This window comes from Emys orbicularis, chromosome 9, assembly GCF_028017835.1.
Source record: "Emys orbicularis isolate rEmyOrb1 chromosome 9, rEmyOrb1.hap1, whole genome shotgun sequence".
NCBI lineage: Eukaryota > Metazoa > Chordata > Testudines > Emydidae > Emys > Emys orbicularis.
In genome coordinates, this window is record NC_088691.1 from 100,226,707 (window position 1) to 100,278,246 (window position 51,540).

At 48.0% G+C, this 51,540-nt stretch overlaps 1 protein-coding gene across 3 annotated transcripts; it reads right to left on the reverse strand.

Annotated features, from left to right (window-relative positions):
- Positions 1-2,606: 2,606 nt before the first annotated feature.
- AP2M1 (adaptor related protein complex 2 subunit mu 1) lies at positions 2,607-48,120 on the reverse strand. Of its 3 annotated transcripts, none has more exons than XM_065410300.1 (12): positions 48,036-48,120; positions 42,174-42,241; positions 26,734-26,846; positions 17,479-17,744; positions 15,759-15,841; positions 9,876-10,011; positions 9,595-9,736; positions 6,257-6,376; positions 5,504-5,639; positions 4,507-4,604; positions 4,187-4,298; positions 2,607-3,731 (listed from the first exon to the last, which is right to left on the reverse strand). In XM_065410300.1, exons 3-12 carry the CDS (start codon positions 26,805-26,807, stop codon positions 3,597-3,599), a joined length of 1,302 nt encoding a protein of 433 aa, XP_065266372.1. In that variant the 5' UTR covers positions 26,808-26,846; positions 42,174-42,241; positions 48,036-48,120; the 3' UTR covers positions 2,607-3,596. The 3 variants fall into 3 exon arrangements, with proteins under 3 accessions (XP_065266372.1, XP_065266373.1, XP_065266374.1); XM_065410301.1 differs by lacking the exon at positions 48,036-48,120 and adding an exon at positions 46,826-46,857; XM_065410302.1 differs by lacking the exon at positions 42,174-42,241.
- Between the last annotated feature and the right edge of the window lie 3,420 nt (positions 48,121-51,540).

Consider the following 51,540-nt stretch of genomic DNA (forward strand, 5'->3'; position numbering starts at 1 on the left):
AACCTGTGCTGCTGCTGGCCCACCCCAGAAGACAGGCACCTGGGCCCTGGCCTCTGCCAGACTCCACTTATCCTGGGGAGCGAGTGCCCCAGCACTGAACCCAGCTGGCTTGAATGACTGTGGGGTCCACTCAGCTTCAGTTTAGAGCCTTACACAGAAACTAACTGCTTCTACAAGGGAGCCCCCTGCCCCCTCCCACTCAGGAAGAGAGGGGGGGGCTGAGCTACATGGATGGCTCTCAGGCTGCTTTCAGTGGCAAGAACTGCAGAAGGGAACTGCTTTAATGTATTCTCTGCCATACAACCAACAAGGACCTTGGGCCTTGCAGAGAACAAGAACCAAAGCTGCGCTGGATTTGCCATGGGGACGACCAGGACTCAGCCGCTGAGTCCTGCCTCCAGCAACTCACAAGGCAGAAGGCAAACCCCTCGCCCACTCTGGCAAGATCGATCTCCCTTCCCCTAACAGCAATCAGCTCATCCCCAGAGCGGGTCAGAATTCCCTCCCCCAGGAGCAACCAACTTCCTGTTGGTACCAACATCCTTGTCGAGCCCAGATAGCCCAATGAGCACGTCCTTGGGGACTGCAGATGGGACAAGTAGGGGGATGGGCTCCGTGCCCAGATCCTGAGACAGCATCCAGCCAGGCTCAATGCAGCGGATGGTTCTAAGGTAGTACCAGTAGTTTGCAAGTAGGGCCTTGTTTTTGTATTAGGGACCATAGCAGAGGCTGCTGCGTAATGCTCTTCCCCTAAACAAAGGGCGCTGGAAACAGGGCAGTGCCTACTGCAACTAGCACTTCACTATGGTCAGACGTCGTTACGATGCGCACGCTGACACTATGGCTTTAGGGAGCCACAGCCTATGCCCCAAAGGAATGGGAAGTTCCTGACGTGGGGTCCCGAGACAGACTTACATTATCAGACAAGGACCGACCGGCAATTCCAGGCACAAGCCCTCCAGCATTAGGCTACAAGGAAGGCTCCATGTTCTGACTCCGAATCTCACCCCCCTGCTGCAGAGATGGGCTCCAAAAGGCTCTGTTCTCACTTTGAGAATTAGCCTGCGTGGCTCACGGTAATTAAGGATAACAAAGCAGAGGTGCCTACCTGAGTCTGCAGACACCCTAACATGAGAGGGCAGGGGGAGGAGCTGCCCCATTCATCTCAGTGGATTGAGAAGCCAACATAGCCCAATGCACCCACCCCTGAATCGACTGCTGGGTTCCCCTCCCACCCCACTCGAGCCTTGCAATCTGCTCTGCTGCAGGAAGAGACTGGCTGGGTCATTTGCTCCCGGCCAGAAGACGACAGGCCCAGATCTGCCTCCTGAGCTGTGTCAGGGCCAAGACCACAGTAAAGGATCTCAACTTCCACACCCAAGGACAGTGCTTCATAGCAAAATAATGAGCACACGACTACTGTGCAGCCATTGGTATGTCGTTCAGCCAGGCCAAGGCTTTTTTAAGTCTAAGTCAGAGGTGGGCAAACTAGGCCCGCGGGACCATCCTGCCCGGCCCTTGAGCTCCCGGCCAGGGAGGCTGGCTGGCCCCCGGTCCCTCTCCTGCTGTCCCCCCTCCTTCGCAGCCACGTGGGCAGCGCTCTGGGCTGTGTGCTCCTGCAGGGCAGTGCATCTGGCTCTGGCCCGGCAGTGCGATGGCCAGACATGCTGCTCTGAGTGGCATGGGAAGGGGGCCGGGGTCGGTTGGATGGGGTGGAGGTTCTGGGGGGGGCGGTTGGATAAGCATGAGTGTCCCTGGGGGGGCCTGTCAGGGGACGGGGTTGTGGATAGGGGTCAGGGGACAGGAAGCGGGGGGGGGGGTTGGATAGAGGGTGGTTAGGGGACAAGGAGCAGGGGGGTTGGATGGGTTGGGAGTTCTGAGGGGGGCAGTCAGGGGGTGGAAAGTGGGAGGGGGTGAATAGGGGGCAGGGGCCAGGCTGTTTGGGGAGGCACAGCCTTCCCTACCTGGCTCTCCGTAGAGTTTTGCAACCCTAATGTGGCCCTCGGGCCAAAAAGTTTGCCCACCCCTGGTCTAGGTGGAGTTGCACCAGAATCCAGGGGCCTTCTCACCAAAGTTAGGTGTAGCTTGCCAGGCTCCATAAGCCTCAAGCACTAGCAGCTACCAGAACTCCAGTCAGTGAAAGGTCTCTGCCTGAATGAAAATTGCCACTAAAGTCACCAGATCAATGACCCCCCTCAATTTGGGGGTTCTGCCCATCTACTACTGGGCTACAGGGTGTTGCCCTGCAGTCATTTTAGAAGGCAGAGGTCTGAACAAGTTAGCAGCACTGCTGGCTACTGCAGCTACAAACCCATCTTCTGCCCACTCCCAGTTGCAGCAAGCTGCAAAATGAGGGTGTCTTCTGCAGGGGAGCTCTGTCACAACCCAAGAGTCCAGGGAGCTAGTGACCAGGTGAGTGGTGCCACCATTACTGGCAAGCAAGAGCTGCACTAGCCCTCTTCACCTATCCCAATCAGGCAAACTTTCAAGCTATTGGGTTGATGGGAGCCCTGACGTTTCCAGCAACATGGCAGCATTTACAGGCCAAAGCCTGTGTCCCAGCTCGGCTCCTTCAAGGCCCCCATAACAGCAGCTCTCACAGCCTCCAGTGTTCTACGTACTTTATTAGGTTTAGAACTGGACAAATCACAAAGTGTACAAAATGGAGACCACACTATTAGAAGCAGAGGACTGTGGGTAGCAGCAGCATTTCTATAGACCCAGAAGCATTTGGTAGAAGTGTGGAGAGGGTAGGCTGGGGCAGGGTTCTCTTACTGGCCATCATATTTCAGATTGCCAAGGACGGATCCTGAGGTTCACATCCTGGGTAGAGTAAGGATGACCTGCGCCCACACCCGCTGGGATGGAAGAGGAGTTTCCAATCCACTGGAGGGCAGACTCTGGCTCAAGCCAGCATCAGGTGGGGGTAAGTGCTCCAAGGACCTGATATGGGCTGTGAAATGCTGTGCCACCCACATACACACCAGCAAGAGTCTTAAACCCTTATCCTTTTTGGTCACAAACCTTCCCATGGCAGGACATGATACTGAAGACTTTGCAAGGAAAAAAAGGAAGGTGGTGAGGCTTGGTGAGCTCACCACACCTAGGCGCCTCAGACTGCACAACATCTACCACGACAGCAATAGCTAGTACAGGAGCCAGGGTAGCGTCAACTCAGATTTGTCCAGTCTATGGTTTTCAGGCCTATTCTACGAGTACATATGCACAAGAACTTCAAAAATACTAGGATATGATGCAAGTAGCGAGACACCAACAGAAGAGTTTAATGGTGGATGTTCCCTAGAATGATCCTAGGAGGATGGTGGTTAGACTAGTCCCTCCCCACCTTGGGACAGGAAGCAGGAGGCTAGCTATGCTCCTCCTGTGCATGGTCAGGTTCTGAACTTCAGCTGCCACTCTGGTGGTAATGGAGATCATAGACAGGAGAGAGTCCATTCCCGAGGTGAGCCACAGGGGTCTAACTTCCAATCCGTGTGCAGAGGGGGCCAGACAGATGCTCTCTTTAAGTGTACTTGAAGACCAAGGAGACTGGGAGGGTGGCTGGGGAAGAGAGGGAACCCGCCAGCCTCTTGGAGCTAGCACCTGGTCTCGTAGATTCCACTCCTGCCGATGTACCTCACCCATTTGATCACATCATGGTCACTGTAGTTCAGCTTTGGCTCAAAGACTTTCAGATAACGCACCTTCAGGCCAGAGGGTGCGAATGGGACCTGTTCAGAGAGGGAACAACCAATGGAAAGAGTATGAGCAGAGCACCTGAGAACACTGCAGGCACCTGGGATCCTGATCATGGGATGCAATACTATGAGCCTGGCATAGAAGTCCTAGTCCTAGGCCCAGTCTTCTTCCAAACCAGGCATGGCACAAGCCAGAGGGTAACTGCGGAAAGGAACAGGGAAGGTATTTCTAGAGACTTTGAAGGCACATACGCAGGGAGTGCTGCAACCACAAGGCCTGCCAGAGGGCAGCTACGCAGGGGACAGTCCCACTGCAATTAGGAACACAAACTGTGGGCCTCCTCCCACGGCTCCTAAAGTGGTCTCCAACAAGCCTGAGCTGGAAAGAGCTTCCATAGCAGAGGTTCCTCCCAGCAGGACAGGTGACAGCGGCCAAGTGCCCCCAAGGCTAGATTTGGGTCTGAGGAGGAGGGATGCAGCCATCCTACCTCAAAGTTCATGGAGATTGGCGGCCGAGCCCATTTCTTCTTGTCATTGGTGGGCAGCAGTTCAATCTCTGCACTGATCTGGGACTCCTTCATTCCAGCCATACGCTTAATTCTAGAGAAGAAAAGGCCAGAGATGTCAGAGACCCACCAGAGATTCCAGCTATTCCACCTCTTCCCCTAGGAAAGAGGGATTTGGCCTAGTGCAGACAGGTTGCTGCAGGACCCAAGCACCCAGCAGAGTTGTGGAGCGACTCCTGATTTGCATGGAAGTGTGGTTGCCCCCCCATGCAGGCAACGTCCAAGCTACCATGCTCACTTACTTCCACACGATGGCATTCTCGCTGGCCTTGTACTTCGCCTTCCCTTTCATACAGATGACCTGCACTCCACTGGTGTTGAGGGGAGTTGGGATTCGGACCTGGAAGACAGTTAGTTAACAGGGGCAGGAAGAACTCTGGCTGGGGTTAAGAGTCTGTGGGCAACTTCACCTTAACTCAAACAGACAGGACAAGCTGCCCAGTCATGGATCCTCTGACCCTATCCCATCCATTCCAGGGCTCACAAGCTAGCTGCTACTGCAGAAACACTAGATACCGCGCCAGGAATTATAGCATGAGAGGGAGAGAAACCCTAGGGCTTGGAGAGAGCTTTAAACCCCCTAGAGCCACAATTGCCAACTGGTGCTGAAGGAGCCAAGTGAAGCCTTTTCCCTTTAATTCAGGCAGGCAGCTCTGCTTGAGGAAGCATTGGGGGGGCTGGGAGCATGAATATGCCTTCCAGCAGGTGTTACAAGCAGTCCTCCCCAGGAAGGGTAAACCCCACTGCAGAGGTGTGTGCATGCGGGGAACAGGTTTACATTAATGGACACCATGGACACCTGGAGGAGGTAGTCAGGAGTTCTGCACTGCAGTTTTATGCTCCCCCTGGCAGCAGGCTCTGCTGCTGCACATCTGTAATTGGCCTGGTTACCTCTGGGTGCAGTGAGCAATGGGGCCGCTCACAGCATCAGGCGAGTGAGAAGGGCACAAGCATTAACAGTGGCTGGAATGCTCAACGAACAGCTGCTGGGCAGGTGCCTGGAAGAGCACAAAGTGAGTCCAGGCCAGCACCCAGGGAATGGTCTCAATTCGGAGGTGCAACTTTTCAGGCAGATCACACACAGCTGACTTCGTAGCCCATTATCTCCCTAGCATGGCAGCACCAACACTGAGCCTTTCTAGTCTTGCACAGTTAGACTTCATCTCCCAGGATACTGGGGTCCCAGCTAAGCCCCCTGCTTCTCTCCAAGGCACAAAACCACATGGGGCTTTGTCTTACCTCTATCTTCTGGGCCAGCAGGGAGGGTTTGAAGTTGGATTTGATCACCACTTTCACTTCCAGCTTGGTGCGGCCCACCTCCCGCACCAGGGGAATGACACGGAAGGGCAGGATGATGTCCTTGGTGGTTCGGTATCTGCAGGGATAGGACGAACACATCAATAAACCCTGCAACGGAGAAGGCCCTTATTGCCTCAAATGGCAGCTGCTCTCCCAAAAATGGGGAGGCCAACCATGCACTAGAGGTAAGCTCAGACTGCTGGATGGCTCCATGATTTATTAAGAGCACTAGCTGGAGCCACCCTTTAAAGTGAGCTGCCCCACAAGCAGGATGGGGGAAGTATAGGCCAATGGTTAAGATACAGGACTAGGAGTCTGGATTCCTGGAATCTGTCCCTGGCTCTCGAGCCAGTCACATAGAGGTTGGTTTAAGTGCTAGGAAACAGGGTTGCACCCTACAGATTGGGGATCTGTATGCACTGCTTTGGGAATGGCTAAGATGACCCTGGGCTTCGGCCCTTGACCTTGGCCCTTGACCTCTGGGACATCTGTAAAGTGGGGAGCTGAGCAGATCATTCTCCCCTGAGGAGGTGCAAGGCTCAGCTTGTTAGCATATAGACCTGTGAAGCCCCTTGGAGAGAAGGAGGGACCAGACAGGCAGGGTGCGCTAGTGCTCAAGGAACTTGAGGTCAGCTGGAGCTAGCAGCACAGAGGGAGGCCAATGCAGTGGCTCTGCATTCCCAGTGGCCATACCTCATTAACTCAAACTCTCCATCAGGTGGGATGAAGCTGATGCTCCTCTCCGAGTCAAACTTGCTGAGCCGCACGCACTGGTGGAAAGTGCAGTCATCGATGGCGATTGACTGTTTGCCGCTAAAGCACAAGACAGAAAGTTACAGTCCAATTTGCAGCCCCCTAGAATGTCATGGGGCACGTGGGGTCTGCCCATGTCGTGTTTCACAGTGAGTATGCTATGTGAGCACTTTGCCATCACAGGTGTATCCATGAAGTGAGGGAGGCAGGGAGGGAGGAGAGATTCAGGGGACACAGGCCTGCCAGCTCAGACACACACTTTCCTTGTCTCAGTGAACCACTGAAGTCACATCAGACCTTCAGGACACTTTCCTAAGTGAGAAACCTAAACCCAGGCCTAGGCTGGACGTCCCCCATGATCTGAGCTGGACAACAATGCTGGAGTCTGCCCTGCTAACATCACTTCACTGGGCCATGGGAAACTCAGCCAACCTCACCCAAGCAGGCGTGTCCCTGCAGTGAAGTCTGAGGGGAGAGGAAGCATTTTCCTGCACACAGCGCTATTCCACTCTGACCCTCTGGGGTGTCCCTTCTCAAATTTCCACCTTATGAAGTTTTCTAGTCACCAGCCATGTTTCCATGCACCTAACAGTGGTTCATTCCAGGGCCACAACCCCTCCTCACTGAGCCAGCCAGCACAACAAGTTTGGCTTGTGAAGCACAATGCTTCCCTGCCATAGGTCTTAAGTTCAGCTATTGAGTTTCTGGCATTGTACCGGTCAGTCAGATAGATGCTGCTCCTGGAATGACCAGAGTGCCTGGGACAGCAACTGGATTCCAGCACTCTGAATATCCTCATTACTGCCTCTGAGGACGCAAGGGGCACTTGTCTGCCCCAAAAAGTTTTGAGGGGGATGCGTGAAAGGGACACAGCCACCAAAAGTGACAGGGAAAGGATGCCAGAGTGCAGGAGTCTGGCAGCTGGGAGGCCTTGAGGGCTTCATGGTCAATGGGGGAGCTGTGTAAGAACAAGCAGTTTGCTTCTCATTTATGCAATCATCTGTATCCTAAAGCAGCCAGTTGGTGGAGGCTACAAGGACAGACTCCAGTCTGACTGGTCGCTGTCTACTATACACAGCCTTTGTATTGCAGCCTTGACACGGGCCACTCTTCAGTGGCATCTGCCTACTGCTTCCTCTTCAGAGAAGCCCAAGGCCCTTCTATTTTGCCAAGGGAGAGAGACACCTTTAGGTCCTGGTGCCTTCCCATGTATCTATGGAAGGCCTTTATCGCTGGACTAGCCAGCTTATTGCAATAGTTAATACTTTTGCAGAATAGAAAAGTCCTACTGAGAGGAGAATTATGGAGAGGCTGGGACTTCAAGATTGCCTAACTAGATTCTACACCAAAGCCGAGTCACTTGTGCCTTAAAACCTCCATACATTGGAACTTGGAAGACAGTTACCACTGCTGGGCACTTCAGTACCAGAATTCAGTGCTCCTGCTCACTGCTGCCATGGCCAGAGACAGCTCAGCTTTTGATCACCGAGATGGGGAGTTTCCCTTCCTGCTTCCCTACCTCGGAGAGGCAGCTTTACAATTGGCAAACCTGCTTTGAAAACTCCCATCCTGTCTCCCCACTTAGCGCTTCTGGCCAATAAAGGAGCTTTGGAGAGAGATGGCTGCTATTAGCTACTAGTGGTGGAGAATTACCACCCAACGCAGAGAACTTTACTAACTAGAGCAGGGGTTCTCAACCTTTTTCTTTGAGGCCCCGTCAACAGGCTATAAAAACCTCTATGGCCCACCTGTACCACAACAAATGTTTTTCTGCATATGAAATCCAGGGCCGACGTTAGGGGGTAGCAAGCAGAGCAATTGCCTGGGGGCCCACGCCACTGGGCCCCCCCCATGAAGCTACGTTGCTCAGGCTTCGGCTTCAGCCCCGGATGGTGGGGCTTAGGGCCTCAGGCTTCTGCCCCACATGGTGGGACTTCGGCTTTCCACCCTGGGCCCCAGCGCATCTAACACTGGCCCTGCTTGGCGGACCCTCTGAAACCTGCTCACAGCCCCCCAGAGGGCCCCGGACCCCTGGTTGAGAACTGCTGAGCTCAGGATTTCCCAGAGCTGTAGCTCCTTGCCAAGGGTCACATGGGGCTTTGTTCAGCCTACCATCTCCAACCTAGCTCCTGGACAGATGGGATTAAAGGGACCAGAGAAGTCCTAGTTCTTGGCTTGTTCTGAAGAGTAAGCAGGTAACAGCTCAGTCACAGGAACCATCGGGAGAAGTGTCAGAAGTTGGAGTCACATGCACAAGTCACGCAAAGCAAGAGACAGGGATGGGGAGCGGAGTGTGCGCACACAGCAAAAGCAGATTATCTACCTTCCCAATTCACTGGGGTCAGCAGAAAACAAGAGAAAAATGTAACAAATGGTTAGTGGGAGGACGGAGCCGCTCAGTGCTGTCGGCAGCCCCCGCCTGAGTCAGCACTCTAGTCCCGAGCAGGGAGGCTGGAGAGAGCACAAGCCTCTCTATACAGCACGAGAGCAAGGGAACTGACTGAGCATGGGGCAACAACAACTAAGCCCACAAGGTTCACCAGGGAGGAGCCTCCAGCTCCCACATCACCTGCTCTTTGCTCGACCCTGCCCAGAGACATTTAACACCAAGTGATGAACAGGAAGTTTCGTCTAACTGGCCATTCTAATCAGGGCTCAAAGGTCAGCTGCAACATTAGTCATGGAAAGGGAGATTAGCCTGTGCTCCCTCCTTCATGCTACGTGTAGTGCTAGTGATCATGTAGCATTGGCCAGAACAGGCTGCTTGTACTCTATTATGTACTCTGGAAGGAAGCAGCTCCCCAGGGGATCCCTGCAGGTGACAACCGTAGGGAGGAAGTGGAGGAATCAAAGCCTCCCCCAGACCGCCAACTCCACACTGGCATGTCTGAGTAAAGAGCCACTAGAGTAGTTGGTTCCCTCTGCAGCCAAGTAGGGCACAGCCATGACTGGACCTAGAGGAGCCCAGCTACTCCCATTCTGATCTCACTGCCTTGTGTGGAATAATGGCACCAAAGCTTCTGTGCAACTAGCACCAGATTGGCCCCGGGTCCTAGAAACAGAATATTCTCAAGCCAGCAAAATGCTCTACGCTGCTGCCTTCAGGCCAGCGTTCCCTTTTTAACCTTCAGAGCAACAAGTGTCAATGCAATATATTCAAAGACATCCAATGATCCAGTTCTCAAGGAGATGATGGAAGATCTCACAGCAGTTTTTGATCTGGTAGACAGAGCTGATAAGTCCCTGGCTCCTAAGGAATCCTGCCCTAACATTCTTACCTTTTCCCTGTTTCATCCGCAGTCCCTTTGCCCTGTTTCTCAATGACGATCTTGTCATTCATGCCAAACTTGCACTCTGGCATTCCACTCAGATAGCTCTTCATCACCACCCTGCCAGAGACATGGGCACTGAGAACCTGACCTGGGTGGAGAAGAGCACAGGCTGAAGCAGCACCAGGAGGGTAGACTGCTACCTACAGAATCCCCACTCCTGCCCCCTGGGGAGATTGCCGATTCCAGGCCTATCCACTGTGACAAAAGCCGGCTTCCCTTCCACTTACCCTGTGGTGACATTAACAGATTCACACTCTCTAGCACATCCAGGAAAAGCTCATTCCGACGGTACTTGATCCCTTCACGTCTCCAGCCAATCTGACCAGTCACCTGGCTGGTAATCTGCGATTGTTCTTCTTTAGTCTGAAGAAGAGGGAAGAGGATAGTTCTTTGGAAACCCAAGATTAAGCATTAAGACTGAATCCAGAATAGTAGTTTACAGCTGAATATAGAGTAAGTTGCTTGCAGTGCAAGACACAATCGGCCATGTTGCCTTGATCTGGGGTGCCATCATGATACTCCGTTGGGTATCAATAGCCAAGTTAGAGTGCAGTGTCCATAAGAAGGGTTCCCTTGTTCTGGGAAGGGACTGATTATTCTCACACTCATCTGGCTCTAGTCTCTGACATAAGGAAGCAAGGATAGGTCTTTCTCCATTAGGTCAGGTGGAGCATAGTTAGACCAAGGGTTAAGTACAGGGAAATTAGACCTAGAATGCAGTTCAGGTTTTACTGAGCCATGATGGCTGACAGCAAACCCTGGGCTAGCCAAGAATAATGCCACCAGACCAATGTAACAAGACATGAGTTTGACACGCTTTGTACTGAATTTTAGACTTGTCAGGCCAGGATCAGACCTGTTTCCAATGGCTAGCAAGAGACACTCAAGAATATTCAAGTTGGGGACAGCCATTCCATGTCAAGTTACACACACACACACACACAGGGTCAGTATAACAGCTGCTGCTCTTGGATCTAATCCCACTAACTCAGCTGCGCCACTAAGAGCATTAAGGATTTGCTGGGCCGTACAGCAGGTTTGCCTACCTGGTGCTATAGGCAGATCCAGTCAGACGCAGAGTGAGAGGAAGCAGATGTATAGCAGCAAGTGTTGTGCACACAGAGTTAACAGGCAAGCAGGTCAGTAGCAGGAAAGGGGAGGAAGAGGAAAAAGAGGCAGGTTAGGTTCAGGGCTACCTCAGGAGGGGAACACAGTAGGTTAGCTTGTCACTATCTGGGCAGCTAACAAGCACAAACAAGTTGAAGGCTTTTCTGTAAGGTCAGGCTAGGGACTGAAGGGACTACTTCCCTACATGACCCATCAAGGCACCACTGAACAGGGGCAAGGCAGGAGCCTGCAGTCTGCTCAGCAGGGCAGGCACAGTGGAGAACACGTGGGTGGGCACCAGGCCTTGTATAGCAAGACACACCCTTGCACTGGGTCTAGACTCTGCACTCCCCCAGCACAACCACAAAGGGGATATTAGCATGAAGCAGGAGGTACTCTGCATCCACTGCTATGGGACTGTGTCTCTCAGACATTAGGTTTCATTCTCAGCATTAGACCCCATTTTAATCCTGATTCTTCCAGGAAAATGGATATGTTTTGGGCAACATCAGCCTTTTGTCTCACATGTCCTGTGGCTGTAGCCACAAGGGGGCAGTGTGGGAACTCCATATTTTAAACCAAGCACATGAACAGCAGGGAATTGGGTTCTAATGCAAGGCTCCTCATTAACTACGTTACAAATATCTCCAGTTTTGTGCTCATGCTGCCATTAGACTATTGCCTTCCTGTTAAAAAACAAGATACTAGCTCAGGATCTGCAGGGCACTGTCCATACAGCACTTTGCTCAATACCTTGCAGGGTATCCCATGGTCTCTCACCCACCCCACTGGCCACCTCCTTATATGTGTAGCCTTCAATCTTTTGAATATTTTTGCCAAACTATTGCTTCAATTTTAGGCATAGTGGCAGGAATGGGGAGGCTTGAGCAGACATGAATCCCCAGGGCTCCAGTTTCTGTGACACGGAAACCTGGTCATGCACACAAGCCTCCAATTTCTGTAATGGCACAAGTCAGTGGAACATTTACTGGTTATCAGATGCAAGTCATGGTTGATCATGTAGTCAGAGCCACTTCACAGGATGCTGTCACAAATGGGAAAGCCAGTGGGGTGTATGGCTCAAGCTCAGCCCAACTGGATGAATGTTGCTTTGAGGTGAGTAACTGCTCAAGCCACTTTGTTGGGCTGTTTTTGTCCAGCAGCCAGATGAGGACAGAGCCCAACTGCTTCTACTGAATGGAGCTAGAGAGGTGGTGGACCTCAACTGTTCAAAGGTATTTGGCTCTGCTGAGGCAGCCCCACAGCTACTGTATTCACTAAATCCTCGGAATATTATGGTGTTGCAGGATTCTGTTTTGAACACGCAGCTACGGAGACAGGCCCAGCAAGTCATCTCCTGTGGGTGCATGTGGAGTGCTAATCAGCAGGTGCCCTCGGCTCTGGAATGCAAAGAGGCTTCCAATTCAGAGCGGGGATTACCAGGCATTTTGTAGCTATAGAATTTCTATAGCTGCAGAATGTCCAGAACTTTGCTAATAAGTGAGAAGTAAGGGAGATGCTGATGGACGGGAATTGCAGTAGAAAGTTCCCATAGGGCACATTTTTTGAGTCGGGGGGGAGGAGGGGGGGAGAAAGTGTGGAGTGAGATTTTTTCCTAGAATTAGTTCCTATTTATAATAGAGGGGATAGAGATGGCAAACTGGCCTCCCTTTTTCTGCCCAGGAGCAGGGCCATTAGGAAAAAAGATTTCAAAAGCTGAGTTTAGTTTCTCATGAAAGGGAAGATGAGCCAAGCTATAGTGCAAGCTTCTTCCAAGGCAGATCAATGCAATCTGTACCATGCTGTGTTCTAGTGCCGGGTCTCCCTAGAAGACAGACTACCCCTTATGTGGGTACACAATATTGACCGGAAGGGACACACTGATATCAGTCATGATCTCCAGAGTGACACGACACCCTTTCCAGCACCCCCTGGGAGCTGCTTTGAGAAGCTATAAAGCAATAACTGGTCAGAACTACCATTTCCAGGATACATTTGTATCCAATTGTTACCAGCCCTTCCAAGAAGGCAATGTGCATTTTGGATAGTTTAAGACCTTCCTGTGGATGTGGTAAGGGGTCAATGTGTCAAAGGCAGGGCCATCCCTAGGCATACGCAGAATACGCAGCTGATTAGGGCACCATGAAATTTGGGGCATCTAACTGCCCCAAATTTATTGTTCCCTAGGCAGCTGCGTGCTGCATATGTGGCAGCACCAGCTCTGGCGCCCAGCCCTATCCCCTGGCCAGCCCGCCCCACGGGCTGCGCCCACTGCAAGGGGAAAGGCTGTCCCTAGGGGTGTGGGGCCCGGGACATCTCCCTCTGCCCTGCCTCAGCCTTCCCCCCTGCTCCACCCCTGGCCTGCCCCCATTCCACCTCTTCCCCCCAAGCCTCTTCCCCCAGTGACCCCACACTCACCGGCAGCGGCAGGAAGTGGAGCAACCCGGCCTCAGCCCGCTCCACTCTGCCAGCTCCCAGTCACATTGCTCCGCTTCCCATGAGTGCAGGGGGGCGGTCCTTCCCCCTCCCCTGAGCGACACGGCTGGAGCCAGGTCGCTCCACTTCCCACCACCGGTGAGTGCGGGGGGACCCTTTCCCCCAAGTCCCCTCCCCCAGAGTGGCCTCCCACAACTCCTGCCTCCCTGGCCCCGCAGGCCTTGAACGCAGCCCAGACCCTCTGCGTGTGGGGGGGGGGGAGAGGAGGAGCAGGTGCTTGGGCTGTGTAGGGCACCATAATTGGTAGGGACGGCCCTGGTCAAGGAAGCAGAGTTCAAACCTATTTGGAAAGTGTCATAAGTCAGGCTAATTGGAACTGAAGGATGCTTACAGTAGTCTATTCCACACTGCAGCTAGATTGAGGCCTAAAATGTCTTTGCACAAACAGGGCAGGCAAGCCACCTAGCACTGCCCTGTGTACATGCTTTTGCAGGTTTAGTCTCAATGGTTATATGCAGTTAAAGTCCTTGGCTTTAACAGAAGTCTGGTTCCAAGCAAAATTGGCTTTCTTCGATAGAAGACGCAGAGTGCATTATGGTGGGAACAATAAAGCCCTGGAAATATGGTAGGACTCTCAAGCAGAACAATCGGAGGGCCTTGTAAGTACAATGCCAGACGCAGACTGTACCTGCTCTTGTTCTGAATATGAAGGTGAAGCCCACTGACCGAATCCCAGCATGCAAAGCAGAACTATTATTTGGATCAAGGTGGACCATAGTCTAAACTACTCTGTAATACAGAGGTAACAGCATAGTTGGGGCTTTGGCCAGCTGTTGAATGAGCTAGGTATAATGGTGATGGAGCCTGAGCTGTATGTGGCAGCTTATTGCCTAACAGCGTGAAGATTTGCTAAAAACAGGAATGAAGAGCAGTGTTTAAAACAATATATGAAGGAAGGAAGTGACGGAGATGGTTAGTTTTAAGTGTTCCTAGGAACTGGAGCTGACTCAGCCAGTTTGGGCACTGACTGCCCTGCGTGTCAGATTGCAGCAGGCGGGAGTGATCAGAAGGGGGTGAGGAGGGAGGAAGCCTGGAAGAGCAGCCTTTCCAGAGCCTTCACATCTGGCCCCTGACACTTCCTGCTGGAGTACAAGTCAGCAGTTTGTGCAAGAGGGAATGTGGACGGGGCTCTGGGCTGGCCAAGGGTGAGGCCACTGCTGTTGGATTCCTGGTTTAAAAAAAGCAGTTATTGGGAAAGTTAGTGCAGGTGAAGGGAGCTGGACTGCAGCCCTGGAGAAACTCACCAGGCTTAGGACTTCAGACCCCTCCCCTCTTCTTCCAACTCTGCCTATGCAGAGCAGGTGAGGAGAAGTGATATTCTCCACTCTTAATTGCATGGCTTTTGCCTACACTAGATGGAGTGTATCGTTGGTCTGCTCTGGGGACGGCCATTCGGAACCGGAGCTGAATGACTGCTGTGCCTCCAGCAATTCCACAGGGTCCAACATGAACTGCAACTGCACTAGAGGCAGAATTATTTCACCCCACTTGGCCCTTCTGCCTCATGGCCAACTCCTACTCCATGGCAGGTAAATGTCATGAACAGCTCTGTGGAGTGGAGTGCATCAGTAAGTTCTCGCCCCAGGAAACAAGCAATGCCTACCCAAGAGAATTCAAACAAGCCCAATTCTGAGTTCTATTTCAGGTTGTGCCGCCCAAAAGCACTGAACAGCAAAGGGTTACACCCTCCTTCATGAGGCTTAAGCTTCCCTCCTTTAACACCCAGCCCTCCTTTTTGGGCACATGAAGGATCTTCTATTATCTAGTGATAGCACTGTTTTTTCCCCTACCTAGATTTAAGCTCTTTGGGACAAACACTGCATGGTGTCTGTACACTGCCAAACCTAACTTCATTTTGGGGGTTTTAGGTGCTACCATTATACAAAAGCTAAACAAAGTAGCATCTAAATCTGAGTGGGCAAGGCCATGTAACTAAGAACAAGGGAGATTAACAGCAAGACTCATCAGGCTGCAAAAAGGGTCACCCAGGTGAAGGTGAGAGCCCCATGGCTTGAGACACTGAGAATTGGAGAGTAGACTAGAGGAGTCAGAGCCATCCTGCTCTAGCAGAGGGATATGAACAAGTTCTCTCCCTAATCGGGCTATGTCTAGGACTTACCCAGATACATATTTATCTCCACCTGCCAGCCTCGTTGTCAGTTGGTGCAATGAAATCAAACTATTGAACATTTGCAAGTAAAGGAGTGATCAGAGCTGCCCCAGCTCAGACCCTGCCCTCGTGGGAGAGAAACAAAGAGATAGAGCAAGTGCATCATAAACACAGAGTGAGACACTGCTCAGGTTCTCTCCTTCCCTCAATCTATCCAGCATCCTATACCATGCTCAAGACCATGACCAGCTCAAGTCCCATGGTCAAAGTTTGTGTAGTTTAGATAGATTCCCTCCCCCAAGAGATTGAGACCCCCTACACTTCCTTAAACAGATTTTTATACCAAGATAGACCAGGGACAGGACAGAGCTACTATATCCCGAATCCCCCTCATTACCTGGCTCTTGATGCCTTGCTGAGTGATGAAGGTTTTCAGAGCCCCTGTCTCAGAGTTCTGAGGATAGCCAAAGTCCAGGATTTCTACAGAAGGGTAAAGAATAATCAGCTCAATGAACCCACAAGACAGGAGAGCTGCAGGGTGTAAGTCACTTCCAACACCAGCAGCCCCCAGCACTAAACATTCCTAGAGGGAGAAAGGGCTGGCGCATGGATGCCCGCCCTCCCTCCACAGAACCTGGAAGCAGGGCAGACATGACCAGCCCAAGACTCGCACCAGAATGCTCCTCTGCAGCAGAGAGACAGCCCTGCTGGACTAACGGCCGTGACTGTATGGGGGAAATCGTATTTTCAAGCCAGTTTGGGGGCAAGGGAGAGTTTGGTTCATCTGAAAGTGGGGAGCTCACTAGCTCTCACAGGGCTGTACTTCAGGGTCTAAATACCAGCAAGACAAGACAGACATCCAGGGGACACTGAAGAGGGTCTATCCACAGAGATCCAAGGGACAGTGAAGAGGGTCTATCCAACAGCAGAATAATCTATCTTTGCAGCATTTTCTTTAGGTTTTGATTTTCGCATGAAGATGTAATAAAAATCAAAACCTAAAAAAATAACAGCAGAGTAGTGACACCGCAGTGCGAGCCAGCAGGGGAGAGAAACAGCCGTTCGCTACAGAGAAAGACGTGCACTTGGCCCCTCCAGGGGAGAGCGGGCCACCTACACAAAATCCAGCGGGGATGGCAAACCTGTAATGTGAATATAACATGACACTGCACATGCAGGAACGGTTACCACTCTGCTAGGAGAGGGCAGGCTTTGAGCACCAAAGGCAGAGCCTGCCATGTAAGAGAAATGGCAATAAATTACAGCTCTCTAGCTTCTCCTCTACCCCCATCAAGAGGGACCTGCAGAAAGTTTATCAAGCACTAACTGTGACCTTTGGGCAGGCTACTGAATGCTAGTACACCCACACTGGTTTCATTCTTTTGATTTCAAGTCTGGAGGAAGATGGAGCTCAGTTTTAGGAAACAGCTGACACTGGCTATCAAGAGAGTCAAGGCATTAGAAATAATTCTCTTTGTATTAGTGTTAGGCAAGATGAGGACCCAGAATCAGCCCAAGTGCAGGTCTTTAGCCTCCACGGACCCAAGCAGGTTTTTTTTTTAAATACGCTGAGCATCAAAAAAAGTTTCAATGAGCATCCAAAGAGGTCCCGGTAATAGCCAGATAGAAGAGTGCAGTTCAGAGCTGCTTCCAATGGCATATTATTGCACTCTCTCCTCAGTGAGAGGAGAGGGCTGAGGTGTTAGCTCCCCGGACTTGCTCTAACTCCAAGTAAGGAACAGGGCAAACAGCCCCCATGGCATGGCCACCAGCTCTTGATTAGATTCAATGATGGTTGCTGAAGCAGTGATTTGCTTCACTTTCTCTACGTTACGCCATCCTCATCACCAGGATAGCACAGGTAATCTCACTACTGAAATGAGGAGCAGCTAACAAGTGTAAGTGTTTGAGAAGGGGGAAGCTCCATCGTCCTACACTTGAGAGCACTGGAAGGCAGAATGCAGTGGAACGTTAAAGCAGAGCTAGAAGCTGTATGGCCCTGCCCCATACAAACTACACAAAGAGAGCCAACACTGGGATGGCGGTAAGCTATGTCTGACTAGATCCTGGGAACTAACTGGGTGTCTCAAGTAGGGGTCATAAGGGAAACTCCTCACCATCCAGCAGCTCATAGATCAGCACAAAGTTGTTCTTGATATTCTCCTCGCTGATCTTCCCGAAGTAGGCAGTCATCACGTCGCACATCTTGTAGAGGAATTCGAAGACCATGGCAGCATTGACATTCTGCTTGGTGACTGCAGCCAGCCAGATGTTGGAACGCTTGACATGGAAGAAACTGGTGCGGGCAATGTTGGTGACAGGTGAACGCACCTGCTGCCGTGCGTGGATGACATTGACACGGAAGGCGTCCACTGCATTCCGCCTAGAGGATTGTCACAAGAGGCGGAAAAACAGAATTAAACTCCATATGCACCCTGCAGGTTTGGCCACAGTTTCTGACCAGCTGCCGAATGTCTACATGTGTTACGCTACAGCTATGTGCACCCGGCCCTTATCAGGAAGGGTGTTTGGGACATTATAGCTAATGGGGTCTAACGGAGTTCAGGAACAGAGTTAAGAGATGTTAAATCCTGCAATATACTATGTGAAGGGGACAAGGAAAGAATCTACTGGACCTCTAAGAAGCTTTGGATTAAGGCTCAATGTCAATTCCCATCTGCCTCCAGATGGAAATTTCTCAACTGGCCTAACAAGAGGCTTCCTCTCAATTCACCTTGCTAGTGCTCCCTCATTGACTAGCACGGTCAGAGGCCAAAAGGCATGGCAGGCTGTGGCCTAGTTAGAGAGAAACCCAATTCTGACTAAATACACAACAGCCTGGTACTTCCTATTCTCCACCCCTTAAAGCTTCACAGCAGCCTGGCTTCTACACCTGCTGCCCCCCACAACTTGCTTGATGTTTAGGTTGACTGCAACCCCTTCTGCATGGAAGGAACTGCTGTCATATCACATGCCATTGTGAAAATCCATCAAATCCTACTAGATTCACTTGCCTGATATATGGAGGCAGGCGGGGTCAGGAATGGGATTGTTCCCAGATCTGCTTCATCGCTGAACACAGCAAGCATTAATGAGGACGCTCAAACCAGTAGGTGAAGTGTAGAATTTAGAGCCTATTTTACTTGTTTCCAGTTTACACTGCTACTCCTTATTATGCTATATTCAACTATAGAACAGCCGAGTGGTTTGACTGATGGTTTTTAGAATTCCAATGGTGCAACATGCTAATGGAAATGCACTAGTGTATTTGCATAGTGCAGGCAGGTGCTGTGCAAGCTTCCCCTATGTAGCTCTGCCATTTCCCTTAATGGCAACATGATGCACTACCATTCTGGTCCTCTGTCTTAAAACCTACTATACAGTTGACAATTTATGTGCACTAGACCGAGTCCTTACTGTACAAATGTCTTTACTTTTGAGAGATGTGGAATTTAAACCTAGAACTAAACTCCAGAGGCTGGCTCTTCAACCGTCTGCATTATGTAGCAGGAAGGTTTTGGAATCCTGATCACTGCATAGTTACCAGACTGTACTCCCATAATTAAGCTGAAAGTCCGTTAAGACTAGGAATCCAGGGAGTAAGTCAGGAGGCTTTTTACACTCTTTTCTTGATGCAAGCCTGAGAACTACAGTCTGTACACCAAGGAATGAGCTAGGAGCCATACACTAGTCCTTCAATACCTCTGCTCTGGGACTGACCCTATGATATAGAACAGGGTTTCTCAAACTGGTCTGCGGACCCCTGGTGGTCCACGAGGGTACTCCAAGGGATCTGAGAGTCATGTCCAGAGCCACTGGCCCTGCTGATCAACTCCTCCTCCTCCCTCCACATGCCTCCTGCATGCTGCGGAACAGCTGTTCAGCGGCGTGCAGGAGGCGCTGGGAGGGAGGAGGAGGAGGAGGAGAAGAAGGAGGAAAGAGGTGGGGAAGAGGAGGGGCAGGGGTGGAGCGGGGGCAGGGCCTGGAGCTGAGCAGGGAGTTTGGGGGTCCATGAAAAAATGTAAGTCAAAATGTGGGTCCTCAGGTTGCTAAAGTTTGAGAACCACTGATATAGAAGATAAACACTTTATTTCTAATAGGTTGTTAGGTATTGAACTGCCTACTGCAATTCGGTAATCAAGATACTGGGTATAGTTAATATTAGTGAGTTGGATAGTAAATAGTCCATTTTGAGGATGGGTAAGTTCCAGCCCCTTCAATCCTTGTCACTTACACTATATTGTCAAGTATTACTACTTAAGAACCTCGAAGAATACTAGTTTAGTTTTGGTCTTCAAGATGCAGACAGGCTGATAAGAATTACTTCTCATCCTGAAGAGTTTAAGTTTCTCAGTAATACTGAAGTGTTACCCAATAAACCCTGCAATGAACGATAATGCTCCAGGATTGGGCTAAATCCTTCCCCACTAACTAATTCTACCCCCAAGCGTCATGGACTGGTCCAAGACAGAGAGGAAGCCTCAAATGAAAGAAACCTTTTAGCACATCAATTCCCCACTTCGTAGGGCCAGTCATGGCCTGCCACGCATCTCTTACCTATTGCTACAGCAGCCAATGAGATGGGATGGACAGAAATGGCGCCAGCGAAGAAAGGAGGAGTGACAGCAACAAGAGAAAGGGTTAGAAACACACACAAGGCACAATGAATTCAAAGAGATAAGGAGAGACCAACAGCACCCCCTCCCCATTTCCAGGCACAAGTGGCGAAGGAGGTACTTCATGGAAAGTCACAAGCTGTGACAGCAGTGAAGCCATTGCAGACAGAAACTTAACATGCAGTGGTCACTCAGCAGTTGTCTGTGCCAACAGATTTCTGTGCTGTTTAGTTGCAGCTCTAATTGGGTGTTTAGTCGGAGCCATACCCAAGTCGCTATCAGTATTACCCAGTTCGCACTCTTATGAGCAGTTTATTACAAATAAAATGGCAGACACCAAGAATGAAGAAGCCTCCAAGTGTCAGACTGCATCTAAAGGAGAAGCCTGCTTAGAGTTTAGATTTCCCCTACCAGCAGATATCAGGAGTGATATTACTGATCTGACTGAGACACCATTCTCTCCTAAAAGGCTATTGTTTTGGCTGAAGCATCTTAGGCTTGGTCCAACCACAGGGAATTATAGAAAGTCAGGCACAGTCAGAGCATGAAGGAGAGATGGCACTTCCAGAAGATTCAGATGCTGCACTTGGTCATCAGCTTGGCACAACTAAGAACAAGTGTGATAACCACAAAGCACAAGAGCAATATTAATGGAGTCTGGTTTGAACCAAATACTCAAGAATTAGAGGATACATGCAATTTGCCATTTAATAGCACATTCCTACCAGGGGTCTATATGGAGATCACATGTTTAAATGCAGGTAGGATTACTTCAGGAGTTAACCATACAAATAAAAACAGTGCTTGAAGGTTACAGTGAACCCTTCCGTGGTATCCTGAATTAAATGCACTGTGCTTTTGTTTGGATATGGAGTTTAAGAAAGGTAACGACTATTTATGCATGCATCTAGTTACATTGCATTGGCAGATGCACTACATGCATTTATTTCAAGCCATTCTTTTAGAGAGAAGTTGCAAGCAAACAAATCTCAAGTTTGATTGCTGTACAGAAGTGCCAGGAAATTCAAAGCAATGGTTACTTAACTGCCACTCTGCTCACTGGACACTAAAGTTACCATACGCAGTTTAAGATTCTACATATGCACAAGGGGAAAGGGTTCTAGGTACTGTAGACCCCTGGCTTTGAGTTTCTCTCCCAGCGTGTAGGTTTCAAGTTTCCATAGAGTTTGGCAGGAGTGAAGGGCCAAACAAGAGCCAAGGAGTCAGAAGCCCTAATTCCTCAGAGTTCACATAAGGCATAAGCAGCAGCGCAAGTCTTCCCAATCCCATCCCCATCCAGTCTCAATCCTCTCCCTCCAAAGACAGACATCCTGTCAGTTGGTCTCAGCTCTGGCACTGAAAGACGAACATGCAGGGAATGAGCTATCTACCAACAAGGGCATCAGCAGTGATAGTTTGTGGCATGCATACCTCCCCTCTATGCACAAGAGTGCATGACACTCATGTTGACTTTTGCATTTACATCACTGTTCGGCTAAGATGGTTTGGAAACAAGAGCCCACAGGCTCCAGGAGAGTCACAATATAGCCATTTAGGATACCAAATTGATCCAGCAATGCTTTAGCAACAAGATTGGAGCATTTCATACCCAGACTCCACTTAGGACACTGGACAACAGTATTTTTTATTTCCTTTGGAATACTTAGAAGCTGGATAGTATTCCATTCTCTTCTGCCCTTTAAACACATCATTAGAGACAGGCCAGCAACAACTTAAAGCAGACTGGCTTTGCTATTTCCTGGTTTGGACATCAGCATTAAGCTCTCCTTACTCACTACACAGTACATCAGAAATGACACTAATTTAATTGCTCACTTCCATCACAAGTTTTTAGAACGCACAGGACACTCCCTACCAAGTTACAACTATTTATAAAAATAGCATATGTGAGCCATTAGCCAACTCTGTACCAGGTTCCAGACACCGACAGAAGAAATCCCCAATAATTCTTTGGGCACTTTAAGAGCTAGGTGAAGTTCCTGCTGAAAGATTAATTGATCTTTACCAGTTTTAGAGGTTACAAGATAAGTGAAACTGAAGCAGTTTTGCAGAGCTGCAAATTGTGAGAAACCCTTCACTCAGGAAGCCTTTCACCAAAGTTTATACCAGGGGTTGGCAACCTTTCAGAAGTGGTGTGCCGAGTCTTCATTTATTCACTCTAATTTAAGGTTTCGCGTGCCAGTAATACATTAACATTTTTAGAAGGTCTCTTTCTGTATGTCTATAATATATAACTAAACTATTGTTGTATGTAAAGTAAATAAGGTTTTTAAAGTGTTTAAGAAGCTTCATTTAAAATTAAATTAAAATGCAGAGCCCTCTGGACCGGTGGCCAGGACCCAGGCAGTGTGAGTGCCACTGAAAATCAGCTTGCGTGCCACCTTTGGCACGCGGGCCATAGGTTGCCTACCCCTGGTTTATACTGTACCCTTGGAAAGAGGTGCTGAAGGCAAAAGTACTCACTTCACTCAGCCACATTAGCAGCTTAAGCATATGTACAGGCCCAGGCTTGGCCAAACCATTTTATAACCTCCTCAGTACCAAGCAGTTGTAGTAATTTTATAGACATACTTTTATAGTTCCTTCCAGACAAGACATTTAACATGGGCCTCAATTCCCTTATTTGTAAGAGGAGGAAAGTTACTGAAAGCAAAATCCAGATACAGTATTGTGATCTCCACAGCCATGTAGTGGTAGGAGTTCTCCTTCAGTAAAAGGAGGTTAAATGGGTCCAGACTGGCTAGTCAACTTGCTTAGCAAGGCAGAGGTCACGTTTCTCAACCCAGGGGTCACGATGAATGCGTCAAAGGGTCATGCAGAGAGCTGCAGACTGAGCCCACGCCGTGCTTACTCTGCAGTGGCAGCTCTGGTCCCACAGGGCTGGCTAGGCTCCACTCCTTGTTCTAGGAGTTGCAACCTGGTGCACGGGGTGCTGCTCAGGTTTGGCCCAGCTGCCCCTCCATCATGAGTTAAGAGCCAAATATGAGTAAGTGGCGCTGCAACCCCAAATACCAGATCACAATGCCACTCACAAGTTTGGCTCAACCAGCACAGGGATGCCAGGCAAACCTGAGCAGTGCTAACCCCAGAGATTGCAATGCCCAGAGTGGGGACAGAAGCTACTGCTATAATACGCACAGTACTTATTTAGCACTGATAGATAGATAGATAGATAGATAGAGATAGATAGATAGATAGATAGATAGATAGATAGATAGATAGATAGATAGATAGATAGATAGATAGATAGATAGATAGATAGATAGATAGATAGATAGATAGATAGATAGATAGAGTATATCATGGGTAACAAATACTTAAGCCAGATTTTGTTGTTGTTGTTGTTGCACTAAAGCTATTTACTAGGTCATGACAGGCCATCACGGTTTACAAATGGGTCCCGAGTCCCAAGAGGTTGCGAACTGCTGAATGAGGTACAGGACTGGGAGCAAAGGCCAAGGCTCCAGTACTGCCACCTGTTCTGCCAGCAGCTTTTTCCAGTCACAAGGGTGACTTTTCATGCAAAAAAGATCACATGCCTCACTGCATATTAGGCTCTGAAAGACTGACATGCTGGGGGTGCAAAACAAAGGGAACTGCAAGTTATAGTTCACCCAGCTACGGCCTTATGCAAGCCAGTGTTTCAATGGATGCTATTCAGATAAAGCTAGGGTGACCAGATGTCCCAATTTTATAAGGACAGTCCCGATTTTTGGGTCTCTCTTATATAGGCTCCTATTACCCCCCACCCCCATCCCGATTTTTCACACTTGCTGTCTGGTCACCCTAGATAAACCATCCTTAAGTGGTGTCCTTTTTAGAGACATTGGAATCAACTTTTAGCTCTACCAGGCTGCAGAATTCATACCCTTAACTGAATTCTTATGAGACTTTACATGTTGATATTTGCAGGAAAGGAGAGAATTGCATACTTGTTTCTCCACTACACATTCTGCATTAGTGTAGGTGTGTGTGTCAATACCCAGCAGATATCACAAAATCTTCAGAGGGCTGCTTATTTTTGGGTGTTAGAATATTCTGAAACATTCATGCAGATGCACTGTCTCCCGGGCCATCACATGAGCAAGAGGGAGAGAAGCTATTACAAGCTCTCCCATTTAGCACTTGGGAGTACTGAAAGGTAGCCTATAAAGCAAAATTGGGTTCTGCGCCCTTTTCTTCTTTGTTATGCATAATGAAAGCCTGAAAGATTCTCCTTTCTAAAGGACAAATTCATGTTTTGCCTACCCTGGGAAAGGCAACAGGAGAATTAGTTAAGTTAGAACATACAAGAGTGAAAGATGAGCAATTGAAGGTAAGGGACTGTTTAGAACCTGTTCCCCCTGCTTAACAGCTGACTCCAATACATAATGCACACTTGGGACAAGAATGTGTATTAGACATTTGTTATTCAGCATAAAATAAGTACATCCCAAGTGATACATAGAGTCATCCTCTAGAAAACTCAGGAGATATCAAGTTTTATATATTGATATTTTGAAGTTAAAAAAAAAAAATCAAGAAAACTTACAGGCTGTCATATATCATAAGCAGCAGAGTGAGCCCAAACCCAGTTTAATTTTAAATTCTTCACAGACCTCAGAAGTCTTAACACCAGGTATTAGTAAGAAAACTGCTCAAGACAGTCTAAGGAGGACAGAAGACTGAAGCTTGAAGAGCTTACCTCCTGCCTAGCCCTGGCCAACATCACCTTCGCTATTAGCTTCTACACAAGGTGCACTTTCTGCAGAGAAAGCTGGCTCACGGGTCACTTTATCTGCTCAGTTTTTCAGCCAGTCAGGGAAGAGAGTCAGAAGGGGACATACGACTATATTGCGTCGAATTTTCAACACTGTCAAGTGATGCTCTGTGGGATAGCTGCCCAGAGTGCACCACTCCAAATACTACTGCAAGTGCCGCAAGTGTGAACACGCTATTGAGCAGGCAGCTGACAGTGTGAATACACAACAGTGGTTTCCCTTCAGCGCTCTGAGCGGCAATGTAACAGCCGGCAAAGAAACTCTGCCAGTGTAGACATTCCCTAAAAAGTTTGACAGACCAAGGATGCATTTTAAACTTATCAGTTAAATAAGCTTCCTTGTATTGTTGTGTTAAATAGCTACTTCCCCTTCCACCTTTCCATGAACATGGTCAATCACCACCACTCTATTCCAGTCCAGGGATAAAAGCTAAACTTTATTATGAGGCAAACAAGTCCACTACACAACCCAGCTCCAAAATGAGGCATTCAGTCTGCAGCAGCCTAAATAAAGGTCCCTGGGAAGCGAAGATCTGCTCTGAAAAGAGATTAAGAATAGCAGTGGGGTTCCACATCAAGGTGGACTCTGCTTATTGCACAATCACGCTCCCTTCTCTCATCTGAAAGTTCTGGGTTCTTCTGCACCACCAGTAGTAGAGATTCTACAGGCCCAGTTAGACCTTCAAAAACACCTGGGCAGTTCTACTGCCTTCAGAAGATTTGAACAGTCATAATTGATTTGATTATGTGATTCCAATCTGTTGATACTGGACATTAGAGGCAAGAGTTTCACTATATAAAAAGGTGCCTTGCACAATCATTTTTTAGGAAAAAGCCACACTTGAGAGTTGGATTGCTAACTCTATTGGCATGCTTCTGTCTGGTTTCCATATCAGGAGGCACTAGCAGACACCTTATTTCTGTTGAGCACTGCTAGATCTTTGGATCCTTGACTTGATAAATATAGAGGTCAGAGACCGATCATCAGGGAAGCACCAGCTGACAGATGTGCCAAGTAAAGCAAGTTTCAAATCTATTCTAAGGGTTGCCTAAATTCAACTGGTGTTGTCTTTATGATAACCAGTGGATATCACAGGCTTGATCCAAGCTGTAAGAATGAATTGCATGCTGAGCCCTGTAGACCAGTGGTTCTCAATCTTACCCAACTTACGTACCCCTTTCAGGTTTTGTCTTGTGTACCCCAGGTTTCACCTCAAACTATTAGCTTACAAAATCAGACATAAAAATACAAAAAAAGTGTCACAGCACAGTTACTGAAAAATTGCTTCCTTTCTCATTTTGTCTGTATGAAATTTTAGTCTGTACTGACTTCGCTAGTGCTTTTTATGTAACCTGTTGTAAAACTAGGCAAATATCTAGAGGAGTTGATGTACCACTGGAATACCTCTGCATACCCCCAGGGGTACGTGTATCCCTGGTTGAGAACCACTGCTGTAGACTACCTCTTTTATACAAGTCAGATGTAATCTTCAGGCTCCTGGGACATGGGCAAACTTTGCCCAATGGCTTTGCGGCGATATCCAAGTATGGAAACGTACCCACTATTTCTCCCCATGCTTGCGGGGAAGACTAGCACTTGTGCCCTAGGCCTGGTATGTGGTATACACTCAAATGCCATTTTACCACTCCTGCTTTAACTGCAACTCTACCAGCTTTGCTGTAAGTATCAAGTTAGGAAGTATCTCCTTACAGAGGTTCTTAGCAAGAGAAGCCGAGAAGCCCAGCCTTACTAGCAGGGTATACTTTATCATCACCTGAAGGACACCAATATTCAGAAACAGATCTAGAGTATGTCAAAAAATCCTGCTCGTTCAGTTAATGTAGTTAAGAACTAGTCTCACATGCATGCACAGCTAATGCAGAGGAAGCAGCTCTGGAATGTTGTCTTCACAGTGAGTGAGACTAGTGCAGAGACCAAGGATGCAGAGGCTTTAAGCTGGAGCCAAGTTACTTACCCAATGTCATCACGGTAGACTCGAGAGATTAGAACCTCTCCTTTGTGATTATAAATGAACAAGCCTCCGATCATGATGGAACCTTAGTCTTCTCTTTCCATATTGCATAAGACCTGAGAAGACAGAGGGAGCATTAGGCTTTTTGTATGGCAATAAGTGGTGTAACTTTACAGTATTAGAGACTTTTCACAGCACTAAATTCTATCAGCTGGGAGATGAGCACAAATGACTCATGTATGTAGTCAGTCACTGTAAAAGGTGAGAGTTGTGACAGGTTTGTATTAAGGTACTAAATCCCTACATGAAGTTACAGGCTTGAATATATGGGATACTATATCACCATAAAGATTCTGCCAATTAGAGCCAAGTGGAAACTTTACACAAGCTCTGATGTGGCTTCTCAGTCAGTTTACCAGGTTATGAACGAAGTCCCAATTATTCAGGAAAGCGAACACTGATCTGTCACTCTGATTTAGTTGGGAATTGGTCCTGCTTTGAGCAGGGGGTTGGACTAGATGACCTCCTGAGGTCCCTTCCAACCCTGATAGTCTATGATTCTATGAAACACAAGCTTTGTGGCTCAGTCACTCTGGACCTGTGCATATGCCCTTGCTGGCAGTGCCATGGCAATAAGCTATCTTGAACTGCTGTTCTACAAAGGTCAAAAGGGCATTGGTCCAGGATTCTTACATCCTGAGATCTAAAAAGTTTGAGGTGGTTTAAAAAAAAAAAAAAAAAAGTATCTTATCTGAGAACTCCAAGACTACTTTACTTACTCATGATTTTCACCCCAAGCAGACCCTTTTCCTGATCCTCAATGCAGTGATAGCCAACAGTAGAGTTTATTCATTCTGAAGTTTACCTATGGGTGCACATTTTGTAACTTGAGTAAGCTAAAGTCTAAGAGATGAACTTCCTAGTTAAGGTATTAATGGCACAGAATGACCTGTACTGTTAAAGCTCCTTGCTGCTGACATGATACTACTTGGTATTGCATGAAATTTTGGTGAAGCTCTGAGGATTTTGCCTCTTACAATCACATTATGCTTGGAGCTCTGGGTGTAGCAACTGCATAAACTGACAGGTTTCAGAGCGGTAGCCGTGTTAGTTTGTATCAGCAAAAAGAACCAAGTGGGTTTTAGCCCATGAAAACTTATGCCCAAATAAATTTGTTAGTCTAAGGTGCCACAAGTACTCCTCGTTCTTTTTGCATAAACTGAGGATATTCAAGCTATTTAGCTTGAGTTGACAATTTAAGCTGCTCTTTTTAAATAAGAAAGTCTATTCCCAAGGGTTTCGAAGGAACCTTAGAAGTATGACCACCAAGTGTAAGGCAGCAGTATCTGCCCATTTTCAGAAACAGCCACAGCCTGAAACAATAACTCAGACCTGATCTACACTTAAATTAGAACAATCTAGCCATGTCATTCAGGGCTGTGAAACATTGTGCCCTGAGCTCTGTAATTAGGTCAACCTAACTGTAGGTGTGGCTAGGTCAATAGAAGAATTCTGTAGACCTAGCTACCACGTCAGAGATAGATTAACTATATCAATGAAAAAATCCCTTCCGTTGATGTACGAAGTGTCTACACTACAGCAGCACAGCTGCAGCAGGGTAGCAGTGCTGAGGTAGTGTAGACATGTGTAGACCTGAGAAGGATATATTGCAGCATTTGTCTCAACTAAGGGCTTGGCTACACTTGCAAGTTAGAGTGTATTAAAGCAGCCCCGGGCGCCCTAGCTCACTACCCATCCACACTGGCAAGGCACATAAAGCACTCTGACACCAGGGCTAGAGCGCTCCTGGTACTCCACCTCGGCGAGAAGATTAACACTTGGTGCGCACTGGCTGAAACACCCAGGCGTCAGTGTGAACGAGGTGTTGCATTACTGCGCTCTGATCAGCCTCCGGAAATGTCCCATAATCCCCTTAAATCAAGTGGCCACTCTTGTCATTGTTTTGGAATCACTGCAGGCATGCAGATATGCCCTTTGAAAGCTCTGTTTCTGACAGACAGCATGCTTATCTGCTCCCAGACAAAGCAACCATTACTGTGGAATGCTGTAGGTGAGAGAAAGAGGCGGGGGCGGGGGGGTGTCGTCTGTTGCTGTCTGAACTTACCAGACAGCACGCTGACATGCTCTCAGCCCCCCAAAACCCACTCTCGCCCCCCACATACACACAAAACACTCCCTGTCACACTCGACCCCACCCCCCTCATTTGAAAAGCACGTTGCAGTGCATTGTGCTGGGATAGCTAGCACAATGCACTGCTCTCTTTGGCCACGCCAGTGCACTTGCAGCTGTCAGTGTGGACAGATTGCAGCGCTTTCCCTACTGTGCTCTATGAAGGCTCGTTTAACTCTCAGCGCTCTACATCTGTAAGTGTAGCCATGCCCTAAGTGTTTACCCTTAAGTATAATGAAATAATGTTTATTCTGAAGTCTGATGAAACCTTGACTGACTAGCTAATTTACTGCTGATCAATTTAGCCAGAGCAAGCTAGTTATAAGGCATAGCAGAGTAGTAAATGGCTGACCAGGGTTGCTGGAATGAAGAGGCGTGCCACACCCCCCACCTTTTCACTCAAATTTAGAGTGATTTCTGCACCTTCTTAAAGGGAGAGTTAGAAATATACCCCCCTCCCCCCAAATACTAATTCATAGATTCCGAGGCCAGAAGAGACCACTGTGATCATCTGGTTTGAGTTCCTGTGCAACAAGCCATAACATTTCCCACCAAAAAATTCTTGAAGCATCTCTTAAAAAATAAAATCAAATCCAGTCTTGTTTTAAAAATTGCATTGATGGAGAATCCACCACGATCCTTGTAAGTTGTTCCAGTGATTAATTACTCTGACTGTTAAAAAATTACACCTTAGAGTCTAAATTTGCCTAGCATTGATTTCCAGCCACTGGACTGCGTTGTATCTTTCCCTGCTAGACTGAAGAGCCTATTAAATATTTGTTCCCCATGTAAGTACTTGACTGATCAAGTCACCCCTTAACCTTCTTTGTTAAGAAATAGATTCAAGGAGCTCTATCACTATAAATCATGTTTTCTAATCCTTGAATTATTCTTATGGCTCTTCTCAGACACCTCTCCAATTTATCAACAAGCTTCTTGAATTGTTGACACCAGAATTGAATATTGGACACAATATTCCAGCAGCAGTTGCACCAATACCAAATACTGAGGTAAAAATCTACTCCTACTTGAGATTCCCCTGTTTATGCAACCAAGAATTGCATTAACCCTTTTGGCCACAATGCTGCACTGTATAGGGTGACCAGATGTCCCGATTTTATAGGGACAGTCCCGATTTTTGGGTCTTTTTCTTATATAGGCTCCTATTACAGACAGTATTTGGTCCTGCCATGAGGGCAGGGGACTGGACTCGATGACCTCTCGAGGTCCCTTCCAGTCCTAGAATCTATGAATCACCTCCTACCCCCGTCCTGATTTTTCACACTTGCTGTCTGGTCACCCTAGCACTGTAGCTCATGGTTAGCTGTTTATCCACCACAACAACGTTTTTTTAACCCCCAGTCACTGTTTCCCAGGATAGAGTTCCCCATCCTGTAAGTATGGCCTACATTCTCCGTTCCTAAACATTTACACTTAGCCTATTAAAATAGATTGTTTGCTTGCACACTGTTTGCCAAGTGATCCAGATCACTGTGTATTAGTGACTGGTCCTCTGTTATTTGCCGCTTCTTTAGTTGGTGTCATCTGGGACCTTTATCAGTGATATTTTTGTGTTTTCTTCCAGGTCACTGGTTAAAACATTAAATAGCACAAGACCAAAAACCGATCCCTAAAGGGCCCCTAACAAAACAAACAAACAAAACAAAAAAAAACACCCACTCGATTCCCTGTTCCGTTATATTTTGAGATCGATCATCCATCTTTTAAGACATTTAATCTGTCATGTTAATTTTATATTATTCTAGAGTTTTGTTTTTAAATCAAAATGTTGTGTGGTACCAAGTCAAAACACCTTATAGAATTCCAAGTATTACATCACACTATTAGTTTTATCAACCAAACCTGCAATTTCATCAAAAAAGATGAAGTTATTGCGGCAAGATCTGTTTTCTATAAACCTATACTGATTGGCTTTAATTCTTGAACTAAGATCAACAACCTCCTATATGCCACAAACAAAAAACAACTCCTAAACAGTCAAAGGTGCCAAGAGTCCCAACCTCCTGAACTGCCAGAGTGTATGCCCACTGTGACTGTTTTGGGATGCAGTTACATGTCAAATCAATGTACTACTGATTTTTTTAAAAGTTGAAGTCAGCACAGGAATTTAGCTTAATACCATTGACACTAAGGGTATGTCTTCACTACCAATGTTAAAGTGCCGCCGCGGCAGCGCTTCAACGTGGCTGTGTAGTCATGGCACCAGCGCTAGGAGAGAGCTCCCTCAGCACTGTAAAAAAGCCCACCCCCAAAAGGAGAGTAGCTCCCAGCGCAGCTGTGCTCCTAGCGCTGGTGAACTGTCTTCACTGGCACTTTACAGCACTGAAACTTGCACTGCTCAGGGGGGTGTTTTTCACACCACTGAGCGAGAAAGTTGCAGCGCTGTAAAGTGCCAGTGTAGACAAGGCCTTAGACTGCTATGCTGACTTGATTAGCATGGGAGCTTGTACTGCAGAATGTGTCACCAGTGCATAATTTAGCTTTAATGTGCTACAAAGGACCTGGGGCCTTGACTACACCCTGTCATTGTTACAGAGACAATAATGTGTTAATGCCAAATGCAGGGCAGCACCAAGTATGGTGACACTTTTAGGGCAAGTCTTCACTGGCAATGTTAAAGCGCTGCCGCTTGCGTAGTCGTGGCATAGCACTGGGACAGAGCTCTCCCAGCGCTCTTAAAAAGAAAAAACACCACCCCAAACTTGCAGCGCTCAGGGGGGGTGTTTTTTCACACCCCTGAGTGAGCAAGTTTTAGCACTGTAAAGTGCTAGTGTCGACAAGCCCTTAGACACTCTCCCAGTAGAGATATTCATATCCCTCCACTTCAGCAGGATGCAGGGCACATGCTTGCCTCTCGCTACAGACAAGTGCTGGGCCCAGTATAACATCTAGTATTTCTAGAGAGGAATAAAGAGTTCCATTGTATTCATTGAGTTTCAAAGCATTATTTTATTGGAGTTTGTTCCTCTTGACTCAGATCTCTCTCATTTCAGATAAGGGAATGAGATAAGGGAAATGTCACTCTGAACTGACTTGTTAATGGTTTACTGCAGAAAAGCCCACTGCCATACAGCGCTATAGATACTGCATTATGTTGTGCTGTTTTTACAAGGAATGGTCTGTCTTCCTATGTCTGTACAAAACCTAACATGCATTGAGTGCTATAATAGTACCTGTTGACTGCGTACACTGAATAGGTATAGAAATCCAATGACCCATATCTATGGCTCTTTAATCACATTAGTAATAAATAAAAATAAATTAATTAATTAATGGAGATATCCTATCTCCTAGAACTGGAAGGGACCTTGAAAGGTCATCGAGTCCAGCCCCCTGCCTTCACTAGCAGGACCAAGTACTGATTTTGCCCCAGATCCCTAAGTGGCCCCCTCAAGGATTGAACTCACAACCCTGGGTTTAGCAGGCCAATGCTCAAACCACTGAGCTATCCCTCCCCAACCACATCCCAATTCACAAACCTAATGAAGTGTCCTAAAGTGCAAAAACAACATTACTAAAGCTTCATAGGAAACGAAGAGCATAAGAAGGACCATTGATCTAACCCAGTATGGCCAATCTAGTCCAGTATCCTGTCTTCCAACAGTGGCCAATGTCAGACACTTCAAAGGGAAAGAACAGAGCAGGGCAGTTATCGAGTGATCCATCCCCAGTCATACAGTCCCACCATCTGGCAGTAAGAGTCTCAGGGACACCCAGAGAATGGGATTGCATCCTGACCATTTTGACTAATAGCTGTTGATGGACCTATCATTCATGAACTTTAGTTCTTTTTTGAACCCTGTTATAGTTCTGGCTTTCACAACATCCCCTGGCAATGAGTTCCACAGGTTGACTTTGCATTGTGTGAAGTAGTACTTCCTTTTACTTGTATTAAACCGGTCTATCAATGTCATTGGTTCTTGTGTTACATGAAAGGATAAATAATCCTTCCTTATTCACTTTCTCCATACCATTCATGATTTTAGAGACCTTTATCATGTCCCTCTCCCCTTAGTCATCTCTTTTCCAAGTTGAACAGTCCCAGGTTTTCTCATCTATCATATGGAAGCTGTTCCATACCCCTAATCATTTTGTTGCCCTTCTCGGTACCTTTTCCAATTCTAATATATTTTTTGAGATGGGGCAACCAAGACTGAACACAGTATTTGAGTTGTGGGTGTACCACAGATTTATAATGTGGCATTATGATATTTACTGTCTTATTATCTATCCCTTTCCTAATGGTTCCTAACACAGTTAGCTTTTTTGACAGCTGCTGTAGATTGAGTGGATGTTTTCAGAGAACTATCTGCAATGAGTCCAAGATCTCTATCTTCATTTTGTAAGGATACTTGGGATTATTTTTTTCCCCAATGTGCATTACTTTGCATTTGTCAACACAGAATTTCATTTGCCATTTTGTTGCCCAGTCACCCAGTTTTTGTGAGATCCCTTTGTAACTCTTCACACACTGCTTTAGACTTAATATCTTAAGTGATTTAGTATCATCTGCAAATTTTGCCACTTCACTGTTTACCTCTTTTTCCAGATCATTTATATATATATGCTGAACAGCACTGGTCCCAGTACAGATCCCTGAGGGTCCCAGCTATTTACTTCTCTCCATTGTGAAAACTGACCATTTGTTCCTACTCTTTGTTTCTAGTCTTTTAACTGGTTATGAGAAGACCTTCCCTCTTATTCCACAACTGCTTCAAGTCATGGCATCTTGGATACCACTAAGCCAAGACTGGATTAACACTAGGCCAATACAGATACTATACCAGCAAAATTTATATCGGAGAGGAATGCAACTTTTTATACTGCCAAAAACCCTTGTGTATCGAGGCAGTTCTACTGGAGTAAAAGTGTGTTGGCTGGCATAGCTTATTTTGCTTGAAAACAGGTATAAAGATATTATACTGGCAAAAGCACTTTTGCTGCTATAAGCTGCAGCCATGAGTAAACTCTTTCTAGAATAGGCTAGGTTTAAGACTACCACTGGAAACCCAACTGCTGATTACAAATGTCATCTATCAGCTTTTACCCACTACATTTACCTCTAACAGAAAGAGCTACTCTACAGCACCTCACACGCAACTACATGCTTCTCCCTCACCACACACCAGAAACAATGCAATCTAAGATCCCAGACAGATTTGATGCCATCAGGAAAACTAAGTGGTGTAGAACTGCACTTCTGTACTGTAAGTACAGTACCTACAAAGCCAAACCCACGTACTGCAGAATTCTACTACCTACACTAAAGACACAATAAGTTAAAGATGTCTAGCTGCAAGCCATGGCCTTCTTCATCCTTATCAAAGCCTCCACTTTGCAATCAAGGTACAATAGTGCACAGAATGGAAGTTCAGCAAGATAGTTAGATAACTTTGGCAACCCTAGACTCTACTCTGCACTTGCTGGTGAGACTTCAAGTTTCCAAACTATTTGTTCTTTGAGAAAAGTGATCAAAGGTTTTTCCCTCTACAAAACAGCCAAGATCAGCTAGTTGCCAGTGAATCCTCATGTGTGCTTAATGGCTTCATAGCCACTAAGAGGTTACCAGACTGAGGACAGCTTTTATCTATCAACAGACAGCTGCTTTAACACAGATCCAGTTTCTGCAATGCAATTGTTTGCCCTCTTCATTCAATTAGCTCCTTCAAGTCACAGTATCTATTCTAACAGATGCTCTTGTGGCTTAGTCCAGAGAGTAGTACTGCAAAGGTGATAGCAGACAGGACCTTCCCAAGCAGTCACAAGAATGTCAATATGCAAATATTTCACAGTTCTACACTGTTAACCAATGGCCACATGCTGGTCTTCCCACCCATCCCAAATAAGTAAAGGATAGCAAGAGGCAACAAATTGAAGGAGATAATGAACTAGATCATAGGCGTGCGCACGGGGTGTGCCGGGTGTGCCTCGGCACACCCTAATGCAGGGGTGGGCAAATGGCTCCACTCCCCAGCGTGGCAAGCCGCGGGGTCCCCGTTCCCAGGCTGGAGCGCCGGGCCAAGCGCAGCAAGCCGCCGGCCCCTCCCCCGCCTCCCCTAGGGGCATGCCACCATGCGTGCAGTGCTCTGGGGGCCGGGGCTGCACGCTCCCGCGGGACAGCGTTTGGCTCCGCGGGGAGGCTAGGAGCCTCATCTCATGGTAAGGGGTCCGGGGCCAGGGGGGTTGGATAAGGGGTGGGGGCAGTCAGGGGACAGGGTGGGTTGGATAGGGGGTGGGATCCCGGGTGGTGGTGGTGGTGGTGATTAGGGGCGGGGGGAGGTTGGGTGGGGCATGGGAGTCCTGGTGTCTGTCGGGGTGGGAGATGGATAGGGGTCAGGGCAGGCAGGGGACAGGGAGCAAGGAGGGTCCTGGGGGGCAGTTAGTGTGTGTGGGGGTGTCTCTGGAGGGGGTGGTCAGGGGACAAGGAGCTGGGGGGGTTGGATGAGTCAGGAGTTCGGGGGGGCTGTCAGGAGGCAGGGGTGTGGAGAGGGGTTGGGGGAGGTAGGGAGCGGGGGGGGTTGTATGGGTCGGGAGTTAGGTGCACACCCTAATGAAATGGGCTGCGCACACCTATGAACTAGATGCATGTGATGTTCCTAGAACACACCAAGAAAAGAAGCTGAACTACTCTGTCCCCTGCTTACCACGAGGAGATCAGAAACAGAGGGGTCTAGAGATGACAAGATTTCCATGGAGAGAGATTAAAAAAAAATAATCAGTCCATAAGTGGAAGAACGTACAAGATAGCAAATGGTACTGAGTCATGTATTATCTATGCTCAAAGCAATATTCAAATTCAAAAAGCTAACACATTTAGAAAGAGGAAACATTTACTCAACGCAGTTTTAGCCTGGGGAACTAACTGCTACATGGTCGCATGCAGGAGAAAAATTGGGCAGGTTTTTAGAAGGATTAGGCATTCTTATGGGGCAAATGACTGACATTATGACTAGGAATAAAATGTAACACATCATGCTGAAAAGCATTAGCTATTAAGAAATTTTCCCTGTGGACACGCTATTTTTATATACTTTTCTACTCTGTCACTTGATGCTTCAGGGGATGCAAGTAACCCCAAAGATTATTGGACTCAGTGGGTTAGTCTGATCTGGTATGGAAGTTACTTGTTTTTAAACCCATGCTTTTATAAGCTAGCAGGGTTCCGATAGTGATACAGTGATAGTACATTACATATTTAAGGTGTGTACAAACAAGCTTCAACTGCCAAGCAGCAAGGTGGTAAGATCTAAAAACAGGATGAGTGACTCAGGGCCACATTAAGTCAAAAAAGCCAGGATGCTTATACTATTCCTGTGCTATGTCCAGTAGCTCATGATCTCTTTAACTTGGCTATTAACAGAATATCTATTCTGCCCATTACTGTCTCAATGGGCAACTACAGTGCCATCAGTAGGCTACATGAAGCACATTTTGAAATATAGCCTTTGGAAGTCACAGTATCCACAGGCCTGATATCTTTAGCAAGGTAACAGCACCCTGCCTACTGGGATGTAGAGCCTATAAACTATACCATTCAGAAAATTTAACCTTGTCAAGTAGCCTTGGGATACCTCTGCATTAGCACTGCTAGATAACCGTGGTCAAGTTATGATGTTTATGTACATTGTTATTCATAAAAGCAGCAAAGAGTCCTGTGGCACCTTATAGACTAACAGATGTATAGGAGCATGAGCTTTCGTGGGTGAATACCCACTTCTTCGTATTCACCCACGAAAGCTCATGCTCCTATACGTCTGTTAGTCTATAAGGTGCCACAGGACTCTGCTGCTTTTACAGCTCCAGACTAACACGGCTACCCCTTTGATAATTGTTATTCATGATACTTGTGACTCAGGTGCACAGCTCCAGAACACGAAGTCAGAGGTGTTTGGATACACTAGGATAAACCTTTTGCAACACGCTGGCAAGATTAATCCAACTGCTATTAATTTGGCCAGTGCTGCTTGTTATCTTCATGTACTTTTACTGTTACTTAATATGTAATCAAGAGAAGACAAGACAGTGTTGTGTTTTACAGTAGAGACTTTGAATGTATAGCAGACAAAGCAAAGTTTCTCCATAATATTAAAAACACTGATTCAGTGGACTACAAAGACATTCCTAGATGCGTATGTAATATGCACAAAGATAGATCATGTAAAACAAACAGCTCTCTCCACAGCTCATGTCAGAAGTCTCTCCCCATCCCCCCTTCAAGAAGATTCCTAGAAAGCACATCCCAGCCTTAAAAATAATCTCCCTCTTAGGAATTTAATGCAATTTAAGATTATTAGACTATTTTTAAGCTTGCCAAAGGAAACACACTTGTTTTGATGAGCATCAGGACCAGATACAACATAGCTAGGACCCTATCAAATTCATGGTTCGCTTTGGTCAGTTTCATGGTGATTGGATTTTAAAAATAACAAATTTCATGATTTCAGATATTTAAACCTGAAATTTCACAGTGTTGTAATTGTAGGGGTCCTGACCCAAAAAGGAGTTGTGGGAGAGTCTCAAGGTTATTGTAGGGGGGCTGTGGTACTGCTATCCTTACTTCTGTGCTGCTGCTGGAGGCGGTGCTGACTTCAGAGCTGGGCGGCCAGAGAGGAGCAGCTGCTGGCTGGGAGCTCAGCTCTGAAGGCAGAGCCACCGTCAGCAGCAGCGCAGAAGTAAGGATGGCCTGGTATGGTATTACAACCCTTACTTCTGCGCTGCTGCCTTCAGAGCTGGGCCCTTGGTCAGCAGCTGCAGCCCTACAGCCACCCAACTCTGAAGGCAGAACAGAAGTAAGGGTGGTAATACTGTGACCCCCCCCCCAAATAATCTTGTGACACTGCCCCCCACAACCCTCTTTGGGTCAGGACCCCCAGTTTGAGAAACACTGGTCTCCCATGTGAAATCTGTATAGTATAGGGTAAAAGCACACAGAAGACCAGATTCCACAGTCCGTGATGCATTTTTCATGGCTGTGAATTTGGTAGGGCCTTAAACATAGCAATCACACCACAATACAAAGCAAATCACACCCTCCCAGAAGATTGCTGAAGTCTAACTGAAACAGCCATTCATGTAATTTTCTGACCAACACCTTCATTTGTCTGAAATATTCACATTGATGGCCTTGGGTTCTCACTTGTCTTTGTACAGTGAAACAATCCATCCTGTTAGTAAGAAGCCTAGATACTTATAAGCTTGTCATCAGTCAAAATGTCAGCGGCCTTCACTACACTAGAGAAACTAGGACCCATAATCCAACACCAGTGCAGCTCTACTGGTGGCAGAAATGGTGAAGCCTGTAGCACAGACAGTATTTAGGCAGTTTTGCCACCATGTTATCCAACACTACACAAAGCTGTTTGGTGGATTAGATCTTAGTTTTCCTATATGGCCCCATTACCACTAGGTCAGAGTGCCGTGCAATCTCTAGCGTATTTAACCTCAACACCTCTACAAGGTAGGGAAGCATTACTATTTCCATTTTACAGAAGAACCAAGGAGGAGACTACTGTGGCTTGCCCAAGTTCAGGAAGTCTGTGGCATAGCAGGGAAATGAACCCAGATCTCCTGTGTCAAAGGTCAGTGCCTTAACTACTGGACAATCCTGCTTAGAACCATGGGATGTGTCTTCACAAAAGAGCTTAAAAGCTTTCATGCCTTTTTCCATAAGTGAAGAAGTAGGATGTAAAGCACAAACAGCATGTAGTGGTTAAGAAACGCAGGGGACACAGTCCAGTTAGCTGAAATGTTGCTCTATTTCGTGACTCATAGCTGTTGGAATCAGGAGGCCCCCATAATGAAAAATCCAAAATGGAGCTAAAGCAAGCTGCTAGGCACAAAGCAGAATGAGTCAGTCAGAATGAGCAATCCTGTTACTGGGAAACAATCAGCCCTGAGTGACTAATGTTCTGTTCTTCTCTTTACACTTTCAGGCTTTTCAAGGTAGCTTGGCCTATGCAGGCCCTATATGTCTTCAGATTTAGCACCCAAGAGAGGTGCAAGATAAAGCTCAAGAGGTGAGCCATTAAACAACCTACAAGTTATTTATCCTGAAGAATCCTGAAGCAAAGGCCAGCTAGGCTTTATGCTCCATCAGAAGCAGATTAAGACGACCTTTAACCTGAAGAAAAAAAGCTGTGAAAATGCAGTTCCAATCTGTTACGGTGAATGCAGTTACCACTGTTGTGTGTGACAAGCCTGAACCTAGAGCTGCCTGTTCTGTAAAGACAACGAGGAGTCTCTTAAGGTGCCACAAGGACTAACAAATTTATTTGGGCATAAGCTTTCATGGGCTAAAACCTGATGAAGTGGGTTTTAGCCCACCAAAGCTTATGCCCAAATAAATTCGTTAGTCTCTAAGGTGCCACAAGGACTCCTCATTGTCTTTGCTGACACAGACTAACACGGCTACCACTCTGAAACCTGTTCTGTTACAATCCCCCCTCTCTTCCTCCCAGCTACAGTACAGATGTGTTTATTCTAGTCTCCAATAGGTACTGTGACAATAGGCTCCGTCTGAAGGCCTGGTCTACACTTGAAATTTAGATTGACCTAGGTATGTCATGCTGGGTGTGAAAAAATTCACACACAAGCCCCACAGTCAAGCCTACTTCACCCCCAATATAGACACGGCTAGGATGATGGAAGAATTCTTCTATCAACCTATCCACTGATGCTCAGGGAGGTGGATTACCTACATCAACAGAAGAACTGCTTCTGTTGAGGTGGGACGCACCTATGCTATGAACACTGTAACAGTGCAACTGCATCTCTGCCACTATAGCGTTCAGTGTAGACACAGCCTTACTCTGTTAAATCACACGAGTTTTGAGGGTCAGTCATATGTCAGTTTCTGTATAGCAGTGCTCAATTAAAAGGAAACCAGACTCTTCGCAAACCCTCAGACCCAACACATGGCTAAAGACTTACCATCCCTTGCAGGCCTGCACAACTCGTAAAGCGGCTAGGGCCATATTACTCCAAAGAAAACAGCTGAGGGCCGAAACCCCCCGGCCCTGCCGAACCCCCCCCAGCACTGAGGAACCCCCCCCAGCACCGCCCAGCCCCCCGAAACAACACCCCCCCCGAGCGCTGCCCACCCCACGGAAACAAACCCTCCTTCCCTAGCGCTGCCCCCACCGAAACAGCGGTATTGAACCTTGGTAATATGTTATAGCGGGCCCCTAAGGTAGTATAATTAAGGTAAAAGAAAACTGTCTTTTTGCTAGAAGTAAAATAAGATCTTCCCCCCACTTTGTAATCAATTGCCCTGTTGAATGAATGAGGTGTGAATGAGGAAGGCAAGCACCTCCACAGGATGGGAGCCAGACCAGATCAGTAGAACAGGTCAGCCACCGACTCACCACTCGCCTCCTCAGCTCACCTGCCCCCCCCGCCACTGCCCGCCTGCTCACCTCCTCAGCCCCCCCTGCCGCCAGCTCACCTGCCCCCCCCCCCACTGCCCGCCTGCTTACTCACCCCCTGCCACTGCCCGCCCACCTCCTCAGCCCCTCTCCCTCACCCACTGCTTGCCTACTCACCCCCCGCGGGCCGCACAGTGAGCCCACGCGGGCCGCATATGGCCCCCGGGCCGCATGTTGTGCAGGCTTGCCTTATAGTTAACAGCAAGTTACTTGGCAGAGATACTCCAACTAACAATTCAATCCAACTACACCCAACAGTGTATGCAGCTGAATGCATCCAGAGAAGTGCTGGAATTCAAAGGTGGGGAACACAATGGAATGTTCTTAGTCCTTCATATCTACTACTTATATTATAGATTGTTAAGGCCAGAAAGGCCCATTAGACTAGATCTAATTTCCTGTTTAACACAGACAAAAGAATTTAATTTGTATTGAGCCTAATAATTTGAGACTGACTGAAGCAACTTCCAGTAAAGCATTCAATCTAGATTTGATGCCAGCAGGAGGGGGAAATCCACCACTTCCATTGGTGATTTATTAACTGTTGTAACACTCTTACTGAAATTTTCCTAGTGCTCATTGCCAGCTCCAGTGGGGCAGGGATAGGGTGTACCTTAGCTTTGTATTACTGTTTTAGACTTTTCAGTTTAGCCACTCTCCACGTTCCGGAAGGGCACAAGGCCCCACTGGGCAACCTTAACTCTGCATTAGAGTTTTGGGGCATTTAATGTCCTTGTTTTTAAAAAGTGATCTCAGTATACCCTATGCTCCCCTGCCTCCTCCCACTTTTCCTGGCTCCTTCTTGGCCATTACTCCTGCCAAAGACTGTACTGGTGTGTTTTAGCCCCTTCACAATCTTGTCATCTATCTCTACTTTCCCAGCACAGCCTGGTTCTTCCCCAAATCTGAGCCTAATGTATTGGGAAGACACTCTACACAACCATCTGCAGCATAAGTGGATCAGAGAGGTGTGACGTGACCCCCTACATTTCATTGACATGTCTGAACAGAACACCCAGTGGAGAAGAATACAGACCAACAATAGCTCAGAGGTGTTAACTGCTTCACTTGTCTCAGTAGGTGTTCACATCCCCTCCCTGGGGCATTAGTACCCCAGTTAACACATGGAAGAAGGAGAGGGGCTAAAACCTCCAGATTCCCAGCTCACACATAGGGGTTCCTGCCCTCCCCAGGGCTACAGGTCACCATTTGTTCTATTCTTCCCTCCCTCCCCCCCCCCCCCCCCCCCAGTGAAGCACATCCCCCTCCAGCCCACAATCAGCAGCCTGAGAGTCATTTCCACACCACCACCCAGGCAGGCCAGGGCAAAGGGATCAGGGAGGGGGCAGTCACTTCAAATGGGAAGGGAGAATGTGGTGCTGACAGGCACTCCTTCTAACCCCCCTGCAGCCCACTTGCAGACTCCTACCCTACTCTTCCCTCCCCCACCTTCCCCGGTCCTGAAGGTGCACACACACACACACACCCACATACACACCTCTTATAGCAGAGTGAAAATGAAGACACCACCATTCAGTACACTAATTCCCTCCATTTCTCTAGGAAGAAACTAGAGCTTTCAACTCACTCCCAATTCCAGGCTCTAAACCAGTGGTTCTCAACCCACAGGCTGCTTGCAGCCTAATCAGCACACAGCTGCAACCCATTAGACATCCTCAGGGCCATACAGGTAGTATTGTGTGGATGCGGCCCACATAACCCAGAGAGCTGCATTATGTGGCCCACAATGGTAAATAGGTTGAGAACTGCTGCTCGAAACCCTAATCTCAGCAGTTTCCTGCCATCACCTGAGTAAGAGGAAACATCTGCAGAAGCTTCAAGTTCAAAACTTGCCAGAAGATGTGTTTGTTTTCTTCTAGAAAGAGGAGAAACAAGTGTTATTAAGGCTGTTATTGTATCCCACTATTATGGAAACTACCATGGACTTTCCTAAGGCAAGCACATGCCAATAGACATCTCTGTCAAAAAGCTAATGGGCTAGCTTGTATTCTCACTGGCTGACTTCAGAGAACTCCCCTCCTCAGGGAGGACAACAGGGAAGCTGTGTAAAACACATCTCCGCTGAAATTCTGAGCCCAGCCTCCTGCCATGAAAAACAGATGTACAGTCTAGCCAAGCTTCTCTGTGCTGCATCCTCACTACACCTTTGAAATTGTAGTCTAAAAGCAAGTCTGTAAGCAGGACAGGAATTCTATTCTATTCAAGTTCCTATACTGTCCTCATCACCATAATAAAAGTACAACTATCACCACCCAGAATAATCAGAAACCCAAAAGTACTTCCATTAGTGCAGCATTAGCAGAGAAAGGTTGAAGTCTTTGTGTATGTCCAGTTATGCTACCACCTATCTTTAAGGAAGACCTTATGGGCTGCCAGCCATGTACACACATGCACATGCTAGTCCTTACTATGAAGATGTCCCTCCACCAAAGGAGAACGATAGCAGGTAGCAGCAGTTTGTCAAAGCAAACTGGCTCTTGTCTGATGTAGGGCAGCGCTTTTCAAACTGAGGTGTGTGTACCCGTAGGGGTACATGGGTTCTCATCGGGGGTACAAGGGAAAATATCCTGCAATGGCAGACACCACATTTTATTTAATAAGACTAGGCAATCTAATAATAGGTATATTATAACCTTATCTCAGATGGGGTATGTGGTATACTACATTTTTAGGGTGCATATCTTTTTCCAAATAGTTTGAAAACCACTGTTGTAGGAGATCAGAGCAGCGTTTGAAGCATAAACAACAAGGAGTCTGGTGGCACCTTAAAGACTAACAGATTTATTTGGGCATAAGCTTTCGTGGGTAAAAACCTCACTTCTTCAGATGCATCTGAAGAAGTGAGGTTTTTACCCATGAAAACTTATGCCCAAATAAATCTGTTAGTCTTTAAGGTGCCACCAGACTCCTTGTTGTTTTTGTAGATACAGACTAACACGGCTACCCCCTGATGTTTGAAGCATAGTTTATCTGGCTGCCCTACCAAACAGCTGCCAGAAAGGAAAAGGTCAAGACTTGGTAGATGGATGCAATACCCACCAAGTCACTCTAGTTGGTAGTGACCGAAAGGGGCTGTTGCACATGGAGATGGCTTTGTGAAACAAGTTGATAGTTTCAGTCCAGTTCCTAGTAGCCATCAAGAAGTTTGGCTGGATGAGGAATGAGGCACTCTGGTGGGAGCCCATGGTATTGGGAAAGCTTCCACTGCCCTTACCCAGGCTGTACCTACTCCAGCTAAGAAGTGCTCAGTCTCCATGGCTCCCAAGCCAGTACCCTTCCCCAGCACAAATTGCACATGGATGGAAATGCATGAAAGCTGAAGAGTAACTATTTCCTCGGTATGCATGATACTTACACAGCACTGCTTTTCACCAGCCATCACCTAATCTGGTCTGCTGTTCACTGCCCAAACCATTTTGTGTTTATTTAGTAGCCTACTAAATTGGTTTGAGTTGTGATTTCCAAGTAATGAGTGAGGTTCCTGAACATTAATAAGCTTATCTGACTAAGCAGCCAAGACCCAGCAGCAGCTAGATGAGGACAGCACTAGGAAGAATCCAGGAAAATGTTTCCTCTGAGTAGCAATACATCTCCAGGAATGAGTCACAAGCAACCCTCAACTCCCACCAAGGCAGGAATTCAGCATTGCATAAAGCATTACATGGTAAAGCAGATTGCTCTTGAAGCCCAGTAGAAGTGTGACAGTGGCTGCAAGAGGAAGAGGATTAGTTCAGAGATCTGAGTTAAGCAAAATGAGGTTGCTTAGTAAGCCAATTACTTTCTGGTTAGGGTTGGTATTATCAGATCAGACAATGCCACCCTACAGCCCATAAAGCAGCTGACAAACTAATACTCAAGCACCCAGACTTTCCCGGCAAGTACCTAATGTGGCCTGATAAGGAGTCCATGAGCTGCACTTGGTTTATGGTGAGGGAACAGACAGCAGCCGTCCTTACAAATATGGAGGCCTAAACCCAGCCAGAGATAGTTTCAAGACAAAGGTGAACACCACTGGAGTTTCAGGGACAATACCCTGGTTTTAAGTCCAGCTCAGTAAGTCCTCAGAGCAGGAAGGCAGGAGGGAAAAGAGTACTGGGATTTCTATCTGACTTGAGGGTGCCATGTTTCATATAATCAGTCTGTGGACAGAGGGTGTCCGTTTGAAGCACTACTTCCAGGGATAAAGAGCTTTCTGCTCTAGACTGCTGCCTGGAGATGAGGGAAAATAGATTTTCAATATCCTACCCTTTCTTTAGCCTCTGATTTTGAAGTTTTCTCCCCAAAAATAGCTCCAGCTTCTCCCTCCACTGCTGCTCATAAGTTTTCCAACCAGCAGTGTGAAGAGAACAGTTGAGTTTCATTGCTGCTTTTAGGGTTCTCAAGAGCCACAGTCGAGTCTTTCGTTTCTCACTGCTGTTGCTTGACAAAGCTAAGCAGAAAGAGGTACTAGCATCTCATGAAAATGAGTTACATTCCATCCCCCTTGGAAGATTAAAAGCTAGAAACTTAGGTTTAGGGTTTAAGTGGACACTTGGACTTCAGAAAATTGATGGTTTAGGCCCCCAACACATCAGGGAAAGCTTCCTATTGCCACTGCTAAGTGAACAAGTGTATTTTGAGTCCTGGGTCCCAGCATGCTTTTAGATTAATACTTTTAGATTAATTGCTCTCCTGCCAGGATCAAGATGAAATGCTGCTTACTGGGACCTGTAGTCTCTGTTGGTCACCTCTCTGCATTAAAGAGAAAGGAAGCTGCAGGCTGTACGGTACAAGTATTTATGATGCATTTAGCACCCTGAACTATCCTTTATTCATCCTTTTAGTCTAAGACAGAAGAGATGTTTTCTTTCATTCCAACACCAATGCACATTTCCAGTCATTTACTTCTCAACTTCTCATGCTGCAAGCCATCCATAACCCCAGGGGTCTATCATCTTTTATAAGAGAGAAATTCTAAATGTGCCATTCTGGGCATCCCTGGGCAGAGAGGTTTCCTGATCTCTTTCAAAGGACCTCTCCCCAACCGCCCTGAAAGGAAACTGACTAACTGTGGCTCCAAGAAAGGACAACACTGAGGTACTAGTTACCAGGGATGGAGCCCTTACAACACAAGAGAAGTGATGCTGCCTTCTACCAAAGCAACATACACAACAAATTAGAGAAAGACAGTTTGGTAGCATCACACCAGATGAGAGACCAGACTGCTAACAAAGCTTTCAGGGACAAGTAATGTTGCTCCTGCTAACTGATCAGAATGGCATCAGCTCTACTTCTTAAGGAGCCCAAGTAAACTTTTTCTAATAAGAGGCTGTAGCTTGATCTACATTTTAAACTTATATCAGCATAGTTATATCAGTCAAGAGTGTGCGAAATCCACTCACCCCATCAACACAGCTATGCCAACAACCCCCCCCCCCCCCCGCCCCGCCCCAGAGTAGATGAATCTAGGCTGACAAGAGTGCTTCTTTCTGATTGCATAGCTAATGTCGTTTGGGAAGGTGGCATTCCCACACAAGCAAAAAAAACCTTCTATTGGTGCATGCTACATTAGGGGCCAAAGCAGCATAGCTATGCCAACACAGACTCTTCAGTGTAAATACAGCCTGTAACTACACAGAATGTGCGCTCAATAAGAAGGGCCCCTAATATCCCAGACCTTTGGAATGCACAAAGCATTCAGGTTTCCCTACCTGGAAACGATCCAGGTTCTGATTTTGGGCAGCCCGAGGGTAAAGTTTGACAGCAGTCTATGGTGCTGAGGGGATAAGAGTAGTGATCAAAAAGCCTACAGCTTAAAATAGGAAAGAGAGATCAGAGAAGATTAGCTTCCTACTGGGGAGAGAAGCCAATTACATTGCCTGATAAACAGACACTGGGTTTCCTGCAACTCTACAGAATCCAAAAGCCCAGAGAAAGGAAATGAGAATGCAGTGGAAGAGCTGTGTGAAAAGGGCCTAATTTTCAACCTCGGAACAACAATTTACAGTTACCAGAGCTAATAATGCCTCAGCCCAGTAGGCTTTACAGAAAGAAGCTGCAATCCATGAGCCAGCTAATTCATGCTTACATCAATAATGCAGATAATTTTGGGGAGGGGGTACCCCTGATCCCCTTATGAGGCCTTTGCTCACTTTAACCTGTCATGTTAGATTACACCACACCACCTTCAAGATAGATCTACATATCCTGACTTAATTCTCATTTCACTCAAGGACTTTCAGCTGCATAATCAATGCTAAGATGACTCATAATAGTTTGTTGCCATGACGGGTGTTTCAGATGGATCACCAATAACCAGCTGGTACCCCACAGCAACAGTGCTTTAGCATTTGAAGTGGGGTGTCAAATAGACACTGTTCTCACCTAGCGATGAGGATATGTGCATTCTGGAGAACAGACTACAGATATTAGCATTTAGCTCTCAATATCTTTGACTTACCACTATGCAGGCCTGAGGGGGAGCACCCCAGCCGTTTAACAGCTGCCCAGCAACCCTATACAACAAGAAAGGAATAATTCTATCCAACAGGAACTGCGGGAGATTTTTAGTGAGCCAGACTAGAATTTACACAGGATGCACAAGAAAACAGCCCAATTACAAAAGGAAAAGTGGCCTACATTGCATAGCAAAGGGTCAGGAGATCACAATAACCACAGGACCTTGGTTTTCTCTCTTCTCTCGAGCATACTGCCTCTTACCATACTCGGTATCACAGCGGAGCAAAGGGCTGTATGCGGACACAGGAGAAAAGCCACCCTCACCACTTTTCCTGCAGTACCTGTTTTCTCCTTGGAGTCTCCCACCCAAGTGCTGACCCAGCCAGGTGCGGGTTAGCTCAACATTTGTTAGTCCTAGCACAAGGCATTTGTAGCTACAAGCCAAGCTCCCACCCACCCCAAGCCAAGGATGAAGAGATTCTTTTCCTTGCAGCTTCTCCCAGGTCAGGGGTGAGCCAACCAAGGAGCCACCAGACTTCCTTATCTAAAGCACTGAGTCAGGAAAAATGCTGAAACACAAGAAACCCAGAGACAGGGTCGCTCCCTCCCTTACACCCCCTTCCCAAATACAGAGTCTATTTCTCCCCCACCGCCATACAGCATCACCCCCGCTCTTGCACACTCCTTCCGAGATACAGGGTCTACTCCCCCCCCCCACCAAAACACAAGGTCTTGCCCTCCCTTGGACCCCCCCAGATATAGGGTCTATGTTCACCCCAGAATACACAGGGTATTCCACACACCCCAGCTATAGGGTCCATTTCCCCTCAAAATACAGGGTGTCTCCTTCCCCTGCCCCCTAGATGCGGGGTCTATTCCCCCCATCTCTCTCCATAGTGCCCCCCGCCCAGATACCGGGGGAGCTTTAGGGGCCGAGCCCTGCCCCCGCCCAGCACAGGACACCAGGGAAGGGGGGAGCTCGCCGACCCAGCCCCCAGGGCAGCACCTCGCTTCCAGGCAGGCGGGGCAGGGCAGGCTGTGACCCACGCCCCGAGGCCAGAGCCCCGCGGGACGAGGGGCTCCCCACCCCGCCCTGACGGGAGATCGCCCCCTATCCCGACCCACAGGGCCCCTGAGATGAGGCACCCGCCCAGGGCAGCCTGGGGCAGAGGAGGGCCCCGCCGCGCCCAGGAGCCGCTGCCCGGCCTCACCTGCCAGTGCTGCCTCAGCTCGCTCTCGCGCCCTCTCTCCGCCCAGTCCCCAAGATGGCGGCTACTCCCCCCTCCCTAAGGCGCCCCCCCCATTACTGCAGAGCCGCCGCATCCGCGCATGCCCAACCCACGCCCAGCAGCCTCTGCGCATGCGCCTCCAGGAGGGCGGGGCCGGCGGGAAGGGAGAGGCGCGCAGACTGAGGACGCGAAAACTTCATGTCCCAGTATGCACCACGACAGCTTGATCCGCGCGGCGTCAGAGGCCACTCGCGCTGCCTACTGGGATTTGTAGTCTCCCCGGCCAGACCGCCGCGCTGGAGACCGTGGACCTCCAGGAGGGGGCGTTGCATGCTGCGGCTTGTAGTCCCTGAAGATGGACAGCGCCAGCGGGCTGAGTTCGAGCTCGAGGTTGGGGAAAAGAAATGTCCCGCAAATCCAGAGGGTTGGGCTGCGGCCACGGGGCTCTGTCGGGGTAGGAAGCACCCCCTTATTCCCAGAGCTGGGGTCGAGCCTGCGGGCCCCAGTGAACGTGGCAGCAGCAGCTCTGGCCACCAGTGTGCAGTGGGACGGGGCAGCAGGGGCCACATGGCACCTGTGGGTGTCTCCGGGGGTCAGGGCGGGGAGCCCCATCAGTGCAGGCACTTTAATGCCACTCCCAAGTTTATAGAATCCCTCCCAGCCAAAGCCCTGCTGGCACTTGCCTGGCAGCCGCACCAGCATTCTTTCTTCACATTGGGAAACTAAGGCACAGATTGGCAAAACGCTTCACCCCATAATTCACCTTCCCCACCACCTCACTCTCTCCCCCAACATTCAATAATCAAATAATGAGATTAGCTTAAAACTGTGAGGTTAAAGAAGTTCTTTATATTTCCCTTCTGGCTTTTGAGACTTTAATGTCTTGGGCCTACTTTTAGGCGTTGGTTTGCACCCATGAGGGCTTTAAAAAAATTAAGCTGAGATTCTCCCACAGTCACTTGCCTCCAGAAGCTGGGGCTTCAAGTTTAAACACCAGCTACTGCAAGAGTTGGCAACTCTCCTAATTTCTGTGTCACCCTTCTGCCTCATTTGTCCAATCCAGAGCCTGGAAAAAGCCCTAAAATGTCCAAAGGGACCGGTTCAGCCCGAGCCTGCTGTATTAGCAATAGGACACATTCTCTTCTATGATGCTATTAAAGATAAAGGTATCAAAGGCAGGAAGCCAAGTTGAGCTGGAGCCAGAACTGCAGTCACATGCAGGAGACAGGTGGGAGGTGTAGAGGCCCAGTCTGCACTTGGAAGGCTTTACTAGTACAGCTATACCTAATCATCAAGGTGCTCCTAGCATAGACACAGGCACAGATTATACTGGCAAAACTTCACTTTTGGCAGCATAGCTTATTCTATCCCCCTCCGAGCCAAATAAGCCATCCCACCAAAAGCAGGGTTTTGCAGGTATAACCGCACCTAAACTAGGAGCTTTTTGCACACCCCGCACACTGCCGGCCCGACAGCTATGCCAGCAGAAATTTGTAGTGTAGAGCCTGCTGTATACTGAACCCCATACATGTCTGAGGGGTGGGGGTTGCTACTGAAACCCATTTATTCCCATGTATACACAGCAGATGGGGGGAGGGAGGGTGGGGAGATTATTCACCCATCCCCTTCAATTCTATGGGCGTTGCATTAGCTTCCCTCTATTTAAGACAGGCCGCGTTGCATTAGCTTCCCTCTATTTAAGACAGGCCTAAGAAGAAAGAATAGATCAAGCCCTGCAGTTTAGGTTTTAGTTGAGAGAGATGTCACAGCTTCTTTTTCCTAATGATCTTCATCAGGGCACACATTTGAAAATATAACACACCCCTGCGGGTTGGGCCTCAGTGAGTATGAGAGTCTCTTTCTGTTGGAGGAGCATCAGTATAGGACAGACGGTGACTGTTCACTTGCCAGAGCCGGAAACATCTGGGAAGAGCTCATCAGGAAATGAATAGGATCAAGCATTCTAGGCCTCAGCAGCGAGGGAAGCCTGCTGCAAGCCAGCCACACCAGCCGAAGACACAGGACAGAAGAGTAATAAAAACAACAGGAGCCAGGCTTCCAATAAAACTATGTTTATAAATAAAAACAAGGAGATTGGTTTTGTTTTTATAAAACCCAGTGGGCAGGGGGAGAAGCCAGGCCAATGCCATGATGATGAGTTGGCTGGAAGGCAGGGTAGGATGGTAGGTGGCAGCGGGAGCTGGCAGGATAGTGGATATTAGACAGGCTGGCACCAGGGTAGATATGAAGGATTATGCACAGTAGATGAACTGGTAGCATGGTAGGGAGCTAGAAGAGCTGGTGCTGTGATAGAGGGGCAGGAGGATGGCACATAGGGCAGGATGGCTGGTGCTGGGATGGCAGACAGGGCAGTAGATGAGCTGGTGCCAGGTGTAAGATATATTTCACCTGCTAAGAAGAAGAATAACCACAACTCCAAGGAGTTTACACGGTTGCAGAGGAAGCTGTTGCATGGCAGCGAGAGGACCCAGGGAGGAAAGGGAAAGACTGTGGCAAAGCCCCTCATTGGCTGCGGTGGAGCTTAGCGTACCATGTACTGTCTCGTGCACTAGCCAGTTACCCAAGATAGCCTCTCTGTCACACCAGCATCAGGCAGGAGGAGCAGGGCTCCAAGGGACTCCAGGAGGCTGATGGAGAAAAAGGGAACTTTTCTCTAACAGCTAAACTGACTGCAGTCCTCCACAGGGACAGGGCCCAGGCCCTGCACACATGCCCCGGGCAGGGGCTGCAGTACCACGTCACAGAAGGGGGCAGCACCTCAAGTAGAGACTGTCACAGCAGGGCCAAGGCTGTCACTCTCCAGTCTCCTTGGAGCCTGGTCCGTCCCCACCCCTCCCTTGTCCATGGAGAGGATGAGGACAGGAAGCCCCTTACCCCTCTAGAACAACGGAGGGAGGCAGCAAACGCAGGGGGACTTGCCATTGTGCTCGCCCACACTCTAGAAACACCAAGGCTGCCCCTTACTCAGCTTCTTACCCCCTCCTCTTGCTCTGATTAGGCCTAATAGCTTCTGCACCTTGAGCCTGCAGCTAAGCACCAGTGTAGGAGAGTACAGCCAGTAGCTGTTGCCCCCAGCTACACACAGCAGGCCTGGATGGAGCATGCTCTGTGGCCACGGAATGGGTCGGCAGGCCCATGGTCATGCAGGGGGTGGGAGAGGCTGCCTAGACTAAAGGCACATTTTCAGAGCTAGACACCCGCACTTGCAGAGCAGCAGGTGCAAATGAAACCCTCACGTTCAGCCAAATCCACACCACGCAGCTCATGGGCACGAGCAGAGCCTTGAGTAATGGATGGCAGTTATTTCAGCAATTTCAGGCTCCTGATGCTGGCCTGTACCTCCCATGGGAGTTAATGACCCAGCAGCACTCAGTCAGGAACAGAGCCTCATTAGCGTACTGCCTCCGCCCAAGTGGGGCCTTGCCACAGGGGTGCACTGGGTGTAATGCTGTACAGAGAGTAACAG

Excerpts from the sequence above, each read along its gene's own strand:
- AP2M1 (XM_065410302.1), bottom strand. The coding sequence starts at position 26,807 with ATGATCGGAGGCTTGTTCATTTATAATCACAAAGGAGAGGTTCTAATC. Across the intron at positions 10,012-15,758 it reads AGCAAGGCATCAAGAGCCAG|ACTAAAGAAGAACAATCGCA; the intron begins GTAATGAGGGGG and ends CCTCTTCTTCAG. Across the intron at positions 4,299-4,506 it reads GAGAATGCCATCGTGTGGAA|AATTAAGCGTATGGCTGGAA; the intron begins GTAAGTGAGCAT and ends TTTCTTCTCTAG.